Below are 72,089 nucleotides of genomic sequence, written 5' to 3' on the forward strand. Positions count from 1 at the left end.
GTCTGCTCCTGCTGTGACCTCGAACAGTGCCACTACCACCTCTCCCTATGTAAGTGGATGTTTCAGTCCTTCTGTTGTTCTGGCACTAAGCATCAAAAAACTAATATTGAGTTTGACTGCAAGTTGTCAATCAACAGTACAATTCAATTTGTCCTCTATCTCTGATGGTGACGATACATCTGTTACAGTCCTATCCTCATTACAATTTAACTTCAAGAAAAAGGAAATGCTGAACTAGATGATAAAAGAAGAGAAATCATTTAGGCTCCATAATCATTATGACCTCAAAGCCATCCAGGTTTACTTTTATTTATACAGCTGCCAGCCTTCACTGGCGCCTGCTTACAAATTGCCTTTGTGTTGTCCTGAACTAAAGAGAATGTAATGTCAAAAGCAAAAAAAACAAGTCAACCTTTGTGAATTGGTAAAGCTTTCTAGTTCACTTGAATCACACATGAAAATGAAAGCATGAAAGTTGCTGTTGTCAACATTAGCAGCTGAATGCTTAACACATATGAATTTCCCTGTCTTATATTTTAACACAGGCATTAATTGTTTATTTCAAACCAGTCATCCTCCCATGGAATTGCATTCAGTGGCCAAAATCTTTCCAGCTTCTAGGGACAGTTTCGGGATTGTGGAATGGTGAGTGTGGGGTAATTTAAATTGTTGCTCGTCAGGTCAGCCTCCCAGCCTTTGGGCACTTTTGTCAGAGGAGGGCTCCAGCGACAATGGCTAGCTTTCCTGCAGCAGTAACCTGGCCAGCAGTGGCAGGTAATTAATGAGGGTGATTAAGAGGCCAATTAGCCCTAATTTTTCCATTGCAATATAATCATGATCTTGGCCGAGGCGGTGAAAGAAGTGAAGTGAAGATGGTGGCGTTCAAGCCGGCTTGAGCTACATTCAGTACTCTCGAATCTGTGCACAAGCGGTGAGGGCTGCCCTAAAGCCCCAGTACCAAGCAGAGGCAAAGAAAGCGGCAGATGTAAATGTTAAAGTCAACAAGCTGAAAGAGACCTGAGCAGTTTCTACAGACCTGAGCTTTTGGATATGAGAACACTTTGACCCATCATCCTGAAAGATGGAATTGCAAATCCACTTGAAGACTGTGTCTGCAAAACTGACCAAATGCTAATTAAAAATATAGATCTTATTTTAAAAAAAAATAATCATGCAAATGGAACACAGACCCCCATATGTGTCAGCATCTCAGCAACTCAGCTAGAGCAGCTGCACAGTGGGAAACCATTGTCTACAGATATTGATGTCCGGTCAGTACTAAAAAGTGGGGAAGCAGCAGGGGATGGGGGGTAGTGGGGGGTTAGGGGAGTGGAGGGTTAGGAGAGTAGTCAGGGTGGGGTGGGGGCTAGTCAGGAGGTGGGGCGTTGGGGTAGTTGGGAACATGCAGAGACAAAGTCTAGGCATGTAAGGGATCACACAAACCTCCAAACAACCCATCTAACCAATTCTCCAGGCACCACCGGCCCCACATGTGGCAGAGACTGCAGATCGCAAATTGGACTTATCAGCCATCTCAAAACCCATTGAACTGGAGTGGAAGCAAGTCATGCTCATCCAGAGATACTGCTTGAGAGACATGAGAGAGAAATGCGAGCACACTTGCTTTTTCTTTTAGCTCCAAATAGCATGCTATGCCAGTCTGAATGGGAATGCTAATTCTGGTTGTTTCATGCAGGCCTTAATGGATGAAGCTCTGGGTGCAGGATCATAAAATAGCCCTGATACCTCAGGAGACAAGGTTATGATTTTGGGCTTTGTAATACCATTGGTGTCAGCGCTATGGAAGCCCCAAAGCCATAAAATGGTGTGGGCCACACTTCAGGCCTCCTCCAGTGCTTCCCACATGAAGCTCCATACTGGCCAGGATGCTGCAGTGGGCACACCGTGAGTGTGACGGTAGTGCGAGGCTCAAGAAGGAGGTTCACCACCACTGTCTCAAGGGTGATTGGAAACAGGTAATAAATGCTGGCCTTGTCAGCAATGCCACATTCTGTGAATAAATAATAGAAAAGCTGCTTCATTAAAAGAATCGGTTTCAACTCTCCCAAGTCTTCAAACAGGTGTTGAGCTGCCCTATGCGATAGCTTGCAATCTGCATGAGCGTAATGCATTACTAAGTTGTCTGAATCCTGCCATCACATATCTCCTGGGCTAGACTCTGAGACTGGCAAGTCTGGCTGAAGCAGACTTTTGTAAGTTGGCATCCAACATCTCAATTGCGTAAATCACAGTATTTGTAGTAGAATCTGTATCAGCATCTGGTTCTTTTGCCCCTGAGAGCTTTCCTGTAGATGCTAATGAAGTAGCCACTCATTTCTTTGCTGTGAATATCCTTCATGCATAAAGAAAAGTCATACAGAAAAGTCACAGGTGTATTATGTATTCACCAACAACTCTTAGTATGGCTCTGTTCCAAAGAATGCCTCAAGAGAATGGCAAATCGAATACCAAAACTTTGCCATGAAGCTAGGGAATGTCTCTTGTTGTAAGTTTGAGAAACTGCTTGCATTTCCAACATGACTACTGCCACTTGATTCTGCTCACTTGTAAACTCTGCTTTACTGAGCATTTGCTCCTCAAATTCACTGATTAAATTCTGTAAAGTGCTTGGACCTGTGGTGGTTTGTGTGGCAGTTAGAGTTTGTGATGCAACATGTTGTGAACTGTCTTGTCCCAGAAAAGAAGGAAGCCCTCCCACAACTGGAGTTACACCTGACACAAAGGAAGGTAGTCATAGTTGTTAGAGGCCAATTATCACAATCCCAGACTATTGCTGGAGGAGTTGCCCAGAGCGCTGGTCTAGAACCAACTGTAATTCTTTCATTAATAATCTTCTCTCCAGATTGAAAGGAAGGCTGTTCGATAGTTATTGTAGAATATTCACCACTATTCACAATTTCCCCACTAACGAATTAGTCCATGCCAGCCAAAAGCAGGAGCTAGACCAGATCCAGCATGGGCTGACAAGTGTGGCACCACATAAGTTGCAGGTAATGACCATATCCTACAAGAAAAGGTCCAGGCACCTTTCTTGAGCATCAGTGTAATCACAATTGCAGAGTTTCCTCACCATCAACATCCTAAAGGTCTGCCTAACTGGACCAGCCATATCAACAATATTTTTTCTATTCTTTCACAGGATGTGGGCATCGCTGGCTAGGCCAGCATTTATTGCCGATCCCTAATTGCCCCTGAGAAGGTGGTGGTGAGCCGCTTGAACCGCTGCTGTCCATGTGATGTCAGTACACCCACAGTGCTGTTAGGGACATAGTTCCAGGATTTTGACCCAGTGACAATGAAGGAACAACAATATATTTCCAACTCAGTTTGGTTTGTGGCTTGGAGAGGAACTTTCAGGTGGTGGTGTTCCATCAACAAAGCTACAAGAGTGAGGTGGCGACTGGGTTCTGCATGATGAGAGGCTCACTGCCCAACTCCATAAAGCCTTTCACCATCCTCAAAGCTCAAGTGAAGAATATAATGGAAAATTCATCACTCATTTTGATGAAGGCAGCTGCAATGACACTCACAAAGATTGATACCATCCAAGTTAGAACAATTCACTGGAGTGGCACTTTTGCCACTAGATTTAATAACCATTATTATTGCTCTGTAGTTGCAGTAGGCACTATCTGTGTAATGCATCGCAGCAAAGCACCATGTTTACTTCAACAGTACTGAACCTCTACCACTAACAAGCCATATCATCCTGGTGAATCCACCTCTAAGATCAATGTACCTTTCATGAGGGGCAGTGCTCATAAAGGAAGCAATACCCCTAAAGGGATCTGACCAAGGTTCTTCACAACTGAGAAACACTTTCTCCACTTTGTATTCCTACCCTTGAGATCTTTTTGATTACTTTAATTTGCTAGCTTTAGTGATAGGTCTACTTAAACAACCAAACCTCTTTGCTCCTCCACAGTTAACAGTTTCTCACCATTTAGAAGACAGTTGAGTTTATCTTTCTTGGGTCCAAGATGTATGCCCTCACATTTCCATACATTGAACTCCATCTGCCATAGTGTTATCACCTCAGTTAATCTGATCCTGTCCCTTGTTTCCCATCTATGTAAGCTACTGCAGTCTCTAATTTAACTTGCCATTTATCCTAACTTAATGTTAACTGCAAACTTGGATATAAAGCTTTCCTTTAATTTATTGAAGGAATTGATATATATGGTTAAAGTTGAGGCTCCAGTGCAGATCTTTGGGAACCAACATGAGTTACATTCCACCAAATAGATTATATTTCATTTATTCTGTTATGACTGGTCCCCGGGTCAGGTCCCCCAATTTGTTAACATCCCGAATGGGACTCCAGTTTTGTTATGCTCCCAGGTGAGGCGGAATGAGCTGCCCCACCTTCTTTATTCAGCCCTCTCTGTTGATCACAATAAGATTAAATTAAAAGGGATCCTTTCTCCTGTCGATAACTTTTCTCAGTGCAAATGTATTTTTTTTTTTATGAAAGGAGCAATTTAACCAGGCTTCCTTGGGTCAAAGAAAGAATAAGTTTATTCATTACTAAAAACCTGAGAAAAATAATAAAAATGCAACACAAATACACCAGATCAGAAATGAGAAGTTAAGAGTCCAAATAAAAGATAAAAAAGATATACAATTCATTCTTTGCCTTGTCCATGAGGCATAGGTGGTGAAACATTGCAGCCATTAAGTTGGGTGATTCTGGTAGAGCTGACTTTGGCAGTTTTGCAGTGGGTTTGGAGACATTTGGTTCTGCAGGTTGGCCAAAGAAGCTGTCCTATTTCCTTTTTGATTGTGGCTTCTGCTGAGCCTTGCCTCCAGCAACAGAGAGAGAGAGAGAGAGACTTCACCTGCAACTTCAGGAGTGGCTAGTTGGTCTTCTTCTTGCGGTCACACACACACCACACCAACATTCTAGCACACTAGCATATGCACTAGCACTGCTCTGCAGCTAGCTTTTTAAACCATTTTTCCCCTGTGTATTCCTGTAAGGGAAAAAAACCATGTCTTGCGCCCAGAATCTGTTTTCTTTGGTTTCTGACCATTTTACGCATTTTGAAATATGAATCAACAGGAGATGGATTTTATATGACTGCTGAGACGTAGTGATCAGTCTTTTGTCTCTATAACCACAGGAAATTAAAGTTCATTCTTTTGCATCTTTCCTATCTCCCTTTTAAGTGCCTCTGCTTCAAGAAGGCCTTGACATCTTTTCAGGTGCAACCTTCCATATTCTGTAAGGACAGGCCAGTCAGTATAATGCACACATGAATTTTTCCAAAAAGTGGTCACTTTACATTATCAGATATCTTTTGCTCAGTGTCCTTGCATATATTTCTTGAAAAAAACATGCATTTTCCTTAAAATGTTCATTATGCCCATAAATAATTCTTATATAGCATCCAATAAGTTACTCCCTTTGTAGTAGCTTCTCTTTGTCTTAACTTCCCCTTTGCAACAGCTATTTTGTCATCTTCATCTGCTGAAAAAATTGATACAAAGGACAACATTTCCAATCTTCCAGGAGGCAGCCAATTCGGAATCCGCCTCCAGGATTACTGTCCAATTAGCACAGTGGGTGGTGTGAGGTGAAGGGATGTTGATTAAGTGTGGCCTATTGCAAGGTCAGCCGAAAGCCTTCACTCTGTCGGCATTGAGTGCTGATGAGGAGAATGCAGCGGGAACAGGAATGATGCAACAATGTGAACTAATTATGCCCACACGAGCCATATATGTAAAATGGTTTACTCTATGGTTTGCATGCAACTTCCCTAATATGCCAACATTGGCTGGCGCCATGCTTACTATGGGAAATATTAATAAAGTAAGAAGAGATGGTATATTTTACAATCATTCTGATTCAGTTAAACCTTGTCTTCATTTGTATTCAGGCCCCAGTGTTTTGTCTGTTAGGGTTTATCAGGTTTGTCTTCCTACAACTCTAACACAGCCTTGGGCTCATTGTCCTCTTAGGCCCCTTCCACTTATATAGTGACTGCTCTTGTGAGAAAATAATTGAGAAGCATGCAGGGCATCGCTATTATTTGTGGCACTGTTGTGGAGTAATACTAGCACAGAATCTTTGTTTCAGCTTGCCTGTGGGTACAGTAATTACGTGCTTGTGGAATTCTATTTCAGCACAATGTATAGATTTTTGTATCTATATAGCACTTTATGTGTAATGGTGACCTCGTTAGCTATGTCAGGATAAATGAATCACAGCAGCTTCTGGACTACCTAACATTGCCTTAAATGATGAGATGCTCATAGCCACATACAACCTAGACATTTATAACAGTTACTGTATAGCATTGATGAAAAGTGCTCATTAAGCAATTGATGAGATCCTGGCAAAAATGAAACTGAAACTCTGGCCTCTCTATTTTGGGAGAAAAATATAACAGATACAGATGTAGGTTATTGGATAATGAGATCTATTAGTTTGATGAATTTAACTCCCATGAACATAATGTAAATTGTCAGTGATATTGAGCTGATAAAAAAGAAACATGATTCAGTATAACCTAGGATATGGAAAATCTGTAGATTGTTTACAATTCCTTGAAGTCCTTTTGTCCTCATAACAATCACCGCATGAATCTCAAGAAACGTCTGGCTTAACTCTGTTAGCATACCTCGCATCCAAATATAAATACACATATCAAACTACACAAAAAAAAGAAACACAGCAGAAAGGTCAATCTGGTTACAGCAATATAACTGGTTGTAGTCTGAAATTGTTTGTTTCTCTCATTATTAAGAGGTCATTAATTAACCAGTAAATATTTATCTAAACTTGTTTATTTTATAGCCATTGTTAATGATCAAGTTTAAGATAACAATGTTCTTAATCCTTCAGAGACTCTCTAAAGGCACTTCATTGTTTCTTCAAATGTAAACCTCCAGAATCCAGGCTAAATTAATTACAGCTAACAATTGTATTTCATTCTTATTATACTGCAATGGTTACAGAAGAGGGACAAACATTCAAAGCCATTGTGTGTTATATTTTATACGGTTTTTGGTTTTCTGTTGGTAGCTTCAGCAACTAAGCTGCTAAACAATAAAATTATGTTGATCAATGCTTCTGCTGCTGTCAATTTGCTCAACCATTCCCACACTTGGATCTTTGATGCCATTGTCCCCAGTAAAGTTCTCTCTCTCATTATGTCAGATACTTTGATCCAAAGGAGGCAGGCTTGGGCAAAATAATTTATATCATTGACTTAGATGAGGGGAGCTATGGCATGGTATCTAAATTTACACATGACATAAAGATAGGTAGGGAACTATGTTGTGAAGACAACATGAGGAGGTTGCAGATGGATTTAGATGGGTTGAGTGAGTGGGCAAAGATCTGGAAAATGGAGTTTAATGTGGGAAAATGTGGAGTTGTTCACTGTGGCAGGAAGAATAAAAAAGCAGAGTATTATTTAAATGGAGAACAGCTGTATAATTCTAAGGTGCAGAGAGATCTAGGTATTCTAGTACGAGTCACAAAAAGTTAGTATGCACATACAACAAGCAATTAAGAAGGCAAATGGCATGCCATCCTTTATTATGAGAGCAATTGAACATAAAAGTAAGGATGTTACGTTTCAGTTATCCAGGGCATCAGTGAGACCACACCTCGAATACTGTGTGCAGTTTTGGTCTCCTTATTTAAGGAAGGATGTAAATGCATTGGAGGCAGTTCAGACGAGGTTTACTAGATTGATACCTGGACTGAATGGGTTGTCTTATGAGGAAAGGTATGACAGACTGAGCTTGTTTTCACTGGACTTTAGAAGAGTGAGGGGTGACTTGATTGACGTATACATGATCCTGAATGGCCTTGACAAGTGGATGTGGTAAGGATGTTTCCTTTTGTGGGTGAGTCCAGAACTAGAACTGTTTTAAAATTAAGGGCACCCGTTTAAGACAGAGACGAGGGGAAATGTTTTCTCTGAGAGGATTGTGTGACTTTGGAACTCTCTGTCTCAGAAGGCAGTGGAGGTCGGGGTCATTGAATATTTTTAAAGCAGAGGTAGGTAAGTTCTTGTTAGGCAAGGGAATCAAATGGTATTGGTTATCGAAACACAAGCAGATCATGGCGGAGCAGACTCGAGGGGCCGAATGGTCTATTCCTGTTCCTATTTCTTATGTTTCTTATGTAACTGGTGCACAGCTGGTTTAGCCAGCAATCATCAAATATAGCTGGACTATGTCAAGAGTGATACGGCCTTTTTCTTCTCCAGCATAACTTCTTAGTATGCCAAGATCATCCTGGAGATAACTCTTGGCTTATTTTTTCCAATCCCAACTATTTCCTTACACCCATCTCCACTGTTCTCTCCACCCTTACCTCCAACAAGAGGGAGGAGATCAGAGACTTCTTCATCATTAGGGTCGAGACCATGTGTTTGGTTGTCTCTGCTGCCAATCCATTCTTCTTGCCCATCTTGGCTTTTTGACTATGCACAAGCTAAATAAATAAATAGCAGTTTGAATCTCCCAGAGATTAGTGTTAGAGTTAGCCCTGAACCAATTTTTTCTCTAATTTCTCCTCTTGCTTCCCTTATGCCATGAGACCTACCTCCTTCTCTCTTGTCCCCATTCCCACTAAACTGCTGACTATCCAATTTCCCTTGATAGTCTCCATGCTAGCTAACATTGCCAAAGCCCTCCCTCTGCAGGAATGTTCTCTCACTTTCGAAACTGCTTATATTACTGCCCTTTTCAAAATATTCCCTTGAAACCCTCTGTCCTTGCATACTGATGTCTACAACAAAACTCCCTCTCCTTTCTAAGCTCTGCAACTCCACTTTTGAATCTCTCCAACCAGGTTTGTGTCCCTTCCACAGCACTGAAACAACTCTAATCAAACTCACAGATTACATCCACAGTGTGTGCATCTTCCTTGGCCTCTTTGATTACGCTTTAGCCTTTGATGCTCCAGAACACACTCCAGAACATCATCCTCTAATGCATCTCCTCCTTTGACCAGTCACTAGGATTAACTTTGCTTGGTTCTTAACTATCCAATTGTTAGCCAGATCATCCCCAGCAGTGTTTTTTCTTCTCATTTTCAAATCCTTTACCTCTGGAGTCCTCTCGGGGATCTGTACTTGCCCCCACCATTCCTTATTTACATGATTGCCTTGGCCATATCATCCAAAGACATGGGGGGTCGGGGGGGTGGGGGGGTGGGGGGGCAGTGCTGGTGGCTGGAAAAGTATCGGAATTCCCAATTGGAATAGCTTCCTGGGCAAGCTGCCCAGGCGTAGGCTGCACCTGGAATCTGTAACTCGCTCGATGGAGAAGGGTAGACAATCAAGGTAATTAAGCCCTCAATTAGGGGCCACTTTCTGAGAGGGATGCAAGTTTACCAGCATCACACAAGTTCCTAGCTATGTTGGGAGCATGGCAATATTTCAGAGATGGCCTCTTAGCGGAAATCAGAGGCTGTTTCCCCTCCACACAAGGAAGCCCCACAGTTGTCTTGTTTTCCAGTACTCCCTCTGGAATCTTTCTTGGGCCTGTGCATTTTAGTAGTCCCCTCCACCCCCAGGTCTCTCTGTTCCTCAGCACCGGTCACCGTTCCTAGTGAGGCTGCTAGCTGACTATTTCTTCATTCCTCCCATTGGCTCTCCCCTGTCCCTGTTCATCCACCATGCTTAATTAGATGACGAATGTGGAAATGCTAATTAGTAGGCTGCCTCCCCGTTAATTTGCACTGGGAGGCACATTGTCAAGAAATGCGGGTATGATACCCGCGAATGGTCCCAGTATCTGGTTTTCAATGCCTGTGGGAAAATTCAGCCCATATAGGGTGTGATTTTAACTCACTCAAAACCCATTCACTAACACAGAGTTCAAATCAGGATCTATGTGGGGTTAGCTTTCACAAGTGCACTGACAACATCCGGCTTTACCTCTCCATCATTTCTCTTGATCCCTTCACTGCCTCTGTGCTGTCAGACTGCTTGTTCAACATCCAGTCTTGGATGAGCTTCAATCTTCTACAGGAAATGACTGGGAATGCCAAAGTCATCTAGAATGAAGCAGAATCATAGGGTGGAAACAGAATGATTCTAGTTGCTGCCAGGACTAACAGTAATAGTGCCTCTGGGAATTAATTGCAGATGTAAGAGAGATAGCCTCTGCAAATTTAGAGTGGAGGTTGGGACAGGGAATGCTTTTGCAATAGGGTTTGTGACTGTTGAGTTGGACGTTGGGAAAGTGGAGGTCCAGCTGGTCTGTTGAATATGGTTAAAAACAAATTTCCTATTACTTTTGAGATTTTTATTAGATTATAGGTTGATAAATTATGATGTAAAAATGTGCTAAAAATGTTGAGTCAAAATGCTCCTGCCCCTGACAAATTGCTGTAAGGGAGAGTTAAAGTTGCACTTGCAAGGATGTGGATCAAAACTACTATTGTGTGCTGTATGTTACACACATTTGCTGTCCAGGGAGACCTCAGCAGGTAGAGGACAAGTTGGACCCAAAGCCAAGGGTAGAAATGACCCTTAACAGGCTTACATCTGATCTCCTTCAAAGTAGGACAGGTCCAGAGGAAAGTCTCTGTGGCAATTATACATTTACCATCTACTTTGTGTAGGGTAATCTTATCTTGGTTAAAGACTAAGATCCATATAGTAACTTATAATTGTTCACTTTCTGGGAAAGAGAGGATAATTGGCAGTCATTAACAATTATCACTTCATTAAAAAGGTACTCAGTATTAGTTACAAGACTTAACTTTCTGTGTCACGTTTAATGGGCAACTAATGTGTAAAGGCAGTGAGTTCATGCAAATTAAGGGAGGGAAGCATGGAATAACATTTTTGTGAAGTTAATGGCAGAGTGGCACACATAGAGCTGCAACTTCTGGTGATTCATGATTCATGACACATTTCTTCCTTGCCCCAAGTTTCTGGTCAATTGACCATTAATAATGACATGAATCATTTAGAGTTCATTATTTTTTTCAGCAATATCTGACCCATAAATTAAGGTGGGTTGCACCAATGATTTATAAAATGGCAGAATGAGCTCTACTTTGGCTCACTATTGACCTTTTAATACGTCAAAGCATCTGATTTGCTTTACTTACTGCATCTGAGAATTGCAGAAATAGCTTCAATTTAAGAGCAATCAGGACTCTCAGATCTCTTTTGATTTTCCACATACATTATTTTCTTTCCATTTAAGTCATGGTCCCTTCTTGGATTTTTTTGCTCTCATGTGAAATGCTTTGCATTTCTCTGTATTCTGTTGCATTTTCCACCTGTCTGCCCAATTCCCATGTATATTCAAACCCTCCTGTAACACACCATGTCACAGTCTGCAATCTTCATTAGCTTTGTATTATTATCTGGAAATTTAGATACTGTGCTTGTGACTCCAGATGATGTCTAAAGCTGACAAACATTTTACTTAAATAAAATGCTGGAAATATGAAAGATCATTGGCCTGCAACCCTGTTTCTCTCTCCACAGATGCTGCCTGATGTATTGAGTATTTCCAATACTTTCTGTTTCTGTTTTTATTTCAGATTTCCATCATTTGCAATATTTTGCTTTTGTATAAGCTTTTTACTCATCTACATTAATCTTTTTTGCCACTACCTTCCCTGGACCAACCAGGACAGCTTCCTTTGATCCACTTTGTGAAGGAGCCTCTTTATAGCTGCAACATTGGATGACAGGATTCTTAATGGGTGCTGCCCTATTAAATTATGATTAGTAATCTGCTCATTTCTCTGCACTTTGTGGTCTTGCACTTTCCTCTTCTGTTGCTTGTAGGCGCCTCCCATTTTCAGTTTCATGTTATCTAACATCACCATCTCTTTCTGTCTCTTGGTCTACATCCTTCTTTTACTCACCTCCTTCAGTAAATCCTCATGCATGATGGCCAATCCAACCTTTTTGCTTTTTTGCGATGATATTCACTGGCGATCTTTCCACCACCCTGAAAGGTAATTCACTGTTCCCTCCAACTGATCCTCTCCATCCTTCTCTGGAGCCACATTTCACAAATTTCTAGTCTTTGGATGGCCACTTTTCACAAAGTCCACATTCCAGTCCCACAAAGTAGGACGCTACAAATCACAGTCTTGATAATTCTTTTCTTAAGGTCTCTACTTATTCTTATGGTAGGCAAGTATTTACGTTTAGAAAGTTCATTCTTTGCCATTGCTATTCTAGCCCTGATTTCTTTATAGTGGTAACCATCTTCTGACAAGATGCTTCCCAGGCACTTAAATTGTGACACCTGTTCCAGATGTTGACCATTTATCTTGGTCTCTGCTTTTCCATTATTATTTCTTCCAATCATCATAACTTTCATCTTTTTTGCATTCATTTTCATCGCCACCTCATTCATTCTTCTGTCTGTAGATCTCCTGCTGTGCTAGACACTAGGGCCTGGTTATCTGTAAATCTCACTGCTTTAACTAGTTGACCTCCTCTCTTTAACACCATTCATCTAGTACTGCTTTCTGAGATATGCCATGAACTGCACATTGCCAGATGTTGCGGACTGATCTGCACCACTCTGCCGTAAGCTTCGCCAAAATTTGACCTTGTGCCTACACTCTTCTTAATATTCATGAACTTGCTGCATTTACATATTAATTGGCCATTAAACTCGGCACATAAAGTTGAGCCTAGTTACTAACCATGTGAGTTCCTTTTTAATAACATGATATTATTTCATGATGAGATATTTCCTGCCTCTCACCTTCTGGAGGAATCAAGAGAGGTGATGAAAAGATAGAGTTGGATGTCATCAGGGTACATGTGAAAACTGACCTCAGTCACAATTGAGTCGTCCTGGTCCATGTCCTAACAATGGAGCGGGAAGTGGATGATACTTCTGCTCATGGCAAGAATGGCTGACTGACCACAATTATGCAGCTCCAGGCCAATAAATGCGGTGGAAGCACGGAGCCTGGCCAATTATGCAGCCGGGAAGGGCAGTAAGTCACCAACCTCACCATCAGCTGATGGGGTTGGAAGTCAGGGCGCTATACTTGAGTGGTACCGAGACATGCCTGCAGTACCTAGAAGCCAGCAACATTACTGTTGCAGAGCTAGATCGGAATCCAGATCATCACCCTGACCTCCAGGCTCAACTTTCTTCGCTGCCACTGAACCTCAGGATCGTCAACCTGACCTTTAGGTTTAGCGGTGAAATGGCCCAGAGCATACAACGGTTCCAAAAATTCTCTGCAGATTTTCCTCTAGGCTGCCTGGAAGGTGCTCCTCCCTACCGAAGACACCAGGAGACCTCCCCGCCTGACCAAGGAAATTTGGATGGAAATTGCTGTGGGGGTTAGCTGCTATGGGGTCCAGAGAACCTTCTCTGGGAGTCAGAGAGGTGCCATCCAAATTAAGAGGGAAGAAGGGTGCCAGCCTGCCTCCTCTGGGACCTCCTCTCAGCACTCTGAGGGTGAGAATCTGTTCCTCAGCCCCTCTGTCAGTGACTCCAGTCCCTCCAGTAGCTGAGGCCACTTGTGCAGGAGCCCCTCAGAAGGCCAGGGCCCTCCAGGCCTTGGGCAACCAGAGAATGACCTCCAAGGTTATCTCAGGCAACAGTGCATCACACTCAGCAACCTGCCTCCAACTTAGCTGCTTAGTGACTGGAAGCATAAAAGAAAGGGAATGTAGGTACACCAAGGTGGTTCAGGTGTTCAAATGTAAGATTGGATTCTTTGTTAGTGTATGATTATAAAGTCTTGTTCACCTTATTCATTTGTAGTGGATGGTCCTATTTAGCAGTCCGATTGCTTTCAAGCCTTTATGAATAAAGGTGGAGTATGGAGATCTTCGTGAATGGGATCACAAGGATAGTGTGACTTGTCAGTGGACAGAGATTGAGTTGCTGTTGGATGGAGCTGTGGATGTAAAGCTTAGGGCTGATGGTTTCTCAAAGGCATCATGCCTGCTGGAAGCTGTTGACAATTTTTTTATTCTTTCATGGAATGGGGCATCGGTATCAAGGCCAGCACTTCATGCCCATCCTTAATTGCCTTCGAACTGGGTGGTTTACTAGGCCATTTCAGAGGGCAGTTAAAAGTCAGCCACATTGCTGTGGATCTGGAGTCACATGTCGGACAGACCAGGTAAGGATTGCGGATTTCCTTCCTTTAAGGACATTAGTGACCCAGATGGGGTTTTTGCAACGAGCGGTGATAGTTAACATTGTCACCAGCACTGAGACTAACTTTGTATTCCAGATTTATTAATAGAATTTAAATTCAACCAACTGCCATGGTAGGATTTGAAGCCATGTGCCCAGATCATTAGCCTGGGCCTCTGGATTACTAGTCCAGTGACATTGCCAGTACACCACTGATTCCCCTAATGAGGGACTCTTGGACCTCTCTGGCATGTCTCTCCATCACTCTGGCATCTGGTGCTGCAACATGTAGACTTGCCTGCTCTGATCCTTCCTCTCCATCCTCCTCATCGAATGAGGAGTATGGCTCCTCTAGTCCCATGGTTGGCAAGGCCTCTCCACTCTTCTGCGTGAAGTTGTGTAACATGTAGCAGACGACTATGATCCTGGAGATCCTCTGAGACACACATTAGAGAGTTTCACCAGAGTGGCCCAGGCAGCGGAACCTCATTTTTAACAATCCAATGGCCTCTCAGTGGTTGCTCTTGTGGATCCTTGGAATTCATTGTAGCGCTCAACTGGAGAATACATCTCTTGTGGTCACACACCCATTGCACATTCATGCAGTGGAACCCTTTCCTTTTGATACAGGTTGCAGGCTGGCCCAGGGATTCTTATCATACAGTCAATAACTCCCCACATTTGTGGGAGGACTGTGATGGCCCCAAAACTTACCGATCTTTAGCCAAGAGCACTCTGGATCCCTTCTGAGCTGCAAGAACTCTCTGACCCTTTCAAAGAAGGCATTTGTCAACTCTTTGATGCAGAAATATGCGGCCACCTGTGAGGTGACATACATGTTCCCTGTGGAGCCCTGGAAGGAGCTGCTAACATCGAAGTTTAATGTCACTGGTATTGAGTTCCCTTCCAGTCCAAAGGGCTGCAGGCTGTCCTGCAGTAGAACACACAGGCCAGTGAGTGCCTAGACATCCTCAGCTGTCATTGGCATTGCCTCCCAGAAATCTGCAGTTGGTGGGGTTGAGAGTGCTAGATTCTGGAATGCACCATTGATCTGCAATGAACTAGGCCCTGGTTGCCTCCCTCCTGAACATCCTCAGTGTCTGGTGCTGCTAGCTGTCTTGTTCACCTTGTGGGCACTGATTTAAGTATTCATTACATGCGTAGATGTTAAAATTAGCTTCCCACCATGTGCCTTTGGTATTGCTGCCCTGCTTCTCCTCTGCCACTGGGGTAACTTAAAGATTCCCCCCTGATGTTGTGGACTTAACACATTGCTTTCTGCACGATTCAATGTCGCCCTCACCTCCTTCCTCACTCTCTCTGCCAGCATTAAATTCTGCCCCTCATATTTGTGCGTAATGACTCCAAGGGATGGCATGTGGCTCGGAAGAGGAAAGGATGAATGTAGATACATTGGGCACTCCCTGGGTGATGATGTGGAGCAGTGGGAACAGAAGCCAATTTACTCTGGCTACACTAAGAATGCAGTCCAGCAAGGGCAATTCCATTGACCTGGACAATAAGAGTGAAACATTGGAGGAAGATGGTAATGGTTCAGCATGTCAAATTTAATTACTCACTTCACATAAGCCTACAACTTGCAAGAATTGAATTGATTTGGTTTTACCACTAGATCCCTAAAGATTTGAAGAATAAAAGACAAATTATGCACAAGATTAATAAAATTAAACAAAGTTTCTTTTCTGTAGCAAATGTAAAACAAAATTAACCTTTCGACTTTTGCAGAAGAGAAACAATAGGGCATCTCTGGGGTGCCATGATCACTAAATAATTCATACTGTGAGGTATGTTAGTCTCAATTTTATTCACACAATCACTGGAAAGAGACAATGAAAATGTACAAGACTGGATGTTTTATCTGTGTAGCATTATTTTAAATGGTCAAAAACCATGAACATCCGTGCAACAGAAATTCCAATATACATTTGCAATGATCAGAAGTGAATGTTGGAAAGGTTAACATGTATGGAGCGCTTTCCTCTGTCTGCTCCATTAATAGAGACCTTAACCTATTTAATTTTAAATAGTTTGAGCATTCCAGTGTAGTCCTGAGGGAGTGCTGCATTATTGGAAGTGCCAATTTTCAGATGAAATATTAAACCAATGCCAGGTTGGCCCTCTCAGGTGGACGTAAAAGATTCCATGGCATTATTTTGAAAAAGAGCAGAGCAGATGAGACTGACAGTGAGACTGGAGAATTTCTGTCGGTGCTCTAAGTGTCATAAGGCAAGCACACATTAATGGCACACCCAATTGAGCCACTCCAACGATGCACAACTGCACATGTAACAAATACCCTATCAAATTATAGTTTTCTTTGCCTTGGGGTGAATTTTTGTAGTAACTGAAGGTATAGCCTCTCCTGCTGTCTATCAGGGCTCACGTGATGTTCTTGGAGGATCCTAGCAATAAGCCCTAAATGTGGGTGAATACGGGGGATGGGGCTTCTTGATGAGAGTCCTGATTGAACATGTCATGTAGCACCTAAAAAGCTCTCTGTAATAAAGTTTATGGCCAGAATATAATGCTTGCTGGGCGGCATGCTCCCGACCTGACCGAGCGTAAAATGACACGTGAGGATGAGAAACAAAATGAATTTAACGCCACGCTGAACAAACTGAAGAAACGGTTGGCAGAGAAGACTCAACAATGTTCAATATTCCAGGAGGAAGCCAAGAAATACAAGGAAGAGACTGAGAAGCTGAAGATCAGCTGAAGGAAACAAAACTTGCACTGGAAGGAAATGTTGTAGAACTTTCCACGCTGCGAGTGGATAATGAAGCCGCGGTAGTTCAATTGCTGGACTGAAACACGTTAAGATTTCACCAGAGAGAAACTTGGCTGGCTGTGAAATCAAAATGATGGACAAGGCAAAACCCTGCAGCAAACAGAAAAAGAAAAGACAGAAATCAGATTAAAAAGGCTAACCCGCCACTCGAGCTCAAGGAGCTAGGATGAACAGCATTGGATGCTGCAAATATACCAAAACCATTAATGGGTTTAGTCATTGGTGATAAGGCCATTCCACCAATAGCATCAGCAAGAATACAACATTGGCCTTTGGTATTATCTGCATATGAGTACACCTTTATGTGCCATCCTGGCTTACATATTGCAAATGCGGAACACTCAGTTGTCTCCCGTTACCAAATAGCATTGTACGTGCTCCAGTGCCTCAAGAAGTTGTGTGAGTACTGAATTTCTTGGATTCTTCACCTGTGTGTGCAAAGCGAATTAGAAATCGGATGAACAGAAATCCAATTTTGTCGGAAGTCAAGACCTTGTTTTGCAAGTGTGGTCAAATTCACCTGTATCTGAAGAGATGAGACCATTCCATGCCTGAAAAGCAGAGATAAGTTGTCAAGATAGAATTTTCTTGTGGGGATCAAGAGTTGTCACCTTTTCACAAGAAGAGAATCACTCTTGATGGAGCTTCACAGTGCACATCCAGGCATATCAAAGATGAAAATGCTTGCGCGAAACAACTGGTGGCCAGGCATAGACAGTGACATTGAAAACATGGCCAAGCAGTGTCTCCATTGTCAGCAACAACAGAAGTTGCTTGTTTCAGCTCCACTGCATCCGTGGCCATGGTTGGTCGACTGTGGATTAGACTACACATTGATTATATAGGACCATTCTTAGGTACCATGTTTTTGATGATCTTAGATGCACATTCTAGACGGATGGATGTATACGAAGTCAGACCGCCAACATTGAGTGCAACTATCAAGAAGCTGTGTCATTGTTTTAGCAAACATGGCCTACTGGAAATCATGGCTTCTGACAAAGGTACAGCCTTTACCAGTACAGAATTTCAGATGTATTTAAATGGAATCCGATATATTAAAATAGCCCTGCACCATCCCTTATCAAATGGTTTAGCTGAGAAAGTTCTGCAAACTTTCAATTGTGGAATGAAGAGGTTATCAGAAGGTATTCTAGAAATTCGACTTTCCTATTCTCTTCTCAGTTATTATACAACACCTCATTCGATCACAGGTTCAACACTTTCTGAATTATTCAGAATTTGGTCTTTCCAAATTTGGAGGGAAAGGTAGAGAGGAATCAGAGTAATCAAAAATTGAATCATGATATTCATAGCAAACCTCACACATTCACTGTAGGAGACACAGTATTCATGCGGAATTTCGGAAGTGGACCTTGTTGGGTTCCTGGTACATTTGTCTCAGAGACTGGTCCCTTAGCCTTCCAGGTGGAAGTGGAAGAGAGAATTGTTCAAAAACACATGGACCATATTCGTGATAGAGAGACAATCCAACAACCAACTATTCTTCCTGTGACTAATGTCGAACCATCAAGTCCTGGGGTGACAGGTCAACCTAGAATAGACATGTCTGATGTCTCTGTAGAGTTTCCAAACCCTTAACTGCCACGTTCTAATGGTGTATCTCATGCTGCAGTTCCTGATCATCTTGATCCTGTAGAGGAACTTCAAGTGGTAGGGCTTTGCCACTCTAACCAAATAAGGATAACACCTCAGAGACTTAATCTTTAACCACCTGAAGTTGTATATATGTATATGTTGTTGGATATTCAAATATTCTCTGTAAATAGAAGCTGTAAAACGATAAAGGTAGAGGAAATGTAGTAACTGAAGGTATAGCCTCTCCTGCTGTCTATCAGGGGTCACCTGGTGTTCTTGGAGGCTTTGACCAATGAGCCCCAAGTGCGGGTGAATCGGGGGGGTGGTGGGGAGGCTTCCTGAGTCCTGATCGAACATGTAGCATTTGAAAAGCTCCCTGTAATAAAGGTTATTTGTTTCTTGTTGAAACCTGCCCAGTCTGTCAAGTCATTACAATTTCCATAGAGGTTCTCCTGCTTGTCCACTATAACTTTGATGGAAAAGCTTTGAAAACCTTGGAAAAATGACAAAAATGGCCAGTCTCTGCAGACATCCACCCCTTGGATCAATAGTATGATCTATTACTCAGCTCTAAGTCAGATGATCAGAGTAGGTCTAATTCCACTCCAGGAATTAAGCACATCATCTAGAATGCCACTAAAGAACGGAGGGGCTGCACTCTGGATGAGATATTAAACTAAGGATCTCTCTGCAGGCTCTGGTTGATATTGTAACTCTCATAAAAACCTAAGAACACAGGAAATAGGAGCAGGAGTAAATCAAACCGTTACTTCAGCCTATTTTACTATTTGATACGATCAAGGATGAACATTGGCCTCAACTCAATTATTCCCCCAACTCCCCATTCCTTTGATTCTCTAACAGACCAAAAATCTCTCTATTTCAGTCTTGAATATATTCAAAGATGGCGAATTCACAGCCCTCTAGGGTAGACAACTCCAAAGAATCACAGCCCTCCGAATGAAGAAATTCCTCCCTATCTCAGTCCTAAATGCTCTTACCCTCATTCTGAAACTGTGCTCCCTTGTTCTAGATTTCCCAGCTAGTGGAAATAAGCTCTGAGTTTCTACCCTGTCAAGTCCCTTCAGAATCTTGTACCTTTTAATAAGATCACCTCTCATTCTTCTAAAATGCAAGAAATCCTGTTCCTGACATTTCCTCCTGCATCCTCCCTCTTACAATAGTTCTTGAACTCCAGGGATTATGAGGACAAAATGCACGAGACACAGGGTTTGGGTCAACCTCAGGTTCATTTGTTTATTGAACTCACAAAATTCTCCCTGTACAAACCCCTCTGTTACTTGTCCGGAATTAACAACAATATCTCACAGTACAAATCTCATACAAGGTTGATTGAAGTGTACAAAATTCATCATAACACAATCCCCTCTATGACTTGACTGAAACTTAAAATCGCCCACACAGTTGGTCGTTACCATTGTTGGTTCTAGGCCTGGATCGGAGATGACCAGTCTCCATCCTTCTTCTGACTGCAGTGCCTGCTCTCCAATGTCTTCCTCTTTTATGATGATTCATATCACGCTGTCACAGGCACAGATCCTGTTATCATTCCATTGAGTCGTCCAGGGTTTTGTAACTCTTTACCTCAGTTTATCCCATGTCCTGGTCTAGGCAGGACTGTACGGATATAGTCAATTCTTCTGCTGTTTACACAATGGAAAAAAATGTGATCTCATTCCCATGGTGAGGGATATCTGACTCTAAGGTTAACTGAAGTGTGGATGCTCCTTTCATTCCTGACAGGAACTAATTGTGCAATATAATGGTAGTTGCCCTGTGCCACTGTCCATGATAATGGCTCTCTCATTCTCTTGATGAGCCAGAGTTTTGGTTAGCTCATTCCTCTCTGTGTTCTAGTTAACCCCTTAGTTAACCCTGTGTGTGGTTTTTGAGGTTTAGCTATTTTATCTCCTTACAACTCGGGGGTGATGTCCTTCAAAACTCCAGAACGTTTAGGTCCAATTTATTCAGCCTCTCATCATGGGAAAACTCTTTCTCCTCGGAACTATCTAGTGAACCTTCACTATATTGCCTCCAATGCAAATATATCCTTTCTTAAATACGTAGACAAAAACTGTACACAGTATTCCTGGTGTGGTCTCAACAAAGCCAGGTATAATTGCAACAAGACTTCTGTATTCTTGTACTCAAATTCCCTTGCAATAAAGGCCAACATCCTAGTTGCTTTTCCAATTTCTTGCTGTACCTGCATGCTAATTTTTTGTGTTCCTTGTAGGAGTACACTCAAGTCTCTCCGAACATCAACATTTAAAAGTTTAATGTCTTTTAAAAACTGTTCTGCTTTTCTATTCTTATGCCCAAAGCGAATAACCTCACACTTTGCCATATTATACTCCATCTGCCACTTTGTTACCCACTCTGTATCTCTTTGTGCCATCCTCACAGCTTACATTTCCATGTGGCTTTGCATTGCCAGCAAGCTTGGATACAACACCACCACCAACAAATTATATTTATATGGTGCCTTTGATCTAATAACATGTCCATAGTTACTTCACAGGAGCATTTAAAACTAAGTATGACAGCAAGCTGCATAAGGGGATATTGGGCTGGATTTTCCCTTAGAGTTGGGAACCACAAGTCATGACATTCGTGTCTTGTGCTCCTGGCTTCTGAAAGTCAGGGAACTCCATGAGATTTTGGTCTCAGCAAATTGAGATGATGCTTCAATTGGGACGCTGCCTCATGAAGAAGGCCTGAGGTGGCAATGGAGGCGTGCAGGTGGTGAGGTGGAAAAACAAATGTCTGGTCATCTGTTCAAACTGCTTCTGTTGATCCAGTTGCCAGGTGGCCTCATTTTGAATGTTTGGCTGAGCTCCAAGACTGACTAATGGGCTCAGCCCTGTAGGCAATGTTGACACAGCTCAAACTGGAGTGTTAACTTTGATTGATTGACACTTTTAAGAGATTACAACATGCTTTTATTTCTTATGTGGTTTTTCAATGCCTGTTTGTTTTTGAAAATGCTATTAAGAGTTGTTAAAAGGATTAAAACTTTATTCATTGATACTATGAATGGGTATTGTTGTCTGACACATCTAAGAGATAATGGACCAGAACTTCCATTCCTGGGTATTGTACCATGGAGGTATGCCAGAAGGTACATTGAGGGATCCTTCAGAAGTCCCTAGATAAGGACTGCATGGAAATTGGCTGAGAAGTTTACACTGCTGATGGGCAAATACCCTGTACCGGGAACCATCCAAAATTCTGATTTAGATCGGAGACTTTGGGTAGTTCTCTTAGCAGGATAGTTATCCAGGAAATGTTAGAAGAATTAAAACCGCTTATAACACCTGGGTAACTATGGTACTAATCCCCGACACCCTCATTGTACCCCCCTGATTCTCCCCCTGACACCCCGACTACACCCATCCCTCGACTTCAACCCAACTATCATTGAACACTCCCACAGAAATCCCTATCCTTAACTGCCCCCGATTACTCCTCCAACCCCTGACTACCCCGTCACCCTCGACTATCCTCCCAACTACCCACAACTACCCTCCACCCATCCGACTACCCACCTGACAACCTGACCCTCCCTTCCACCAATTTATTCCCCAGACTCTTCCTACCCAGTTACCTTACTCACTTACCTTCTCTCCCATCAAAAGAGCTGGGGCATTTAAACTTACCCACTTTACAGCAGCTGGTGCCATAAAAGGGGGTGTGGCTTCACGCTGCTGCCCTGCACAGAAAGGACACCAGAACAGCTGCATTTGAATTGGACTGTTCAGTCACATGAAGACCCATGGCAGAAACTCATGACCCTGAGCAGACTTCATCGTCAAATCAAGGGAAGGCCAATGATGTTTGGGGTCACACTGCAGAGTGGCTCAGATCTCTAAAAGGAAACATTCTTTCTGAGACAGCCTCATTGAATGGAACAGTTCCTATGTATGCTGTTGCTTTAGTCCTATTATCCCTTTCTAATAGTGCAGACTTAAGGGCAACCAGTAATCCTAAAAGAGCTATTGGTGCTGGGTTTACCCCTGTATTGCTCCTAGTGCACATGTGCTGAAAGCATCAACTATTTTTTTCTTAATGAGCTGACAGTAGTTCAGTGAATATGGGCCCACAGCACAGTATCTGTAATTTGACTGTACTAAGCAATATTATCCAGGGAACTAATAGGAAAAACTGCTAACACAGTGTTGTTGTGGGGGAGGGGTGCTCTTCTAAGGAATGAGGCACATAGTAGAATGAGCTTTATTCTTTCTCCAGCTGTTACGATTGCAGCTGATGTTATTCAGTGAGCAAGCCAAATCACAGAGGGAAACTTGTCTTACCGATCATAACTTTTTTGTATTTTGAAAATGAGGGGAAAACTACTAATCTGAGAAGCATATACTCCCAGTAACACTTCTAGGGTTTTAAAATTAAAATATTTATTAACCAGATGAAAAAAAAACTTAAGCACACAATATTAAAATTACAGTTAAAACAGTCTTACAAAACATTCCCCCCCCAAAAAACTCACTTGGTCAGGACAGACAAGTAAACTACTTGGTAACAGCTCCCTAATAGATTTTTAACCATAAAAATCCAGTAATATTACCCAAGGCAAACATTTCTGCTACTTTAATAAAGTATACCATGACTTCTCACTCTCTTCCAGTCTGCTGTGGAAATCCGAAGGAAGTTCAGAAACAGACTGCTTTCAGAAAACAAAGACTTTTCTGGCTTGAAACTGGATGGCTGTTTCAAATTCGCAACTTTTCTTAACACAGGGCTGGTCTCAGGACATTTCCCCTACACAGCCACGTCAACTCCACTAAACATTTCCCTTAAACATCTTTTTCTCCCTTTCATCCTAGGCTCCATTGTCCTCAGCACCTCTTTGAACTCAACTTTTCCAAAATATAAAAATATTTCATGTCTTCTTATTGCCTCCACTTTCATTTCAAATAAAATTAAATAACCTTCCCTTGTTTACTTATGAAAGCTTTGTATGTTGCAAAAGTCCCTTAAACTCCCTTTGAAATTTAGCAACCGAAAAGTCAAGCCCTTATCTATCACCTAATGCAAATCTTAAAATCCAACCTATTAAATTGTAATTCCAAATTCACTATAGCTTCTCATTACAAATATATGTATCCAGCATCTTTACCTTTCATCTCTCAGTTCCCACAGACAAGCTGTCTTTACTAACCTTCCCCCAATTTAATTACCCATGGACACACCCACACACACATAGCCTTCTTTACAGAATACCACTATATTCCCAAAAATATTAAAAAAGATTACATCTATCTTCACATAGCTAGTAGTATAGATACATAATTGTTATGTAGTTATCAACCAGTCTTCTTCTTCATCCTTTGTGGCGAAGATGACCATACTCATCACCTGGCATAGAGCAGAGTGGGCCAGATTATTGATTTGTAGACTTGCAGTTTTGTAGGCAGACTTACTTCTCTTCATTCCTAGATTAATGTTCAAAGTTTGCTGAAGGCTACATTTGCTTCGGCATCCTTGCTGGGATCTCATCAGCTCAAGAGAGTGTGTTGTTGAGATAAGTGAACTTACCCAATGCTAACAGGTTCTGGTCATAGGCTGAAACCTTGGACTTGAGATAGGACTTTCCTGGGGCAGGATGGTACGTTACTTCAGTTTTCTTCATGTTGATTGTAAGATTGAAGTTGTCATATTGTCACATGCATTGGAGAACAAGTCCATACTACATTGCATGTTCAGCTCTGAACCAGCAGCTAATGCACAGTCATTGGCAAACAAGACATCATGAATTATATCCTTGGAGCCTTTGATCTTTGCGTTGAGTGGTCTCAGATTGAGTGATTTTCCGTCCATGCAGTATCTGATTTCAATGCCAGGATCCCTATCATGGAAGACATCAGAAAGGACAGCAGAGAAAAATATGCTGAAGAGAGTACGCAGTAGCATGCACCCTTGCTTAACTCCATCAGTGGGAATGGGTCAGAAGACTCATCATCATCCAGGACACATGTGAGCATTAGGGGGAGACAATAGTGTCGTGGTATTGTCACTGGACTAGTAATGCCGAGACCCAGAGTAATGCTCTGGGGACCCAGGTATTGTTGCTGGACTAGTAATCCAGAGACCCAGGATAATGCTCTGGGGACCCAAGATCAAATCCTGCCACAGCAGATGGTGGAATTTGAAGTCAATAAAAATCTGGACGTAAAAGTCTAATGATGACCATGAAACCTTTGTCGATTGTTGTAAAAACTTATCTGGTTCACTAATGTCCTTTAGGGAAGGAAATCTGTTGTCCTTACCTGGTCTGGTCTACACGTGACTCCAGACCCACAGTAATGTGGTTGACTCTTAAATGCCTCCGAATAAGAGCGTTTACCGGTAGGCAATAAATGCTGGTCTAGCCAGCGACGCCGACATCCCATGAATGCATTTTTTAAAAATGCCGTCATGAAACTGATAAACCATTGTGATGAATTTCTCAGCGCAGCCGAATTTCTCCATTAACTTCCAAAGGCCCTTGTGGCTGACTGTGTCAAAAGCCTTAGTCAGGTCAACAAACATGGTATAGAGATCCATGTTCTGTTTCTCCTGTAGCTGCCTAACTGCACACAGCATACCAATTGTTCCTCCAACTTTTCTGAAAAGGCACAGACTCTCTGGCAGCAGATCCTGGCTGAGGTATTGCACAAAGCGCATCAGAGGGATTCTGGTGAACATTTATCACTCCAATAGCCTTAACAGCCACAAACAGAATACTTCAAGCTAGATTTAAACTTTGGGACAGCTTGCTACTTAAAAACACATGCTGGATCACTTCTACTATGATTGGTCCCAGTTCACCAAAGAAGTATTTATAAACCCATGAACACAGCAAACATCACTGGATGTCTTTCTTCCTCCCATTACATCCAATTCCAGGAAAGAAAATGGTTTCTCAATACTTCTACATTTAATGTTTCCCTATTTGCAGAGACTGGATTCTATTAAAAAGAAACTGTTCAAATTCTCCATTTGTTTTAAATTCTGAGGAACATAGATTTTCATGAAACAATTTCAAAAGCCTCAGTGATTTCCAACAATTGTCCTCCAATCTATGCACACAATAAAAGTGGTGTTTCTCCTTTCATTGATATGCTAACAATGACTTGCTTTATCTCCTTTTGAAAAATATTGCTGCATAGTTCTATGATTTCCTAATTCTGCTTGCTCACATAATAAATGTTATTTAGACAATATTACTGCTTTCAGGCCTTGATAGCCATGATCCAAGTTTTAACTGTATGATTCCTTTGTCATTCTCTTACTTCTTTTATAATTGAACTAAGGGTGTTTTATATGGGCTGTCAGTTCTGACTTGCGTCGGAAAGTGCTGGTCTGCAGGAATTAGAATAAATAAATATCTACTTACCTGGTCTTGAAAATTACATTGAAACTTCCGTTCACTGGAGCTGCTTGGGGCCTGTAATGAAAGGCTCCTTGATGGGCCGGAGCTCTGGGGGGTGGCGGGGTGGGGGCAGTCGGATGGAGGTCCAGGGGATTGGGGGGGGTCAGTTGGAGGTCCGGTGGGGTTTCATTGGGTGGGAGTCTGAGGTCTGGGCTGGGATGTCGGAAGTCCATGGGGAGTGGAGGGGGGGTGTCTGACGTCAGGGGTGTAGGCTAGTCTGATGTCCAGGGTGCGTGTAACCGGGGTTTGGAAGTCCATGGGGAGGGCTATCGGAGTTCGGGGTTGGGGGGGGTAGTGGGAGGTGTTGGAGGTCAAAGGGATGGGGTATGTCGGAGGTTGGGGAGTGGAGGGATCGGAGATTGGGGAAGTGGGGAATCGGAGGTTGGGTGGTGGAGGAATTGCAGTTCGTAGGGGTGGGGGATCAGAGGTCAGGGCCGTGGGGGATCAGGCGGTTGGGGGGGGGGGGGGGGGGGTTGCCAGAGTCTGGGGTTTGGGGGTTCGGAGGTCGGAGAGGATTGGGGGGGGATCAGATGTCGGTGGGTGGGGGGTGTTAGAGGTTGGGGCGGGGTGGGGAGAGACCCATGGGGTTGGTCTGGGTCTTTACAATAATTAATCAGAAGTTAGAAGAGGTTTAAATTCTTCTAAGTTTTTCTGAGTTAACTATTGGTATAACCCTGGTGGAACCATCCGAAGTTTGCAATTTTAACTGCATTTTTGGATAGTCCCCAGCACAGTGTAATTGTCCAGAGGAAGTTTGCACTTCTGGGCAATTGCCATGCAAACCCTTACCTGGGAACTTCCCAGAGGGATTCTTCAGTGCATCTTTGGAGTACCCCCAAATCCGATGCTGGGGAGCTTGGAAATTACGGGCCATATGGCTGCTCTCTTTGCCAATCAAGAGCAATTTCTCAGGACAGTATGTCTGGCAGGAGATGGTGACCTGGTTCAAAGTTGTTTGCACTACGTATGAAACTTGGAAAGGGATTGGATTCAAGAGTAAAATGTTGTGGATGAAAATAAAAATCAAAAGTGATGGAAATACTCAGCAGGTCTGGCAGCATTTGTGGAGAGAGAAACAGTCAACCCTTGACCTTTGTTGACATTTGTCACTTTTCGATCATTGTAGAGCTGGACCCTTCCCATTGGGCCAAGATAAGACAGCATCCCATTTGTATCAGCGTTTCATTTGTATCCTGCCTCTGGGTTAAGGATGTGGGTTCAAGCTCCATTTGACACATTATCTAGGCTAATACCTTAGTACAGTACTTACTGCATTGGCAAACTGGATGAAATGTTACAATACAGCCTAGTCTTCCCTTTCAGATCAATATAGGATAAATGGAACTCTTAAGAAGGGGGTTGTCCTAGTCAACATTTATCCCTCAACCAAACACAGATTACCTGGTCATTCACCTCACTGCTGTTTGTGGGACCTTGCTGTGTGCAAATTGGCAGATGAGTTTTCGTACATTACTATGGTGGCAATGGTGCAAAAGTATTTAATTGGCTGTGAAGTGTTTTGGATTGTCCTGAAGTCATGGAAGGGGCGTATCCTTTACTTCAAAACCGCTTTATCAGATGCCCTGAGGTAGTGAATGCTGCAATAGCAGCGGTTTGTTCTTTCATGCTTTGCAGCACAGAAAGCACAATTTGCCAACTAACCCTTAGCTGACCCAAAGCCTTCTGAACCTGTTTCTTATGGCCCTTGCAAAGGAGATGTGACAGGGACGACTGTCATAGTTGGTGACTTCATGTTGCGTGTAATCCATTGTTCTGTTGTGCTTTCCAATCTTCCTGTCATGCCTCATTGTATGTGTTTTTTTTAAAACATGACTTGCCTTAAATTTAAAGCATATGATTGTGTTTTTTGCCAACAGGGACTTGGCAAAGAGCACTGCATTCAAGGTAGCTTCCACTTAAAAGCTGTGCTGGATGCTGAGATGGAATAATGATAGTATTGTGGGAGAAGCAGAATTTGTTTTCTTTCAGGTTCTTCCACTTCTGCAGAACTTTTGGAAAAAGTTTTTCTATAATTTCCTTCTCTGTGATCAAGGTATCAATTATTCTGTTGTTTCTCTTGTTACCCTAACATTTCCCCCATGGCCCGGGCCAGAAAATATAGGAAAAAACATTAAGCATTGACTGAAATTTTCAAAAAATTATGCTAAAAATATTTCCTGAGAGATAGGAGAAAAACCCAAAGGACTCATGGTCAGAATTCAACCGCAGGCTGTGGGCCTAAACATTGGAACCAAATATGGGCCCTGAGCCTGTGAAGATGAATGGCAGGACTGCGATGGTCATTTTACTTGTGGCTGCCCCTTAATTAGCCGCCACCAGGGGCCACCATACAATTGAGGATGGTGGCTTGTGTCTCTAAGCTGCTGGTCCAACCAGGGTACAGGGATCCACTAACACAGTATCCACTTACAGCTGAGGCTGTAAGGAGAATAAGTGGGCATTTTCATGTTGAGGCACCCTCGAAGGCGCAGTAAGAGATGGCCCAGGCAGGCAAACCCCGGTGATTGGAGGGGTAAACCCTGCAGCATCAGCCTCATGGCAACTGGGGCAGTCATTGCCACAAGGGGATGGGGTGGGGGCCCTCAGTGGGTCATAGAGCCTAGGAAAGACTACTAGGGAAGCTACTGGGAGGCCACCTCAATGTAACTCAAGCAGCAGGGGGACCTGTTCTGATGCTGGTAAAAATGCTGGCCGGGTGGTAAAATGGCTGTTGATTGGTCGATTAATTATCTTAATGCAAGCTTTCCTGCATTTGTAAATATCCTGTGGTGGTGGGAAGCCATTGATCTTCCCTTCTGATGCCTTCTGTGGCCATTTTAACACCCCTCACACCTTCCGGATAGTCTCCAATGGGCTGTGAAAATCCGAGCCAATACTATTCCTTTTATTATTTTAAAATGAGATGTCAAGTAGCCTTCCTTTAAATCATACTACTAGTGCATGGAAATGCATCAGTCTTCTGCCCCAATATTGGAGAAGGGAACAAACCTGCGTATAATCTCCATTACCATGCTGCATACCTACATAACGGGCCTCCCACTCAAAAGAAGCATGATTGTGTGGGCAACAGCCAAGGGCAATACAGGCAGGACACATTTTCAGCAGAAACTACGTAGCCACACAATTTCCTGATTCCCACAAGCCCAAGTTCATCCCTTGGTATTGATAGGACCGAGAGGAAAAAAATAAACTGCGAAGCTACATGATACCACAAAAGTTAGAAAGCAAGTCAGGAAGTAGCAATGAGCTGACAGAAGTTGGAATTTTAAAAACGTAAAGACTATTGACATCAAAGTCAAAGGGTCATAAGAAGCTCCACAGTCCTTAATTCTTGGGAAAGAATGAACTGAAGTTTCAAGAGTGAGAGTTGTGATGAACTTTGACCCAGAATCAGTAAATGTAAGAAAAAATTGTAATTTATTTAAAATGTCTACGGAATCTTTAATTGTTCATAAGAATGTTTGAACAGAGCTTTTAAGAGTTTGCATTATTTGTAATTTTCTTGGATAATAAGATTGACTGGTCCACACGACCTGGTGACCCTTGACTTGGAATCTGTACCAACAGGATGAGTTAAGTTACAAAACCTATTTGGCTGGCAGACACAATGGAGAGCTGGAGGCAGAAGGTGATCAGAACATTGATGCAGGAACACTTGGAGGCAATGTGTGAACAGGCTAAAAAGATCTAAAACCTGGAAGGAAGTGTGAATAGCTCAGAGATGTTAAAGAGCATAAGACCATAAGACCATATTGGTTGGTTGGTTGAAAAGGAATTCTTGGGAGTTAAACCATCAGGACTGTCATGACCCAAGGGAGTGAGGTTTTATAGAAGTGTGCCAGTGAAATCTGTAACAAAAACAGAATTACCTGGAAAAACTCAGCAGGTCTGGCAGCATCAGCGGAGAAGAAAAGAGTTGACGTTTCGAGTCCTCATGACCCTTCAATAGAACTAGGTGAATCCAAGGAAGGGGTGAAATATAAGCTGGTTTAAGGTGTGTGTGTGTGGGGGTGGGGGGGTTGGGTTGGGTTGGGGGAGAGAAGTGGAGGGGGTGGTGTGGTTGTAGGGACAAGTAAGCAGTGATAGAAGCAGATCATCAAAAGATGTCACAGACAAAAGAACAAAAGAACACTTGGGGGTTAAAGTTGGTGATATTATCTAAACGAATGTGCTAATTAAGAATGGATGGTAGGGCACTCAAGGTATAGCTCTAGTGGGAGTGGGGGGAGCATAAAAGATTTAAAAATATTTAAAAATAATGGAAATAGGTGGGAAAAGAAAAATCTATATAATTTATTGAAAAAAACCAAAGGAAGGGGGAAGAAACAGAAAGGGGGTGGGGATTGAGGAGGGAGTTCAAGACCTAAAGTTGTTGAATTCAATATTCAGTCCGGAAGGCTGTAAAGTGCCTAGTCGGAAAATGAGGTGCTGTTCCTCCACTTTGCTTTGGGCTTCACTGGAACAATGCAGCAAACCAAGGACAGACATGTGGGCAAGAGAGCAGGGTGGAGTGTTAAAATGGCAAGCGACAGGGAGGTTTGGGTCATTCTTGCGGACAGACCGCAGGTGTTCTGCAAAGCGGTCGACCAGTTTACATTTGGTCTCTCCAATGTAGAGGAGACCTCATTGGGAGCAATGAATACAATAGACTAAGTTGGGGGAAATGCAAGTGAAATGCTGCTTCACTTGAAAGGAGTGTTTGGGCCTTTGGACGGTGAGGAGAGTGGAAGTGAAGGGGCAGGTATTACATCTTTTGTGTGGGCATGGGGAGGTGCCATAGGTGGGGGTTGAGGAGTAGGGGGTGATGGAGGAGTGGACCAGGGTGTCCCGGAGGGAATGATCCCTATGGAATGCCAACAGGGGGGGGTGAAGGGAAGATGTGTTTGGTGGTGGCATCATGCTGGAGTTGGGGGAAATGGCGGAGGATGATCCTTTGAATGCGCAGGCTGGTGGGGTGATAAGTGAGGACAAGGGGGACCCTATCATGTTTCTGGGAGGGAGGAGAAGGCGTGAGGGTGGATGCGCGGGAGATGGGCCGGACACGGTTGAGGGCCCTGTCAACGACCGTGGGTGGAAAACCTCGGTTAAGGAAGAAGGAGGACATGTCAGAGGAACTGTTTTTGAAGGTAGCATCATCGGAACAGATGCGACGGAGGCGAAGGAACTGAATGAATGGGATGGAGTCCTTACAGGAAGCGGGGTGTGAGGAGCTGTAGTCGAGGTAACTGTGGGAGTCGGTAGGCTTGTAATGGATATTGGTGGACAGTCTATCATCAGAGATTGAGACAGAGAGGTAAGGGAAGGGAAGTGTCAGAGATGGACCACATGACAATGATGGAGGGGTGGAGATTAGAAACAAAATTAATAAATTTTTCCAAGTCCCGACAAGAGCATGAAGCAGCACCGAAGTAATCATCGATGTACCGGAGAAAGAGTTTTGGAAGGGGGCCGGAGTAGGACTGGAACAAGGAATGTTCCACATACCCCATAAAGAGACAGGCATAGCTGGGGCCCATGTGGGTACCCATAGCCACACCTTTTATTTGGAGGAAGTGAGAGGAGTTGAAGGAGATATTGTTCAGTGTAAGAACAAGTTCAGCCAGACAGAGGAGAGTAGTGGTGGATGGGGATTGTTTGGGCCTCTGTTCGAGGAGAAGCTAAGGGCCCACAGACCATCCTGGTGGGGGATGGAGGTGTAGAGGGATTGGACGTCCATGGTGAAGAGGAAGCGGTCGGGGCCAGGGAACTGGAAATTGTTGATGTGACGTAAGGTGTCAGAGGAATCACGGAAGTAGGTGAGAATGGACTGGACAAGGGGAGAGAGAAGGGAGTCAAGATAATGAGCAATGAGTTCTGTGGGGCAGGAGCAAGCTGACACAATCGGTCTACCGGGACAGTTCTGTTTGTGGATTTTGGGTAGGAGGTAGAAGTGGGCCGTCCGAGGTTGGGCGACTATCAGGTTGAAAGCTGTGGGAGGAAGATCCCCAGAAGAAATGAGGTCAGTGACAGTCCTAGAAACAATGGCTTGATGTTCAATGGTGGGGTCAATGGTGGGCGCACTGACCTCTACCTCATGGAGGCTGAGCGTCAACTCACTGAAGAGCATTGATAGTAGAACTGACTAGACTTTGCATCATGCTAAGAGGTAGACCAAGCCTTCCAAGCACAAGCCAATGAAGAAAAGGAAGGACAACTTATAGAAGGGCCAGCAGAAGGGTCAAAGTCTGAGTACTGCATGTAAATACTCTGGAGGGCACCACAAGAAGGAAACGGAAGCAGATTCAGCTGGGGAAAGTAATGTTCTAACTTCAAGAAGCTGAATCACCCAACATGCAACTGTTTTGCTGGAAAGAAGTAAAGCAAGCCTATAAAAGTGGTTGCTGGAGAGATGTCAGATGATGTTTCTGATGAATCATTCTACACACTAAAGCATTTTGGAGTTGTCAGGTCTCAAGGTAAAAAATGGTTTGTTACTGTTGGAATGATGATTGTAGAAGGAGACCATCAAGTTAATGTGAAGTGTCATATGTACACCGGTGCTATTTGTAGCATCATGAGATTTGCAGACTTGTGTGTGAAGTTGCTCAAGATGATGACCTGAAAATGAAGCTGTCGCAAGTAAAGTTAAGGCTTCATGATGGAATGACGCTCACTCCAAAAGGACAAACCAAGCTTAGTGTCCAATGCAATGGGAAGAAAGAAGATCTGCAGTTCCAGATAGTAGACTCTAAGCAAAATGGCCTAATCTTAACTGAAGCAAGTTAAAAGGTTGGACTGATAAACCTCTATGTACCAGAAGAGATTTGCAATGTTTCGCATGACACCAAGCCTTTGACTGTTGAACAGATCCTCACAGATTGTAAAGATGTTTTCATGGTATTGGATGTCTCTCTGTTGAATATCACCTTGAAATCGACACGAGCGCGAGGCCAACTCAACATCCTCTGAGAAGAGTTCCAGCTACCCTCAAGCCCAGCCTGAAAGACAAGATAGAGGAACTTGAAAAGATAGGAGTAATCAAGAAAGTGACAATTCCTCCAGACTGGGGTAACATGATAACAGTGAAAAAACCCTGAAAGCTAAGAGTGTGCATAGATCCAAAGGATCTAAATAAAGCTTTAAAGAGATCTCACTATCCTGTGCCAACTATTGAAGAAATTCTGCGTCAGCTTGCAGAGGCAAACGTCTTTACAATCCTAGATGCTAAGGACGGATACTTTCAAATGAAGTTGAATAAAAGCAGCAGTTTTCTCATTACATTCTGGATGCCATTTGGGACGTCCAGATGGTTGTGCATTTCGACTGCTCCAGAAGCATATCAACACAGACAGAATGATCTTCCAGGAGCGGAACTGATTGTGCATGATCTGCTAGTCTATGGATGTAGAGACACAATGGAGGAAGCCATCGCAGATGATAATCAGAATCTGATGAGACTGCTAGAGAGAGCTTACCAGATGAACCTGAAGCTGAGCAAGAAAAAATCTACAACTGAAGAAAACTCAAATTAAGTACATAGGTCATGTACTGACAGCAAAAAGGCTTCACTCTGATCCTGATAAGGTGCAAGCTGTAGCAGAGCTTTAGCAACTAACAGATGTGAAGGCAGTTTAGCAATTTGCAGGATTTGTGAACTACCTTGCCAATTTCTTGCCCAATTTGATGTCAGAGTGTGAACGTCTATGTAAGTTCACTGCAAAGGCTGTTCAGTGGTATTGGGGCACAGAACAAGAAGCAGCTTTCGCATCAAAGAACTAGTGACAACAACACCTGTACTGAGCTGCTATGCTGTCAATGATGGAGTCACCCCGTAATGTGATGCCAGCGAAATAGGATTTGAAGCAATCCTCATGCAGCAAGGACCTCCAGTTGCATTTTCACCCAGAGCATTAATGTAAATAAATGGTTATGTACAGATTGAGAAAGAGTGCCTGGCTATTAACTTTGTTTGTGTGCATTTTAATCAGTGCTTGTTTGGGTGAGAGAAAGTGATGGTAGAGTCTGACCACAGCCCACCTCAAAGAATTTTTCTCAAACTGCTGCTACCTTGTCCAAAGCATTTCTAAAGGATTTTACTTCATTTTCAGAAATATTATTTGGAAGTGAAATATAAGCAAAGGAAGCAGATGTACATCATGGACATATTGTCGAGAGCTGTACTCCCTTTGAATAAAGTTGTAATGATGCTAGTACAGAGTGTGCAGGTTCAACGAGAAGCAACAGCACAGCATGCTCTAGAAGTCATCGACCAGGACAGACATTGAATCTAACAGATAAGCATCTTGCTCAGATCAAGTGAACTACACAATGCGATGTAACTCTTCAAGTACTACAGGAAATATTGATGATAGGATGGCTGGAAATCATCAGGGACACACCTACTGATGTAAGGGAGTATTGAGAATAGAGACATGACGTAATTGCTCAAGATGGTATCTTGTACGAAGGGACAAGGGTCATTAATCCCTAAAGAAATGAAAAAAAAAGCTGCTGAGATTCATCCATGCAAGCCATCAAGGAATCAAGCCTAGTCTGAGGAAGGTAAGAGAAGTGCTCTACTGCCCAAAGGTGAGCAATGAGATTAAGGAACACATCAGCTATTAATGAACATCAAGCATACAAGTCATACCGGCGTTCAAGCTAAAGAGTCATAACACCTCAGTGAGACCATGGATAAAGCTTGCAATATACCTCTTCACTCTCACTGAACTGATTATCTTGTCAATGTTGATTACGATTCAGACCACTGGGAGTTAGACCAGCTGACTTCAATGGCTACCAGTGAGATCATAGATCTTGTGAAAGCACATTTCAGTCATGGCATTCCTGACACTGATGAACGACAATGGTCCTTAATTCACAATGAAGAATTCAGACACTTGATAAATGATTGGAAATTTAGCCCTATGAATCATCTTCACACTATCCCCAGTCAAATAGAAAAGCTGAGTCAGTAGTGAAAATTGCCTAAGGGATCATTCAAAATTGACTAGATCCAGCAGAGATATGAGAAATGATAATCTAAACAAGTATAGAAACAACCCTATGCCAGGTATGAAAAGTAGTCTAGTACAGCGCCTAATGTGGTGGCTGCACTCAGACAACTTCTCTAACAGCTAAAAAATTACTGAAGCTAGAAGCTAGAAGCTAGAAATAGTAGCGGGGTGAGTGACAATAACAGTAAACCAAATTTAACTTTGATAAGACTGCCATCCCATTGTCATAGTTGAGGGTTAGAGAGAATTGGAGTGCAAACATTCAATGCACTCAACAAAAGGGATCTGTACAGAAAAGTTGTCACCAAGATCGTTCATGGCAGAAGTGAATAACCAGATCTATTAGTGCAACCACAGACACCTATGTGCAGCCAGAGAAGTTGCTCCTTCTCAGCAGACAGCTGATGAGGCAGATCTGATTTCACCAAGTGAGCAAGGAACGGAACAACCATCAGTCCCAGAGGTCAACTGTTCCCCAACAAATGTAACGGATCAACAGCAACAATTACCACAGCAACAACACTCGCCCCAGCAACAAACTTCCCAAAAATAAGGGGTTACCCATTTAAGATGGAGGTGAGGAGAATTTTTTTTCTCTCAGAGGGTCATGAGTCTATGGAACTCTCTTCCCCAGAGGGCAGTAGAGCCAGGGTCATTGAATATTTTTAAGGCAGAGGTAGATAGATTCTTGACTAACAATGGAGTCAAAGGGTAAAGAGCTTTGGCAGGAAAGCAGCGTTGAGGCCAAAATCATATCAATTTTGATTTTATGAAATGGTGGAGCAGACTTGAGGGGCTGAATTTTCTATAGCAGCTCTTAATTTGTATGTTCTTATGCTTTGCTTTAGGTTGGTTTCCCTCGTTCAAAGGCCTGATTGAGGGAACTGACACCAGAAAGAATGGGATAAAAACAAAAAAACTGCGGATGCTGGAAATCCAAAACAAAAACAGAATTACCTGGAAAAACTCAGCAGGTCTGGCAGCATCGGCGGAGAAGAAAAGAGTTGACGTTTCGAGTCCTCATGACCCTTCGACAGAACTTGAGTTCGAGTCCAAGAAAGAGTATATTTCAACTCTTTCTTGGACTCGAACTCAAGTTCTGTCAAAGGGTCATGAGGACTCGAAACGTCAACTCTTTTCTTCTCCGCCGATGCTGCCAGACCTGCTGAGTTTTTCCAGGTAATTCTGTTTTTGTTTCAGAAAGAATGGGGCCCGCTGAGAACCAGCCCTCTGCCCTTGCTGCCTCCCTGCCTCCTCCTCTTCCCCCACGACCCCACCCTGTGACTCCCCTCCTGCCATCATCTCACCTGTGGTCTGGGATTCAGCGACAACCTTGAGTGGGTGTCATACTGACAGCAGCCAGCTCCCTGCTGATACTGCCATTCAATAGAGCTGCTGGCCTCTGATTGGCCAGCTGCTCTCAATAGGCAGAACTTCTGCCAAGGAGTCCTTGATTCTGGGGAAGGCCCACTGCTGTCCATGTAAATTATTGGTTACCACTTCATATGGCAGGCCTTCCTGAAAAGAGTCAATGTGGGGCTTTTACCAGCTCTTCAGCCAGTAGGCTGGCTTCATTAAATTCCAGCTTATGTGTGCAATGTCTGCGTAGGGACAGACAAAGTCGGGGCAGACTAGAAAGAAGGAACATGTTTTTGTCCATGTGTGATTATCTTCTTTATGTTATATGTAACTTGTAAATGATAGTGGGTGCAATTATTTTTTCTTTTTGATGAACAGGGGGATTGGATAAATACCTTTTGTAAATTTTGGCTTACCATAGTCACATGATCTCTGATGTCATCATTTACAATTAAAGGTTTCAAGAAGTTGGTATTTTATACACCACATAGAACAGCGTTTCGAATAAAACAAGAACTAGAAAGCTTACACTAGACACCAGGAGTGAAAGAGGAAATGTCCATCAGATAAGAAGGTTTTCCTTGTATTGTGTACAGCAAGGTGATATATATCTTGCAAGTTATTTATGTGATGTTGAGGTATTTTTGAAAGCTTGTCAAGTTCCCTTTTTTTGTGAGGTTTCTAAAACCAACAATCTATACTACATTTCTGGCTGTAATTGAAAACCTCTCATTTACTGGACACACTATGGTGTATAGCCTGGATAATGACTCGGTACCACAGCCAAATATGGGGGTCGCAGTGTGAATTGTCTGACCAAAAAAAGCCGATAAACACAAAAAAATGTGGTACTGCAATTTTTGCTGAACGAGCTGAGCAACACTGCAGATATCTTACCCAGAAAACTAGGGGCTGAATCTTTGGGTCAGCGAGCAGGGATGGGCGGGCATGTGTCCCGATGTCATCGCGTGTCATCTCGATATTTCGCTTGGTGGGTGTGCGCTTGAGGCGATTGCATGGCTGCCGAAATGTCAACGGTCTATTAAAGGCATTAAGAAAGTAATTAAACTAGTTAGAACGCTGCCCATCCAGCCTAAAGGTTGGCGGGCAGGTGAAAAGCCCAAGCGGCCTTCGCGTTTTTCAGGAAACCTCATCCACGGGCGGGATGAGGTTTCTTGAAACTCCTATAAAATCAATAAATTAATTTAACCACCTTCACAAACATGTCCCAGCTCATGTGACACTGTCACATGATGGGACATGTTTGAATCAATCTTAACATCAGTCATTAAAATGTTTCATTCTCTGTTCAATTTCTCCGAGCCAGCTCCGTGCCTCGGGGAGATTGCTGCATTCTTTCGCTCGCATGCGTGAAAGAGCGAAGGCCCTGATTCTCCTTCCTCCCCCGGCCCGCACAGGGTGGCTGAGTTGGAGGGTGTAGGGTGGCTGAGTTGTACTGTTAGTAATAGAGTTGAGCTGCAGACACTTCTTAAGTGGAAACATTAAGTTTATTTACAACATACTCAGCAGCAACTTCAAGTGTGCTTTCAACTCCAACTCTATCTCTACACTGACTGCTGAGGTCGCCGGTGCTACTCTCCTAATAGTTACTAGAGATCATGTGATCTTTCCCAAGTATTATTCTTAAAGGTACATTACACAATAAGTAAAACCATAATTACTACATCACTCTTCTCATCACTCTCAACTCACACACTCACAAACCCGTCTACAGGGCCCTCACTCACTGCCGGTTCAAGGGACATCATCATTCAATCTCTTGCACACACCATCATATGCCCCTTGTCTGCACCCCATCTATGGGACCACCCACCACCCACCACCCTGCTTACATTTCCATTTCTATTAATACAGGACAAGCTGGCACACTACAAACCTTCAGACCAAAGTGATGGTCTGGCCTCACACTCCCTGGATACATTCCTGATGCCTGCACCTCAACAGTGCTTGTCATTGCTGCTAGAATGTCATGGGCTGGTGTCACAGAGTTCCATCATTCTCTCTGTGTGCTCTCAGCACCATTAATGTGGGGTTGGCCCCCATCTCTTCAGCATCTGTGACCAGTGATGCTGTGCTTCTGAAGGGATCAGGTGCTGAAGGCAGACAACGGATCAGATGCTTTTAAAGTTTCATAGCTGCATCTCTATGGTATGACCCTAATCATAGAGCACCAGCGAGCTGCCCTGGTCAGACAGGAGTCAGACATTCTCAGAGGCTATGTGAAGATCTATAGAGTGTCCTCACTGCATATCGTCATTATCTTCCACAAATCTAGCAGCTATGGGGGCCTCCCGAGTACGCTTGCCTTGTCTGGCCAGTCCGAAGGCCTCATCCCCGTCATCCTCACCCTTAATCCCATCGGCATCCTCCTCATCGGAGGAGACCTCCAGCTCCTCCATCTCCCCCTCAGCCAGCTCCTCTCCCTGTTGCAGCGCCAGGCTGTAAAGGGTTAAGCAGACAATGATGCTTGACACCCTCTGTGGGCTATACTGGTCCAGGCACCGGAACCTCATTTTCAGCATCCCAATGGTCTGTTCCACCAAGCTGCGAGTTGCAGCATGAGCCTGGTTATACCGTCGCTCTTCTGCAGTCTGAGACCACTGCACGGGTGTCATCAGCCACGTCCTTTGCTGGTAGCTGTTGTCCCCGAGGAGCCATCCCTGCAGCTTCTGTAGACACTGCAAGACATCAGGGATCTGTGACTGACTAAGAATGCAGGAGTTGTGGACACTGCCTGGAAACCATACGCAGACCTGCAGGATGCGATTGTGGTGGCCGCACACTAGCTGTACATTCAGTGAATGGAATCCCTTGCTGTTGACATAGTTGACCGCTTGTTGTGCCGGAGATCAGAGCACCATGTGAGTGCAGTCGATTGCACCCTGCACCTGTGGGGGTACCCGAGATCTGGGAAAATCCAACTGCTCTTGCACCCTGGCTGTCCTGGCCCTGGGCAAAATGCAGAAGATTGTGTGCCCTCACAAAGATGGTGTCCGTGACCTCATGGATGCAATTATGGGTGGAGGCTTGTGATATCCCACAGAGGTCACCTGTGGAGCCCTGAAAGGAGGCTTAGATATTGAGGGCTGTGGTCCCTTTCATGGCCACTGGCAGTGGATGGCCTCCATGTCCCCATGGCAACAAATGTCACAGTAGTTGGCAAATGTGATCAACCAGTTCCCTAGACATGTGCAGTCTTCAGCGACACTGGCTTTCTGTCATCTGCAGGAATGAAAGGAAGCGTCTATACATCCTGGGTCTAGCTAGGTGCTGACCAGCAAAGGCTCCCTGTTGCTCTTTACCTGTATTTGCGGGAGCCCCAGCTGCCTCTTCTTCCATTGCCCAATGAAAGAGCCGTAAGGTTGAAAAGGTCACAGCCATGGACCTGAATCAATCCTGTGGACGGGGTCATCCTCCATACTAATGGCCCTAAAAACTGTGGGGCTCCTTCATTTTTAAATTTTCAGCAAGATTTTGAGAATTCCTCCGTTAAGAGCAGACAGCACACTGTAGGGTGAGTGTACTAGCACAAAAATTGTCATAATATGACAGAAATACAACTCTGGGCCCTGATATGCCTGAAGTTTTACAAGTAAATTTTCAGCCTGTTCACAACTGATGTAAATGTATGAACACCCTGTACCTTTCCCTTTTGACTGGCGGTGGAGCCGTTAATAAGCAGCATTTCGGCAGAGGTTCTGCTCAATGAACAACAACAAATTGTATTTATATAAGTGAGCACATAGATTAAGAAACTTGGGCATAATATGAAAACCAGCATAAATGTCCTCGTCCTTTTATTGGCCTCTTTGGTGGCCACTTCCTGGACATTTCAATTTGGAAACCTGTGTTCTCTGATACTGCAGACTAATGGCTGCTTGAATAAGGAGGCCATCTGCTGCAGAGACTCAATTGGTCCCGAAGCTTGAAGATTTTGAAATCTGTAAGATTCTGCCCACTAAGAGCAAAGAACCCAAATACGTAATTCCTTAAAAATGTAATTGGAAATAGATAAAGCCATAAAAAAACCAAAGCCATCTTGGTTTTCATAAATAGAGGCATGGGGTGGAAGAGGGGTCTAGTAATGATAAATAGAAGCATAGTTCTGTAGTAATCTGACGTGTAATAAACCTTTAAGACAAACATTGTAATGTCAGGTCACGTGATCTTAATACCCAATAGCAGAGTCATGCGGGCTACCTCTGAAGAGAAGTCTTGAGTTAGAGTCTGAAGAGTGAAGACAGAATTTTGAGTTGTAGGCACACAAGTGCAGTTGCTGAGTTCCTCTTGTAAATAAACAGCATGTGTTTATTCTAACAACGATCTACTGACATTCTCTGTCTTGGTATCAACTCAGTCACCCCGAAACACGCGTGCAACCTGGATCCTTTATCTCCTAACAAACCAAGGGCACTGGATCCAACAAACTAGCGGTGAGAGTAAAAGCAAGAAAAACCACAGGAAAAATTAGGTAAAAGGCAAGAAAAACCTAAAGAAATCAGAAGAACCAAAATCAGGCCATACCTTGCATGGTAGTTGTAAGTAAAGAAAAATTTCCTTCCCGATCATTGAAGTAATCCGCTCAGAGCATGCCACAATTTAGAAGAGTGGAGCCTTTCAATCCAACCTTGGACGACTGGTCTCACTATGTTGAAAGCCTCGTGTTCTTCTTCCAGATGAATGACATTGCGGGGCAGGAGAAGAGGCGCACGATCCTTCTGTCCATGTGTTGGAGTAAGACGTATGGATTGGTTCAAAATCTGTTGGTTCCCAGTGCTCCAGATTCAAAAAGGTTTGATGACTTAGTGAAGCTTATAAAGAATCATTACCAGCCCAAGCTGTCGATGATTGTGTAACGGGTCAAGTTTAACTCAAGAAATAGAGTTGCAGGGAAAACAGTTGCTTGTTGGGTGGCAAGTCTAGAACAATTAACTGAATATTGTGAGTTGGTACATCTATTGGTGATACGCTTAGAAATCGTTTGGTGCGCGGTATAAATGAAAATGTGTTTCAGAAGAGACGACTGTCTGAAACAAATTTAGATTTTCAGAAGGCATTGGAAATCACACTGCCAATGGAAGATGTAGTGCGAGACTCAGAAGCTCCATGTGAGGAGCACAGAATGGCGCTGTCCTTCATGTTGGGAAGGGACCCTCAGCCAAAAAGAGCACAAAAGTGCAAAGTTTTACTCAGAAGCAGAAAGCAGCCCCTGCTAGCAGACAAATTAAAAGGGATAACTTAGTAGCAAAAACATGGTATAATAGTAACAAAGGTGGAAGCAGACAACCTTGTAATGAATCACAGTTTAGAAACATTGAATGTTTTTTCTGTCATTGAAATGGACACCTCATGAAACATTGTAAAGATAGAATCAGGCAGACTTTCAGACAAAAGCAAAAACCCATTGAGATAAACAGCATTGAAAAGCCTGAAGTAATAGATTCTGATATGTATTTGTCATAGAATTTAAAGGTAGGAAGAACAAAACCAATTTATGTAACCTTAAGAGTAAATGAGAAGCCTGCCAGAATGGAGATGGATACTGGTGCAGCCCCTATGGTGATAGGTGAGCATACTTTTAAATACACGAATCATGGGGAACGTAAACTAAATTTGAAAGAAACTGATGCCAAATTAAAAACTTACACAGGAGAAGACATACAAGTCAAGGGCATAAGTAAAGTCACAGTACATTACAGACATCAAACAGTGAAATTACCCTTGATGGTAGTAGCAGGTAGAGGACCAACCATATAAGGACAAAACTGGATGAGGGAAATCAACCTTGAAGTGTCACAGAGATTCCAATAGAAAAGTGAAAACCTGCTGAAAGACATTCACACGTGACCAGTTTCTCCCCTGGCTAACTATGTACCACTGGAAAAGTATGAAGAGAAACAGGAAGGGTTCTGTACTTCTCTAAGTAAAATGAAGGGTGATTTGGCTGAGATGGCTCGACAATGCTTAATTTTCCAGGAGGCAGTACACCAAAGCAAAAGAGAGATGGAAGAGCTGAAAAATTAGTGACGTGAAACCAAAGAGGCTTTAGAAGCAAAAGCTGCAGAATTTTCTAAGAAGCAGACAGATGATGAAATTCTGGAAAACTCAGCCACTGAGTTCACTCAAGTCGAGCTTACATCTGAGTTTAGTCTGGCCAATATGGAAGTTGAAAAGAAAGCCGAGAGTAAAGTCTGTGTCAGAAAGAAGAATGCCCATCGAAAGAAGATGCAGAAGCATAGATAATACTGTTGATCTTGGCAGCATATGAGTACACTTTCATTAATAGAACCGGAAGTCAAATTGCAAATGCAGATGCACTCAGTCGTTTGCCTATGCAAGTAAAATAAGAGGATGTTCCAATTCCTCAAGAATATGATTTTGTATTGAATTCCCTGGACTCATCACCGTTATGTGCAAGACAGATTAAAGATTAGACAAATTGAGACTCAGTCTTATCCAAAGTGAGAAATCAAGTTCTTCATGGCTGCTCACAAAAGCAAGGATCTGATGAAATGAACCTGTATTTCGGAGAAGATATGAAATAACCAGCCAAGAAGTTATCTTATTGTGGGGAACATGAGTGATTGTTCCTCCACAAGGATGAAAGCCATTGTTATCTGAACTTCACAGTGCACATCCAGGAATTTCCAAAATGAAAGCAATAGCACGCAGCTATATGTGGTGGCTGGGAATGTTTGGAGAAACAGAAAACTTAGTGAAAAGTTGTATGCAGTGTCAGCAGATACAAAAATTACCTGCAACAGCTCCGTTACACCCTGGGAGTGGTCATGGAAGGCCATGGGTCCTGTACACATCGATTGTGTGGGACCTTTTATGGGAACGACGTTTCTACTTATCGTAGATGCTCATTCAAAATAGATGGACATATACCAAGTGAGGACGCCCACACCTTCCGCTACAATAGACAAACTATGACAAAGTTTTGCAATTAATGGACTACTTGAAGTGCTGTATCAGACAATGGAACAGTATTCATGAGTGCTGAATTTAACTGATTCATAAGCCTCAATGGTATTTCTCATGTCAAAATAACACTATACCACCCTTCTTCAGATGGACTGGCCGAGAGAGCAGTTCAGACATTCAAATCTAGTATGAAGCAATTGTCTGGAGATTCTATAGTGATTAAATTAGCACATTTTCTTTTCCATTACAAAACCACCCCTCATATGACAACAGGTGTCACACCTGTGGAATTGCTGATGAACTGTTGTCTGCGATCGAGACTGAGCCTAATTACACCAAACTTGGGTGTCGGGGAGGTGAAAAGAAGGCAGGGAAGTGAGAAAATTGGACTTGACTGTCACAGTTGGGACAGAATGTTTAACGTAGGAGCGAAGGTATTTGTGAAAAACATTAGAGAAGGACCAGCATGGTTGTTTGTTAAAGTAAGTGCAGTAACAGGACTTCTTTCTTCCCACTGTTGAAAGTCGAGGATTGAGTAATAGGGAGACATGTGGATCATATAAGAAGAGGAGAAGCAAAATACCCAGAAATGATTCCATCAGTGTTTGAAACTGAATCAACATCTCCTGTTGAAAGAACTCAACTGAGTAAAAATGTGTTTGAAACACCGACTATAGCTGAAAGAGTCAAAGAAACTGATTACAGGTACCTACTGAAAAACCAGATGCCCAGACAACTACAGTAAAGGAGGTTCCGAATTAAACTTCAGAAGCTGTTGAGCTGAGACGCTTTATAGGCATAAGGAAACCCCCCAGAAAGACTGACTTTGTAAATTATTGATCTGTGTAAATAACTTGATATTTAAAAAAAAAACATTTCTGAGTAAAGGGGGAAGGGGTTTAGTAATCTGATGTGTAATATACCTTTAAAACAACTATTGTAATGTAAGACCACATGATCTTAATACCCAATAGCAGAGTAGCACGGGCTGCCTCTGTAGAGAAGTCTTGAGTTAGAGTCTGAAGCAAGAAGACAGTTTTGAGTTGTAAGCACACAAGTGGATCTGCTGAGTTCCTTTTGTAAATAAACAGCATGTGTTTATTCTAACAATGACCTACTGATGTTCTCTGTTTTGGTACCAACTTGGTCATCCCGAAACAAGTGTGCAACCCAGATCCTTTAGCTCCCAACAAATCAAGGGGACTGGTTCCAACCAAGTCACAGTTAAACAGTCTTTTAAAAAGGACATTGAAGCTGTAGGGAGCATTGGCCAGGGTTATGAGACCATATTTAGGAAGGAGTTTAGAAATACAAGGAGTTTCACTGGGGTGTGAAGGCTAAGAGGATATTTAGTAGAGATTTTTTAAAATTATGAATAGTTTTGATAGAGTGAGCTGAGAGAGACTGTTTCCTTTGGCGAGTCAATGATGAGAAATTAGTAATTAAATTTCTTCTCTAAAAGGGTGAAGAGAGGAGTTAGGAGAAATTTCCTTATGCTATGCTACTGAAGCATAGAATGTTTGTCAGAGGGAATCATTGAGGCAGACCCCATTTCATTTTTAAGGGAAAATTAGATAAATATTTGAAGATACAGAGTTGTGGAGAGAGCACAGGCCAGTGGGATTACTTTTAAATTGCTTTAGTAAAGCACTGGCACAGACACAATGGCAAAGTGGCCTTCATCCATGCTGCAAATTTCTATCATTCCATCATGAGAAAGCCAAAGATCTATGATTGGCTCAACTCCACATTGCCCTCCTGCTACCTTATACATTACTTTGACAGTATTATAAGATTACAGATTGAATTGCTTACATCTTATATCAAAGACAGTAATCATACCCTTCAACTATTTGGCTGCTTCCAGATTTTACCTTCTCAGTGGACCTTAAGTCTCTTTATAGCTTTATCCCTCACAGCAATTACTTCACTGCATTAGATTTTTCTCAGCCAACCTGTGGAGTAGGATCTATCTACTGCTCACATTTAAATCCCCAGTTGCTCCTAACTTGTACTTAGACATAATGCTTTTTTTTTAATAACAGTTTTCATCAACAGGTTGATGGAGTTGCCATGGGCACATAAAATAGAATCTAGGTTTGTTAAAGTCTCTTGCAACTTGTGGAGAGTGCATTACTTTGAGGGAGTGCTTCAAGGAAGATTCAGGATAAGTCAAAACCACTGACATTTGAGGAAAAATGAGGACGTTCTGCTATCAGCAATCTATGCTTAAAGAACTGACAAAACAAGCAAGTGCTATGACTTCACAGCAACTTGTGCCCTTTTCTGGTGTTATATTTCTATGCAAGAACACTGAAAAGAGTTTTAGATTTCTGTTTATGAAAGTGGAGTGGGGAATAGCAGTTTATTTTTAAGATAAATTGACGAGTGGGTGAATAATGGTTTCAGCAAACAATTTGGATTGCAGATGGGCAATTCTCCGGAAGTAAAAGCAAATGATCTTTGCTACTGACCAGATACAGGGCTCATATTGAAATAAGAAAGAAAAACATCTCAAATCCTGTTAATAATGTCGGTAAACCTTTGAGAAATGATACTCTCAGATCATTGTGAGTGAGCTAAGAAATTATCTGTTGAAGCCCGGAAAGATCAATGACTGCAAGGTTAACTAACAACAAACTTAGATCATTTTCTTCTGAACAGCATCTCAATCATAGAACAAAGAGGTTTACCTCTTCTCCAGGATAATTGGTAAAAAAATTGAAATGTTATTATTCATATGTTGTATTTAAATAAGTAAAGAAAATGTTTAGTTATAACTCACATTGTGGTACGTACAATCTTAATTTATCAGATTGCTACAACTTTGTTTCCCAGAAAGGAGTAGCCACAACATATTTAACTAAAAGGGCACACGTTTCACATTGTTACAACAGCGGAACACAGTTCACAGACATACAAAGAAGAAACAGGGCAGAGACCCTTTGAATTAGACCTCTGCCATAGTTCCAATCCTACCGCTGTCCTAGGAGTTTTAGAATTTGGACTTGCTGTGCAAGTGCTTTTGTCGTGGACTGGAAACACCTCGAAGATCGAAGGAGCATTAAGGTAGCATAATATTTCACTCAGAACAGGCCTCGGGGTTTTCTGGATGCTGTTCTGCAGCAGCAGCCTGAAGCCTATAGTCAGCTTGGCTCAGTAATAGCACTTCATATGTCCAAACCCAGAGCCTTGAGCGTATAATCTAGGCTGACAAATGGAGGCATTATCAGAGGATAAAATAAAGGAAGAAGAAAGAAATAAAGTGCATTCACATTGCACCTTTTTCATTTAAGGACATCTCAAAGCACGTCACAACCAATGAAATACCTTTGACGTGTAGTTGTTGAAATCTAGGAAATGTGGCAGCCAATTTTCATAGAGCAACCACCCACAATTAACAACATGATAATGGCCAAATAATCTGTTTTAGGTGTTAGATGAGGGATAAATTTCACTGGAATGTCAGAGAATTCCCCTGTTCAAAATACTGACCTGGGACATTTCATGTCTATCTGAGAGGGCAGAGCTTTAACATCTCATCTGAAAGACCTGTGACAGTACAGCATCCCCTCAGCTCTGCACTGGAATGTCGACCCACATTTTGTGCTCAAGTCTCTTGAGTGCGACTTGAGTGCACAGCTTTCTGATTCAGAAGCAAGAGTGCTACCACTGAGTCACAGCTGACACCAAAGATAAAGGTGTTAAATCAAGGCCTTCTTTGATTCAGGTAAATGTAAAATATTCTATGACCCTATTCGAAGAGCAGGTCGGATCTTCTGGTGTGCAGCTAACCTTTATCCGCACCCCCCCCACCGCCCCCCCCCCAAAACAGATTAAATTATCATTTACCTCATTGTTGTGTATGTAACCCTTGCGAGCAAGTTGCTGTAAGTTTATGTTTAGCAGCCTACTGTAGCTTCCTAAACCAAGGCAACAACATGTATGTATATGGTACCTTAAACATAGTAAAACATCCCAAGACACTTGACAGGAGTGTTATTAGACAAAATTAGACATCAAGCCACATAATGAGGTATTGGCCCAGAATTTGTGAGATTTTTGACAATGAACCATCAGTGTTTGCTGTCATTACCCCTCTGAAGTTGCACACAACTTCAGAAGTTAGCAGAAGCCCAGATTAAGGTGGAAATCTTGGAGTTGCAATCTGTCATTCACTGCTCCACCACAGGCTGCACTATGAGACCCCCACCCCAACACTCACCTCCCACCTCCCACCTCCCAGAGCCAGCAATCTATTAAACCAGTTGACTCGCTGAGATCTTCCCCTCTTCTGCACTCAAAACATTGTTAGAATCCCCATAAAAAGTCAAGCCTTATTCAGTGAGGAGTAACTGGGTTTTTAAACAGTGATGCGAGTAGTATCTATTGCTAAAAATTGATCTAGCCCTGAAAATGTTATATTTGTGAAATAGTGTTAAGTGTCTCTATTATGACCACTTTTTAAATTTGTAAACCTGATTTATTTTTTAAGATTTGTTCATGATATTTCAGCATCCACCTTAACACCATATGTATGACCCAATATTTATTTCACTTTTTGTATTACTTTTAAAAGGTGATTTGATAATTAGTGCTTTTCATTTCCTGATTGGCTGCCTGTGAGAATTTTGTAATGTGATTGGCTGTGTGGATAACTTGATTACATGGCTGCAGCTTAACAATAGGAATTCCCATTAATCAGCACTACCATCAATTGCACATCAAGAGAGTTAACAGCATGGAGATTGCTAGATCTGTCAGCAAGGCTTTCTTTCAGATCAGCAACATGCATCATTGCTTTGCCTCCCTGACTGCAAAATCTTGGCCAATAAAACAGGTGACCCAAAACTTGTGAAGGTTATGAGAAGTGTTTTTAAAAAGGGGAGGGGTAGAGGGGCAGGCAGGTTTAGGGAGGGAATTCCAGAGGTTAGGGCTGCAAATATAGAATGAAATGATGATGTGACTAATCATTTTTTTTGGATAATGGAGTGAAATATAGTAAGGGAAACCTTGGCAATTCACTCTCCTGTGTCCTGTGTGCTGCATTCCTTAGACAGGATATGAGCAATAAAATGATTATAAGTCAAGTATGGGATCTGTTCTTATTAAAGACATCAAGGGATATGGGGACAGTGCAGCACAGTGGCACTGAGGTAGAAGATCACCATGATCTAGTTCAATGATGGAGCAGGCTCATGGAGCCAAATGGCCTACTCCTGCTCCTATTTCCTATGTTTTAGTTCAGTTTATGGTTAATTGTAACCCCATGATTTTGATGTTGGGGATTCAGCGATGCTCATGCCAGTGAAGTTATAGGGAGATGGTTGGATTTTCTCTTGTTGGAGACGTTCATTGCCTGGATTTTGTGTGGTGCAAATTATCAGCCCAAACCTGAATGTTGTCCAGGTCTTGCTGCATATGGGCATGGACTGCTTCAGCATCTGATGAGCGGTGAATGGTACTGAACATTGTCCACTGCTGATTATACAACGCCACTTCTGACCTTATGATGGAGGAAGGTCATTGATGAAGCAGCTGAATAAGGTTGGGCCTAGGACACTACCCTGTGGAACTCCTGCAGTGAGGGGCTGAGGTGATTGGTCTCCAACAACCACAACCATCTTCTTTTGTGCTAGGCATGATTCCAACCAGTGGAAAGCTTCCCCCCGATTCCCATTTACTTCGGACTCCTTGATGCCACACTTGGTCAAATGCCTTGATGTCAAGGACAGTCACTTTCACTTCACCCCTTGAGCTCAGCTCTGTTGTCCATGTTTGGATCAAGGCTGTAATGAGGTCAGGAGCTGAATGGCCTGGTGGTCCCAAACTAAGCGTCAGTGAGAGGGTATTGCTGTGTAAGTGCCGCTTGATAGCACTGTCGATGACGCCTTCCTTCACTTTACTCATGACTGATGGGGCTATAATTGGCCAGACTTGTCATGCTTTTTGTGTACAGGACATATCTGAGTAATTTTCCACATTATTGGTAGATGCCAGTGTTGTCGTTGTACTGGAACAGCTTGGCTAGGGGCATGGCAATTTCTGGAGCACAAGTCTTCAGTACTATTACTGGGATGGTTGTCAGAACCTGTAGTTTTTGCAGCATCCAGTGTCTTCAGCCATTTCTTGATTTCACTTGGGGTGAATCGAATTGGCTGAAGACTGGTATGTATAATGCTGGGGACCTCAGAAGGAGGTGGCGGTAGATCATTCACTCATCACTCCTGACTGAAGATAGTTGCAACTGCTTCAGCCTTGTCTTCTGCACTGATATGCTAGACTCCCCCATCATTGAGGACAGGGATATTTGTGGAGCCTCCTCTTCCAGTTAGTTGTGTAATTGTCCACCACCATTCTTGACAGGGTGTGGCAGGGCTACAGAACTTAGTTCTCATCCATTGGTTTTGGGATCACTTGGCTCTGTCTATTGCATGCTGCTTCTGCTGTTTGGCTTGTAAGTAGTTCCATGTTGCAGCTTCACCAGGTTGACACTTCATTTTTAAATATGCCTCGCACTGTTTCTCGCATGTTGTCTTACACTCCTAATTGAACCAAGGTTGATTGCTCTACTTGATGGTAATGGTGATGTGAGGGATTTGCCAGGCCATGAGATGACAGATCGTGGTTGAAAATAATTCTGCTGTTGCTAATGGCCCACAGCGCCTCCTGGATGTCTGATTCGAGTTGCTGGATCTGTTTTAAATCTATCCCATTTAGCATGACGGCAGTGCCATATAACATGATGGGGGGTATCCTCAATAAGGTGAAGACAGAATTTTGTCTCCACAATGGCTGTGCGGTGGTCACTCCTGCCAATACTGTAAGGACACATGCATCTGCCACACATAGATTGATGAGGACAAGTTCAAGTAGGATTTTCTCCCTGTTGGTTCCCTCACTACCTTTGCAGGCCCATTCTAGCAGTTATGTCCTTTAGGACTCAACCAGCTCAGTCAGTAGTTGTGCTACCATTGTACTCTTGGTGATAGACATTGAAGTTCCCCACCCAGAGTACACCCTGTGCTCTTGCCACCTCAGTGCTTCCTCTAATTGGTGTTCAACATGGAATAAAAATGACTTCCAGGATAACTCCCTCCTGACTGTATACCACTGAGCTGCCACCTCTGGTGGGTCTGTCCTGCAGTGAGACAGAACACACCCAGGGTTGGTGATGGTGGTGTCTGGGACATAATTTGTAAGGTGAAATTCAGTGGTTATGACTATATAAGGCTGTTTTTTAACATCTCATCTGAAACACAGACATTGAAAGCATGGTCAAGGGCTGCCTCCAATGTCAGCAACAGCATAAGTTGCCCGTTTTAGCTCCACTGCAACCGTGGGCGTGGCCTGGTTGACTCTGGGTTAGGGTACATTTAGACTATGTAGATCCATTTTTAGGTACCAAGTTTTTATTGGTTATCGAGGCACATTCTAAGTGGACAGATGTGTATGTAGCTACATCATCGGCATTGTGTGCAACTATTGAAAAGCTGTGCCAATATTTTAGTATACATAGCTTACCGGAAGTCATTGTCTCAGATAATGGTACTGTCTTCACTAGTGCAGAATTTCCGAGATTCATGAGTTTACATGGAATTAAACATATTAAAGCAGCACCATTACACCCCTCATCAATAGGTTAGCTGAAAGAGCAGTGCAAACTTTCAAATCAAGAATGAAGAAATTATCCGAGTGCAGTTTAGAAACTCGAATTTCAAGTTTTCTACTCAATTATCATACAACTCTTCATGTAACTATGTGTTCAAAACCATCTGAATTACTGATGGAATGCTGCCTTGGACAAGGTTAAGTCTGGTGTTTCCAAACTTAGGGGGGAAGGTAGAGAAGAATCAGAGTAGACAGAAATTGAATCATGGTATTAATAGCAAAGCTCTAAGGCATACCTAGGAAGATACAGTTTTCGGCCGGAATTTTGGAAATGGATCTAGTTAGGTTCCTGTGATATTTGTTTCTGAAACAGGATCCTTGTAATACCAAGTGAAAGTGGAAGACCGGATAGTTCAAAAACATGTGGATCATCTAAGGAGTAGAGAAACATTCCAGCAGCCAGCTATTCCACCTGTAATTGATGTTGAACCTTTAATCTCTGAGGTGCCAGATCGACCTAGAATAGACATGCCTGATATCTCTGTTGAATTGCCTAATCCTGTACTGCCACTGTCTAAGGATGTACCTGATGCTGTAGTTCCTGATCATGTCAATCCAATGGGAAAATCTCAAGTTGTAGCGCTATGCCATTCCTACCAAATTAGATCACTTGACCTGTGTATAAATGTATATGTTGTAGATTAAAGTATTCTTTGTAAATAGGAAATGTAAGAAAAACTAAAAGGGGAGGAAAGGTATAACCTTTCCTACTGCCTTTCGTGGTCACATGAGTGTATTGACGAATGAGCCCTAAGTGCTGGTAATCTTAGGGGTGGAGTTTTCTAGTTGTAGACCTGGTTCAAGCATGTAGCTTCTAACCGAGCTCTGTAATAAATTTATCTGTTTCAAGTATGAAACCTATCCAGTACATCAAGTTCATTACAACAGTATTCCAGATGTGCTCTAACCAAGGCACTGACAACAGCAGTAAAACTTACCTGCTTTTGTATTCCATTCCCCTTGCAATAAATGCCAGCATTTCATTTGTCTTTCTGCAGCCGCATACTAACTTTTTGTGATTCATAGGGCCACCCAGATGCCTCTGTACCACCGAGTTCAGCAATCTCTCCCCATTTAAATAGTACTTTTCTATTCTGCCTGCCAAAGTTGGCAAGTTCACATTTTCCCACACTATACTCCATCTCTCACTTAACCTGTATATATCCCTCGGCAGACTCTCTACCTCCTCTTGACAACTTATTCTCCTACATATCTTGGTGTCATCGGTAAATTTAGCTACCATACATCTGGTTTCTTCATCTACGTCATTGATGTAGTTTGTAAATAGTTGAGGTCCCTGCACTGATCCCTGTGGCACTTTACAGCCTGCCAGCCCAAAAAGACCCATTTACCCCCTACTGTCTGCTTCCTGTTAGCTAACCAATCCTGTATCTGTGCTAATGTGTTGTCCCCTACACAATGTAATCTTATCTTGTCTATTAACCTTTGATGTGGCACCTTATCAAATGCCTTATGAAAATCCAACTATACCATATCTACAGGCTCCCCTGTAGATATGCAACTTGCTTAATACTTCCTCAAAAAAACTCTAACAAATTAGTTAAACATTACTTTCTTTTCACAATCTCATATTGACTCTGGCTGTTCAAATTATGATTTTCCAAGTACCTCCTTAATAATTGCTTTTAGCAGTTTCCCTATGACAGATGTTAGGCTAACTGGCCTGTAGTTCCCTGCTTTCTGTCTCCTTATTTTCTTGAATAAAGGTGTTAGCTATTATCCATTCCAGAATTTAAGGAATTTTTGGAAGATTACTACCTCTGCAGCCACTTTCTTAAAACCCTAGCCATCTGGTCCTGGGGACTTGTCAACCTTTAGGTCTAATAGTTTTCCCAGCACCTTTTCCCTAGTGATGGTGATTATCCCTCCTGTTCACTTTTTGATTTTCAATTATCATTAGGAATTTTTCTAACTCTTCTGCAGTGGAGACAGGCACAAAATACCTGCTCAACACCTCTGCCATTTCCCTGTTTTCAATTTTCATTTCCCCAGACTCACTCTCTAGAGGACCAACGCTAGCTTTAGTTACTCTTTTCCAATTTAAATGCTTAAAGAAACTCTTACTAATTGCTTTTATATTGCAAGCTAACTTCCTGTCATATTCTACCTTTTTTTAGTCATTTTTCACTGGTTCTTAAAATCTGACCAATCTTTTGACCTAGCTCTAATCTTTGCAGTTTTGCACACTGATTCTTTCAATTTGATTCTATCCTTAACTTCCTTAGTCACCCATGGATGATACATCCTTCTCTTTACTGTCTACCCTTACTTACTGTTCACCCAATTAACATCTCAAACTACTATACATAAAGCATCCAGACTAGCTGGCTTTAATCCAGTTAAGCCACACATAGACACACACATAGACACAGACACTACTACAATCCCAATTTAAAAATAATTTCCAATAACATTTTAAACATTAATATCTCCTCATGACACTGGGTCTTCCCCACTCTCTCACTGCTTTAAGCTCTCACCAGGTTTCTCCCTCCGTCTCCCTCTCACGCAGTTTTAAGCTCTTGCTGATTCTCTCCCTCTCGTGCCACTTTAAGCCCATGCTGGGTCTAGTTAGACCGAATAGCTTGTTTCTGTTCTGCAAATTCTATGTAATGAAATTGCACTGTGTCCTGCTTCTGAGTCCATTGATCACTTGATCTAATGACAGCTATCAGATCACGAAAACCCTGAGGCACAGATGCCTGTCCCCACAGTGTGTGAGTACTAATACAAAGCGTGCTGTCTAATTTGCCCCCTGCTGTCACCAGAGCAGCATCTGTGCTCCTGTGGAGGCGGAGATGCTGACTGGCCCCTGGCTGTTTCTGAGATATGGGCCTGATGCACATTACAGCGAATCTGCCACACACTCCATTGAATCCTGCAATGAAGAAAAATCTCCCGTGGTGTTCACACAAATGAGGACTATAGACATTGCAGTCACAGCTGCCAGTTGCCATATATCCTTGGAGACTGTCCTCAAGTGTGACGTAGGTGTGATGATTCCTTGAAATGTCAACTTCCATTATTTGGGTGCCTCTGTCTATTCCCTGACTTGAAGGCATTCTTCAAGAGTGCCATAAAATCTTACTTGGGTTTTTTATTACAACTGCTGCCCGTCCACTTGGTATTTCAAAGCAATTTCTGTGTACTTGCTGCTCCCAAGCCTGACGCTGTATAGCTTGTGATGGTCACGCCATGCCTGTAAAGCTAAATGGGAAATGTACACTTTACTTTTTTTGAAAAAAAAGACAGTAACATGGAATATTGACATCATAACTTCACAAAATGTACTCTGGAAATTCAGATGAACCCTATTGCGGTTTCTGGACAGATGGAGATAGACATAATAACATACCTTTGGGAAGTTGCTTAAAATGCAAATTGCTTTCCCAGGTGCTAATTGACTACCCCTCACCATTTTAATGGAAGAGCTTTCAAATGACAATGACTGTTAAACCTGCTGCCAAGAGGATGGGAATTCAATTAAAGCCATACAGTGATATGATTATAGCTGGAATGTTGATAGGATATCAAACATTTGCCATTGTGTGTCAGTTATGCCATTGTGTGGGCTATGGAATGTATGGATACAGCCATCACATGACTGAAACTGGCTGGAGAGAGAACTAATGTCTTATTAATTGACAAAGGCAGCCCAGCAAGGCAGTCTGAGTCCATCACCTCAGAGGGAGACATCACCCAGCAAAAGGAAAGAACTCTGCCTCGAAAAGACAGTCATCTCAGCCAGTGAAAAGGAGCTAATTCATTTTATCTGCAAGATTATATTTTTTCGCCCCAGGAGCTCAGCCACAATTGCATCTGAATCAGCCAGAAACCTCCAGCCTCCATTTGCCTTCAAGGAACCAAGAGAGAATCCTTCAGGCCTACAATGTATTCAGCCACCTCCTTAAGGACTGTAAACAAGTGGCCTGTTTCTTGTTATTCTGTTACTAATCTAAGTCTGTCTTGTTACATTCTTCTATTCAAAATAAACATACCAATCACATGACAAGGATTGATAAAACAATAATCTGGTTTCTTTATTTGAAGATAAGACTATATACAAGTAATATTTACTAGGAAGCTTAGCATACATGTATACCCCTACCCTCTGAACACATCATGGGGACTAGTACATTACATCCTGTCGAGGTCCCCACTCCGATCCAACCTAACCTGATCATGTCACCCGACTTCCCCCTGACCACATCTTCCCTGATCCTACCTCATCATCCAACTACCCCCCAACCTGCCATCTCCCCCGACCTGACCTGACTAGCCGCATGACCTGACTCTCATCCCTGATCCAAAACTACCACCCAACTCCCCGTGATCCGACCTGACTAGCCTCGAACCACTTATCCATTCACCCACCTGCCACCTTACCCACCTCTCCCATTTACCCACCTGACACCCTACCCACCTGCTACGCTACTACCTCACCCACCTGCCACCCTACCCCTTACCTCACCCACCCTACCCCTTACCCCACCCATCCTACCCCCTTACCTTACCCATCCTACCCCCTTACACACTTACATTCTCTCCATACCTTTTCAAAGAAGCTTTGGGACTTAATTACCAGAATACAGCAGCTAGTGTTGTAAAAGGGGGGCATAAGTTCTGCGAGGACTCTCTCTGTGGCTCTCTCCAAGGTTTGCTGCACTGAATTAGTTTAGAAGATCATCCAACAGAGGATTGCTCAGAAAAATTGGAGGAAATAGGCCCAGCACTGCCTGCTTGGAACATTTGGGATATATTATTTAGATGACAACAAAAGAGAATAATATTATGTCTGAATAAACCATTGCACAAAAACAATACATTTCAAGCCTCTGAAACATATTGGTGGTTCGCTTAACAGTCCAGACTTAGTCATGGTGATCCTTGCTGGAGGCTGCTGTACATTTTCAGAATTCTAGTTAGGGATGCTTAGCTTGTGTTGCGTCTTAGACAGTGTTCTAGTTGCAATAGGATTATTCAGTGCTTCTGGTTATGGCTTTGTTATGATTTGGCATCTGTTTTGATGCACTGTCATGCCACTTGTTGTCCGTACTCGAAACGATCCTGGTTCTCTGCTTATGCTGATGATTTCTCCTGAATGCCATCCTTTGGGTGTTGTACTCAGATTTTATGTCTGATGTTCAGGTTGGGTAATTCATTACCCACATGCCGGTCAAGGCCATTTTCACCTTTCCCTGCTCTGCTATGCCTGGGAGTATCGATGACTGGGAAGGGTTGTCTGCACATGTCCGTGGAATAATAATTCAGCATTGGTTCTGCAGTGCGATGAAGCGTGTACATTCAGAATGGGTATGCATATTCGGTTTAAATTGTGCCACTCAGCCTGTTGGCTGATGCTGTGTCAGTGTTAGGTGATCTCCCAGTGTAAGCACAGGGTTTCCAATGGTTTCCAATGTAAAATATCTGAGGTGACCAGGGTGAGTTGTTGTAGCGATGCTTAAATGTAATGGATTCCAGGGATGGAACCTCCCAGTCATTTTAAGCGGTGAGTTTGGGATTGTTTGGTTGAATCATCACTTGTCATTTCTGTGGGTACATAAATTTCAATGCGCAAAGTGGAAGGACGTTTGCACTTGCACTGTGTCCAGTTTTGCATATAGGCTATATTAACCCTTCACCTATGGAATATAATCTGGATGGTGGCAAAGGCTTCTGTTGTTACCACTGTGCCAATACTTTCTTTGATGCTTACCATGCTGAATGTCTGGTCATCTTCATCATCTGACTGTGTAGTTGGGCTAGTCATTTCGTGGATCTTTTCATGATTCTGTCCGGTATGCACTTTGGGTTGGTTGGAATGCTGTACCTGTCTGGTCTCTGGTTGTGGCTTCTCATAATGTTGTCTTGGTCTTTGCTTTCCGCATTGGCGTTTTCAGTGTCCTCTGGTGCCACATGCCTTGCATGTAGCATTAAAAGCTGGGCAGTTTCTAGGTGCATGTATGAGGTCACACTGCCTGCATTGTTCACTAGGCCTGTCTGCATTAGTTATCGTGCCAATTGTGGAAGAACTGCACATAGCCTGCAGACTCTAGCTACCCAGTAGTGTGGCTTCATACTTGCTTTGTTTCCGTGCTATAGTCTATGGGTTGGTCCAAGAGGTAATTTTGGAATACAACTAATGGGTAGATGCTATCACAAACTCAATTATTCTGTCAGCTAGTTCCACTGCTGTGAAGTTGCAATAACACCCTTTCTCTCTGCATCTACTTATGAATTATCAATGGTTGCTGTCGATTGTTGCCTAAAAGGCATGAACTCCATATAGTATATTCAGAAGTTGATCTTCACTTGTAAAGAATCTTTGAGTGTTGACCATGTTTTATTTGGATTTTTAAGATTATGCTTTTTACAGGGTTATTAAAATTATCAGAAACAGAACAGCTATTCTGAAACAAAAACAGAAAATGCTGGAAAAACTCAGCAGGTCTAACAGCATCTGTGGAGAGAAAAACAGAGTTAACGTTTCAAGTCCATATGACTCTTCTTCAGAGCCATACGGTTTTGAGCCATCTGATTTTGTTTGATGGCTCATTTTTTAAAATTAATTTATGGGATGTGGGCATTACTGGCTGCGCCAGCATTTATTGACCATCTCTGATTGCCCTTGTGAAGGTGATGCTGAGCTGCCTTCTTGAACCAATGCGGGCCATGTGGTGTAGGTAAACCCACAGTGCTGTTAAGGAGGGAGTTCCAGCATTTTGACCCAGTGACAGTGAAAAAATGGCGATATATTTCCAAGTCAGGAGGCGAGCTTACAGATGGTGGTGTTCCCATGTATCTACTACTTATCCATCTAGATGCTAGCAGTTGTGCGTTTGGAAGGTGCTATCTAAGGAAACTTGCTGAGTTCAAGCAGTGTATCTTGTAGGTGGCACACACTACTGCTACTGTGTGTCAGTGGTGGAAGGAGTGAATGTTTATAGATGGAGTACCAGTCAAGTGGGCTGCTTTATCCTGGATGGTGTCAAGCTTCTTGAGTGTTTTTGGAGCTGCACTCATCCAGACAAGTAGAGAGTATTCCATCATGCACTTGACTTGGTGATGGTGGACAAGCTTTGGGGAATTAGTTACTCACTGCAGGGTTCCTAGCTCCGACCTGCTTTTGTAGCCACAGTATTTATATGGCTAGTCCAGTTCAGTTTCTGGTCAATGGTAACCCCAGGATGCTGGTTCTAAACTTAATGTAGCTCTGAGTTGCATTGCCTTTAGTGGCTACTGCCTTAGCTGGCCATAGTTTATTGCTTAAAAGCAAAGAACTGCGGATGCTGGAAATCCAAAACAAAAACAGAAACAGAAACAAAAACCTGGAAAAACTCAGCAGGTCTGGCAGCTTTGGCGGAGAAAAGCACAGTTGATGTGTCAAGTCCTCATGACCCTTCAACAGAACTAAGTAAACTAAGTAAAAATAGGAAAGGGGTGAAATATAAGCTGATTTAAGAAGCTTCTTGGCTTCTTACTGGCTTCTTGTCCCAACAAGCAACCCCCCCCCCCACCTTAAACCAGCTTATATTTCACCCCTTTCCTATTTTTAGTTCTGTTGAAGGATCATGAGGACGTGAAATGTCAACGGTGCTCTTCTCTGCAGATGCTGCCAGACCTGCTGGGTTTTTCCAGGTATTTCTGTTTCTGTTTTTGTTATAGTTTATTGCTTGACTGCAATTGTGGCACCGTTGAGCTCTTCATTATTTTCCCCGGTTTACTGAAGCTCCACCCACAAAACAATCATTTTAGGTGCAAATAGGAACTGCAGAATTCAAAGGCAAAATAAAACATTGGGAAAAAAGCTTTCTTATAGACATTTTCTGGCTGTTAGAAGCTCTTACTAGAGGGATTCTTTTTCCCAGCCCATTCTGCAGTATTTAGCTCCCCCCTGACCTCATGAAGGGACAGTAAGCAGCAGTAATGGGGTCTCCCCCGTCTGTGGGTACTGCTTAAAGTTAGACCTCCCAGAGTCAGCTATTTAATTTCTGTTCCTGCTTAAACTTTACCACAAGTAGACTTATAGCAATTAAGCTCTCCCAAGTTTGAACAATCTTACTGGGATCTGGTGCCTATTGACTGGAGCGAGGTGCGATCCCAGAACTAAGGTACGGTATATAGGATTTCTCTAGAGCTGCAAAATCAATTCCAAGTAGTGATTTTTTTTTTCATTTAAAAGCCAGTTGTTCTTTTGTTGGATCCAGAGGTATATTATGCAGTCAAATTTTGAAATCCCACTATTGCCATCATATTACGTTCTTCTATTTGACGTAAACGTACCAATCGCACAAGAAGGATTGGTGAAACAATAATCTGGGTTCTTTATTTGAAGGTAAGACTACATACAAGTGATGCTAACTGGGACGCTAAGTATACATGTCCCACCCTCTGCTGCGGTGAACTGAATACAGCTCATGGGACTAATACATCACATCCTGTCAAGGTGGTAGTGATTGACAGCCATTTATGAGATTCTAATATCACAACACATATCACATCTCTAGAAATCATCTTTCATTGTGTGTATGTGTGTATGTTTGGGAAGTGGGGGTTTATTGCGTTTAAATTCCAAATGCTGTAAACATAGAAGTTTATCCTTTTTAAACTTAAGCTCAAAGAAAGCCTATTTGTGTCTGTTCTTTAAAGTCACAGCACTCAAAAATGTGGTCAGCCGAGAGGTGAGAAAAGGAGGAAAATTATCCCACACCTCTTCCTGTCCGTAACAATCTTCAGCCATTCTAGGATTTTTAAAGGGTGCAGTTGAAAATATCCAAATGTTCCCTCAGCTCGGATCTGTCATGTGAAATTGGAGATGTGCTCATCAAGCACTATTAGATGCTGACTGTACGAATTACAGTGGGGATAGTGAGAATTGGCAACCAGAAGTCTCATCTCAGCAATACAACACTGCAGCAGAGTGGCCACCTGGAATTTTGGGTCTTACATGTTTAAAGAAGAATTGATCTGGTGTTATTATGTTGAATAAAGTTTTCCCATTGTGAAGAGCTGTAGACATTACAAATGGACAATTGGTTTTCTATGCTGCTCTGACCAGAAGAACAGATCACTGTGGGAATGTAAACACACATGAGACTTGGAATGAATGGAAAAAAGTTGTTGGGCTTGTGTTTAACAGAGTTAATCCATTTTTTCTTCCATTTGCAATCCGGCTCTTAACTCTTTTAAATTTCTTTAGGTTATCTCAACTAAATTTGAATGATTTGCTTACTTGTATATAAAGAAAAGGCTGGAAACAATTGACATTGTTAAACATTTCACTAACTAGTAAAGAAATCAGTCCATTAAATGAGCTGCAGCATTTAACTATCACTTTCAAGTGGTGCATGCCACACATTGGCTTGTAGTTGGGGGGCTGGGGGAGTAGTTGGTAGAATGGGAGGCAATTGGGAGTGGGGTGGGGAGGTAATTGGGGGTGTGGGGGCTAGTCAAGAGGTTAGTTGGGGCATCTGGGGGGTGTGGGAGTCAGTGCTAATTACTCAAGAGTTAGAAGTGGTTTTAATTCTTCTAACTTTTCCTGGGTAATTATTCTGCTAAGAGAGTCAGAACCATCTGAGTGTCGGATAGTTCCGACTGCAGGGTAATTGCCCATCGGAAATGTGAATTTCCTGGGCAGTCCTTGCATAGGGACCTCCAGGTGAACCTAAGTTCTGGGCCAATGACTCATTTGTACTTCTGTGATATCCAAACATTTCCCACATGAGCACACATGGGCATTGCTGGCAAAGCTAACATTTATTGTTCATCTTTAATTGTCCTTGAGAGGGTGACAGTGAGCCACATTCTTGAACCACTGTAGTCCTTCTGGTGTAAGTACTGTGCTGTTAAGAAGGGAGAAACCCAGAGACAGTGAAGAAATAGTGATATAGTTTCAAGTCAGGATGGTGTATGAATTGGAAGGGAGCTTGCAGGTGCTGGTTCTCCCATATGTTTTAGCTGCCTAAGTAAGAACAAAAATGCCTGTATGAAATGATTTAAATGGTTTCCTCCCTCTTCTCATGCTCTACATACCAACACCATTCTAGCAAACACAGTTGGACTATTGCTGTGTAAAGCCAAGAGCATTTGGAGAATTAATTGGTTAATGGCCCAACTATGGGCATGAAACGAGCTGCATGACTGCAACACATGTCCAAAGGTGTCAGCCTGGAAAAGTCCCGAATTTGGTCCACAGGCCACATCTAAATATTTGCAGTGAGCTTCATAATTCCATGAAAAGCTTCAACAACAACTTGTATTTATATAACACCTTTAACTTCATAAAATGTCCCAAGGCACTTTATAGAAGGAAAACCTGACAGTGGACCACATAAAGTGATATCAGAGCAGGTAGCCAAAAGTTTGGCTGAAAGATAGCTTTTAAGGAATGTTTTAAAGGAGAAAAGAGAAGCAAAGAGGTGGAGGGTTTTAAGGAAGGAATTCTAGAGTTTTGGACCGCAGCAGCTAAAGGCACAGTCACTAATAATGGAACATTTAAAATCAGAGATTTTCAAGGGGATAGAATTAGATGCTGTCAGATATTACGAAGTGTTCTTGGGCTGGAGGAGGTTACAAATACAGGGAGGGGTGAGGCCATGGAGGACTTGAAAACAAGGATGAAAAATAGACTGGCAACCAATGTAGTTCAGCACTTACAGGGGTGAAGGTTTAATGGGGCTTGGTGCGAGTTAGGACTGCTTTGGATGGCCTCTGATATTAGGTCAGGCACCTGTTTTCCCCATTTTTCCTGACTGAAATAGATCAATCAGGAGGAATTTTTTGGTCTGCACAATGAGGATTTGGCTTGATCACTTCTTTGAGGTAAAACCAACAACAAAAGGGAAAAATGAGAAGAAAAAAAGGCAGAACTAAAGATATCAATCTTAGTCATGATTAGTCAACAGCAAAAAAGATGAACGAATTTAGCTATCTCTTCATTAGCCTCATTGAAAGCGTTCCCAGGAAAAACTGAATAATGTAGTGCCATGTGCTGTAAAATAATGAGAGTAGCAACCTATAGTAAATTTTATAGTTAGGGGCTTTCCCATGTTTTGGCAGAACACTGTTGATACATATGGTATGAGAAGAGATGGGGGGAAAATGTGAATCAATTCATAGAAGCATTTCTTGTTCTTACTTAAACAAAATCAATGTCAATGAATTGAGGGTCACTGACCCAAAGTACTGCAGCAGTTTAATCAATAGAAACCCTGGAAGTGCAGGCAGAGAATTGTATGCATATCACATATTCCACACAATTATATTTGACAACTCAAGTCTCTAAAACTGCAAGGCAAAGTGTCTATAACAGGATAATGACTGCAGTCATTGTTCATGCAGCCAGCATGCTAACTGGGTCCACTAGGAATTGCATGTCCTAATGTTGGTTAGTCTAACAAACACCTCATGTGTAAAAGGATTATATAAATGTATTGGTACAGTACAACAACTGGCTGCCCCATGCGGATGAGGTACGGTAACTCAAGCATATCTTAGCAAGATAAAAGCTTAATAATATCACTGTGCTTCTCAGTATCAATCCTAATTTGCCGCCACCCTTGGAATAAGCACCAGTGTTATTTGGGACATTTTTCGATGTTGATTTCTATAGCACTGGCATATGAGAAGGAGTTGGAGAAATAAACAGACCATCTGTAAGCATGGCATGTCTTTTTGTTAATGTCAGTCTGACTCACATGGTAGCCATTTGCCCCATGTGTCCAGAGATTGTAAGTTCATGCCCTCCATTAGGGCTCAAGAATATAATCTTAGCAAATGCCGTAGTGTATTACTGACAAAATAAATTGTTCAAACTTTCTACCCTTCAAATGACATTTAACTAAAACCCATCTGGTGCTTTAAGTGGATGTTAAAGATCATATGATTATGTATGAAGAACAGAGGGAACAGTTAAAAAGGGGCAGAATTTTTCGCCCGTGCGGGTGCGTGCCCGACATGCTTCAGTGTGAAATAGCATGTGATGACATGGGACGTGTGTCCTAACATCATTGTGCACTTGTGTAATATTTTGGTCAGTAGGCATGCACGAGAGTCGGCAGTGCACCCGCCGACAATTCAGAGGCCTATTAAGGTTATTAATGTGGAAATTACTGGCAATTTTTTGTTACCCGCCCAACGTTACGTTGGCGGGTGGGGGGTGTGGGGGGGGGGGGGGGTGGTGATGGTGGCGAATCGGCCAGGCAACCTTTGGCTTTTTGAGGAAACCTCATCCAAGGGTGGGTTGAGGTTTCCGAAGTTAATTAAACAAAAGATAAAAACGTTTGGATAGAATTTTCAGCATCCATATGTTTAGGTGACTCATTCTGATACGTGAACATTTTTTACGACAATTTAAAATCTTTATTTTTGGCTTTTGGGTTCTTCAGCTTCCTAAGACAGCTCTCTGCCTTCAGGGAGCTTTCTGTGAGCGCTCCACCACGCCCGCGCTGACGTCAGCGCTCACCCTCCTTCTGCCCCCACCCCGGCATCACTGAGTACTTCAGCGTGCCTTTCACGCTGGCTAGCCATTAATTGGCCAGCCAACATGAAATTGTGGTCAGGGGGCCAATCGTGGGTGGTGGCCCGTTTCCCAGCCGCTCCCAGGCCCGCCAACTGCACCGGCATGCTGAGCTCAAAATCCGGCCCATGGAGATCAGTTTACATCTTTAAAATAGATTCCATGGATACCTGTTGAGAAAGATATTCATACAAATGCCTGACTTTTACAACGAGTGTGGATAGAAATAAAAATGGGGAGAGATGCATAGCAGGCTGCCGACTCTCTATCACCCTTCTTACATAACCGTACAAAGTCAAATATGGAGGGATTTTTTATGAGGAGAGATAGAGTAGGTTGGGCGTGTACTCACTGGAGTTTAGAAGAATGAGAGGAGACCTTATTGAAACATATAAGATTCTTAGGGGTCTTGACAGAGTAGATGCGGAGAGGTTGTTTTCCCTTGTGGGAGGATCTAGGACCAGAGGGCATAACTTCAGAGTAAGAGGCGCCCATTTAAAAGAGAGGTAAGGTGGAATTTCTTCTCTAGGAGGATAGTTAATCTGTGGAATTCTTCACCGCAAAGGGCTGTAGAGGCTGGGCTGTTAAATATATTCAAGGCAGGGTTTTTAATCAGTAAGGGAATTGTGGATTATGGGGGAAAGGCAGGAAAATGGAGTTGAGGATTATCAGATCATCCATGATTTCATTGAATGGTGGAGCAGACTCAATGGGCCGAATGGTCGACTTCTGCTCCTATGTCTTATGGCCTTATGGTCACGATCTACCCCATATTTCTGCAATGATCACTGACCTTTAATTTTGGTATACTAGTTTTTATGGCCCCCTCCTGTTTCAGCAAAACTTTTTGATAGGCTCCTGGCTTCAAGTTAGGAGCTTGCGACTTAAGTGTAGCAATTGGAAAAACACAGGCTGAATTTGTTTTCTGAGGAAAATGAAGCGAGTGATGCATTTAAGGAAGTTCCCTGGATTCCCCAGATCATCAAAGAAGACTTAGGCTATCATAAGGGTTAACGTTTCGAGTCCAACACGATTCTTCTTAGGAACTCCAAACGGTGTTCCAAAGTAGAGTCTTACGGACTTGAAACGTTAACTGTTTCTCCCTCCACAGAAGCTGCCAGACCTGCTGAGTTCTTCCAGTTTTTATTTCACATTCCCAGCATCTGTAGTATTTTGTTTTTATATTAGACTATTGCCAAACTATATTACTGGTTATATATATTACTATATTAGTTCTGTCGAAGGGTCATGAGGACTCGAAATGTCAACTCTTTTCTTCTCCGCCGATGCTGCCAGACCTGCTGAGTTTTTCCAGGTAATTCTGTTTTTGTTTTATATTACTGGGTCAGCAGTTGAGGTTTCTCATACCGCCAATTACAAAAAGGATTAAAGTCTAAGTGGATGGAAATTATTAGTTACTGAGTCTACATGCCTGGGGTTTCATGAGTTTGGTTTAAAATTGTTTGCATTCATTCCCCAAATTGCCTAGTAGATGATGCCACAAGTCAAGGATTACTGATCTATGCCAATCAGAAGTTTGCATGTTTTGTTATTATCTGTACTATATAGCTGCTCTCAATTAGATCAATGTTTGGGGGGTAATGTAACTGCTCTCAGTCTTCCTGGGCCAAAGAAGACAAAATGGAGCTTTCTCAACCATGATGTAGTCACTCCCACGTAAATATTTGTACACATGGATGTTAGCTGAGGGTAGGGTCTAGATTGGCTGTAATGTTCTTCGTGGCCAACTGGATACTGTTTACTGTTTTCAGCTCACACAATAAGAATGTCCAAACTGCCTTGCAGCTTTGACCAAGGGAGAGTCAGCACCTTCCGGAGAGGAGGGAATGATAAAGAAATGCATTGAAATTACTGTAAAGTGGGCAAGCCGTTGCTGGGGTAAGGGAGGATCCATTTGAGAAGGAATCAGGCTTTCTTCCCTATTTACATTCTGTCCCAAATGTTCCAATGACATTCACTGGGCTAGGATTTGTTTAACCCTGATCTTTGCGCATGGGAGGTCATGATTCATGACCTGCCACTGCCTGCTCAGGTCTAGGTGAGGAACAAGCAAACTTCATGTACCCAGTTCATCTGAATGGTTGTGGCATTGACTCAAGTGGCCCCAGTACCAGTCTGCTCCTGAATGCTGCCTGTAGCCTCCGCACACAGCAAGAGGGCCAAGTAGTGCTATTAGCAGACCACGTGATCCTCCTCTTCTTAAAAGCAGGATGCATCTTAAATGGAAGCTGTACAAAAATATTGCTGCAATGTAAGCTATTGCAAAGTGAATGTCAGCACTGACAGAGGGATCCATAGTGATGGATGTCATACTGGAGGTGTTAGTAGTGCAGCTGGGACTGTGCTGGCTCTCAGTATGAGTGATTCAGCTAGTTCCCCTTCCCTGCCCTTTTCCAGTAGCCCTTCAGGTGCTTATTACATTCCCACCTGAAAGCCACAATTTCATCTGCCTCCACCAGGTCATAACCACTCACTGCATAAAAAAAGTTTCCTTATGGCACCTTTGGTTCTTTTTCCAATCATTCAAAATTGTGTTCTCTGGTTCTTATTTCTTCTGCCAATGAGAATAGTTTCTTACTATCCACTCTGTCCTGACCTCTCATGTTTTTGAACACCTCTAGACACCTCTCACACAATAGAAAGGAGCAGGGCAGCATTGAATGGGGACAAGAACACTTTGAGTCATACGGAAGAGGTGGTTCTCCACATCATGGGGCCGACTGCGATGGGGCTCTGTGGTATCTAATGATGTTAAGAACATGGAGGATGACACCATGTTTCTGCCTTATGCCCCTTCTTAACTCCAAGAACACCCTCACCCTGTCATCTGGCATGATATATATGCTGATGATAGTGGAACTATTGACATCTTGCTTCCCACCATGCATCCTTTCCCTCACACCAACCTTCCCCTTTTGAGTTCTTACTTTTTGACACCCAAGCGCTGTCACAACAGTCCCAGGATAAGGAAAGTGAGCAACTGAAGAGGCTCCCTTGGCTAATTTGATACTTACAGCCACCAGCTCAGATCCCAGCACTGTACTTACCTCACTTGGGATCAGCACATGGTGAGTCACCGGGAAAATGTGAGTGGCAGCCATTTCAAGGGTAAAGGATGGTACATTTGGCAGGTGGGGGCCAGGTGGTACACAAGTATTACTGCCAAGGATTCAAATGGGGATCTTGATGGAGCAGCATGCATGAGATGCTAATTCGACATGCACACTAGGATTCGGGCTGAATTGACAGGCCTGTCAGACAGCTTTCTGTCACTGTAAAAGAGCATGGAGGAGTCCAGCTCCAGTTTGGCAGAGGGGATGATGCAGAGCTTTCCCTCTCCACTGACTCTGCACCATCTGCCTGTTGTCCTGCAGACACTGAGTGGCTGTCACTGCTACAGCCTTTGTCTGTACAGGTCACCTGCACCTCTGCCCTTGGGCCCTCAATCCCATTGTGAGGATGCAGCAACACTGCCAAATCCAGGAACTCATCAAAATACCTCCAAAGCTATTGCAGAATATTTTGACATTTTTCAATGGAAAACATCCCCAAAAAAAACCTTTCTTACAGTCAGGGTGCCCGGTCCTTTAAATAAAGCAGGACCCATCTTTCAGCTTGCTTTTATCTTCAGGAAGTAACGCAGTCAATGCCTGGACATTTGTTGCCGGGATTTGAGATCCGGGTTTCGTATTAGTAGGCAGGGCTGTGAGACATTAGGGTATTCCCAAATCAACTTTTTCTGATACCTGTACATGCAAGGATAGTGCACCTGCATATACTCTATCATTGGGCACCTGCGTGTGCTGTTATCATTGGGCACCTGCATGTGCCCTTATCCTTAGGCACCTTTGTGCGCCCTTATCCTTTTTTTAAATTCATTCACAGGATATGGTCTTCGCTGGCTGGGCCAGCGTTTATTGACCATCCCTAGTTGCCCTTGAGAAGGTGGTGGTGAGCTGCCTTCTTGAACTGCTGCAGTCCATGTGGTGTAGGTACACCCACAGTGCTGTTAGGAATGGAGCTCCAGGATTTTAACCCAGCGACAATGAAGGAAAGGTGTTATGTATCCAAGTCAGGGTGGTGAGTGACTTTGAGGGGAACTTCGAGGTGGTGATGTCCCATCTATCTGCTGCCTTTTCCTTCGAGATGGTAGTGGTTGTGGGTTTGGAAAGTACTGTCTAAGGAGCCTTGGTGAATTCCTACAGTGCATCTGATAGATGGTACACACTGCTGCTACTGTGCGTCGGTGATGGAGGGAGTAAATGTTTGTAGATGGTAGTGCCAATCAAATGGGCTGTTTTGTCCTGGATGGTGTCAAGCTTCTTGAATGTTGTAGGAGCTGCACTCGTCCAGACAAGTAGGGCGCGTGCCATCACACTCCTGACTTGTGCCTTGTAGATGGTGGACAGGCTTTGGGAAGTCAGGAGGAGAGTTACTCGTCTCATGATTCCTAGCTTCTTACCTGCTCTTGTAGCCACAGTATTTATATGGCTAGCCCAGTTCAGTTTCTGGTCAATGGTAACCCCCAGGAGGCTGATAGTGGGGGATTCAGTGATGGTAAAGCCATTAAACATCAAAGTGTGAAGGTTGGATTCTCTCTTGTTGGAGATGATAATTTCCTGACACTTGTGTGGTGCAAATGTTACTTGCCACTTGTCAGTCCAAGCTTCAATATTGTCCAGGTCTTGCTGCATTTGTGCATGGACTGCTTCAGTATCTGAGGAGTCGCAAATTGTGCTGTACATTATGCAATCATCAGCAAAAATGACCTTATGATGGAAGGAAGGTGATTGATGAAGCAGCTGAAGATCGTTGGGCCGAGGACACTACTCTGAAGAACTCCTGCAGTGATGTCCCGGGATTGAGATGATTGTCCTCCATCAACCAGAACCATCTTCCTTTGTGCTAGGCATGACTCCAACCAGCAGAGAGTTTTCCCCCTGACTCCCATTGACTCCAATTTTGCTAGGGCTACTTGATGCCACACTCAGTCAAATGCTGCCTTGATGTCAAGGGCTGTCACTCTCCTCTCACCTTGGGAGCTCACCCCTTTTGTCCATGTTTGAACCAAGGCTGTAATGAGGTCAGGAGTGAGTGGCCCTGACGAAACACAAACAAGGCATCAGGGATCAGGTTATTGCTAAGCAAGTACCGCTAGATAGTACTAGATGACCCCTTCCATTACTTCCTGATGATCGAGAGTAGACTGATGGGGCGGTAATTGGCAGGGTTGGATTTGTCCTGCTTTTTTTGTACAGGATATACCTGGGCAATTTTCCACATAGCTGGGTAGATTCCAGTGTTGTAGCTGTATGGGAGCAGCTTGGCTAGGGGTGCAGCAAGTTCTGGAGCACAAGTTTTCAGTACCATTACTGGAATATTGTCAGGTCCCATAGCCTTTGCAGTATCCAGTGTCTTCAGCCATTTTTTGATTTCCCGTGGAATGAATCAAATTGGCTGAAGACTGGCATCTATGATGCTGGGGACCTCTGGAGGAGATCAAAATGGATCATCCACTTGGCACTTCTGGCTGAAGATTGGAGCAAATGCTTCAACCTTATCTTTTGCACTGGTGTGCTGGGCTCCTCCATCATTGAGAACATGAGTTGTTTAATTGTCCACCACCATTCACAACTGGATGTGGCAGGACTGTCGAGCTTAGATCTGATGTGTTGGTTGTGGGACTGCTTAGCTCTATCACTTGCTGCTTATGCTGTTTGGCATGCGAGTAGTCCTGTGTCTCCACAATGACTGTGCAGTGGCGACTCCTACCAATACTGTAATGGACAGATGCATCTGTGGCAGGCAGGTTGGTGAGGATGAGGTTAAGTATGTTTTTCTCTCTTTTTGGTTTCCTCACCACCTACTGTAGACCCAGTCTAACAGCTATGTCATTTAGGACTTGGTCAGTTCAGTCAGCAGTGGTGCTACTGAGCCACTCTTGATGATGGACATTGAAGTCCCCCACCCAGAGTACATTCTGCGCCCTTGCCACCCTCAGTGCTTCCTCCAAGTGGTGTTCAACATGGAGGAGCACTGGTTCATCAGCTGAGGGAGGGTAGTACGTGGTAATCAGCAGGAGGTTTCCTTGCCCATGTTTGACCTGATGCCATGAGCGTTCATGGGGTCCCAGAGGCGATGTTGAGGACTCCCAGGGCAACTCCCTCCTGACTGTAATACAATAAAACCAAAATACTGAGGATGCTGGAAATCTGAAACAAAAACAGAAAATGCTGGAAAAACTCAGCAGGTCTAGCAGTAGCTGTGGAGAGAGGAACAAAGTTAACATCTCGAGTTCGTGTGACCCTTCCCCCTTCTGACTTTTTATCACTGTGCCGTCACCTCTTCTGGGTCTGTCCTGCCAGTGGGACAGGACATACCCAGGGATGGTGATGGTGATGGTGATATCTGGGACATTATCTGTAAGATATCATTCTGTGAGGACGACTATGTCAGGCTGTTGCTTGACTAGTGAGACAGCTCTCCCAGTTTTGGCACTAGCCCCCAGATGTTAGTAAGAAGAACTTTGCAGGATCGACAGGGCTGAGTTTGCTGTTGTCGTTTCTGGTGCCTAGGTGCCAGGTGGTCCATCTGGTTTCATCCTTGTTTGTGACTTTGCAGCAGTTTGATACAACTGAGTGCCTTGCTAGGCTGTTTCAGAGGGCATTTCAGAGTAAACCACATTACTATGGGCCTGGAGTCACATTTAGGCCAGAATAGGTAAGGATGGCAGATTTCCTTCCCTAAAGGACATGGGTCTTTACAACAGTCAACAAAGGTATCGTGGTCATTTGACTTTTCATTCCAGATTTTTACTAAGTTCAAATGCCACCTTCTGCCATGGCGGGACCTGAATCTGGGTCCCCAGAGCATTAGCCTGGGTCTCTGGATTACTAGTCCAGCGACAAAACCACTATGCTATTGCCTTCTTGGGCACCTGTGTGTGCCCTTATCGTTGGGCACCTCCCTGTGCCTTATCCTTCGGCACCAGTGTGTGCCATTATCCTTGGGCACCTCCATGTGCCCTTATCCTTGGGCACCCCTGTGTACCCTTATCCTTGGGCACCCCTGTGTACCCTTACCCTTGGGCACCTCCATGTGCCCTTATCCTTGGGCATCCCCGTGTGCCCTTATCCTTGGGCACCTGTGTGTGCGCCCTTATTCTTGGACACCTGTGTGTGCCCTTATGCCTGGGCACCACTGTGTGCTCTTATCCTTGGGCACCTGTGTGTGCCCTTATCCCTGGGCACCGCTGTATGCGCTTATCCTTGGGCTCTTCAGTGTGCCATTATCCTTGGGCACTTGCATGTGCCCTTATCCTTGGACTCTTCAGTGTGCCAGTATCCTTGGACACCTGCATGTGCCCTTATCCCCGGGCACCTGTGTGTGTCCTTATTTTCCTGTGCAGGAAATGGCCTGTGGTGCAGGGGACACAAATAGAGTGGCACAATTCTTCCATAGCAGTGCCAAAAGTGGTACTATGTGGACCAAATTCTAACCCACGATATTGTGGAGGCCTATCTGGGGGAGGTGTCAAGGTCATGGGTCTCCTGAGGAATTACGCTAGTCTTGCCATCGTTAGTCCTATTGGCAGTTCGACTCTGCGACTCATATAGACTCAAAACTGTGCTGGAGAGAGAGGTAATCAGTCCCATATGATATTGATTTTCTCATCAAAATAATTATTCTCAGAGGATTTTAAAATAAATTTTCCATTCGTTTCTTCCTTGGCCCTCCCTGGGCCTCAGACCTGCCATGGAATTGATCCAATCTTCCTGCTGGCTGTTGAGGCAGGCTGCCCCAGTGTGCGCAGACAGAAGTGAGTCACCTGGCCCAAATATTCAAGTGGTCCCATCTATGTGGTTTGGAACAGGGTGTGCGTCTTCATCCATCAACTGCACTTCTCAAAGCTTCAGGCCCAAACTCTGTTCCAAAAATTGAGGCATTAAATCATCTACTAAATGATTCGGTCACTCCATTTGCAAGAGGTAATGCCCTAACACGAGAATACTATCTTACCCAGAAATGTGTGAACTATGCACCACATTCTGCTATTACTGTCACTATAGAAATAAAACTTCTGGAGAAAAAGAAAGACTTTGGCAATGACACAGGTCTGTAAAGCAGTGCCAGAAGTACTTGCACAATAAATTACTAGAGGTGTTATGCTCAAACATATTCTCAATAGACGCAACATATTGTAGGCTCATTTTCTTCATCAAACATTTAGTGTTATTTTCAGTCTATAAATAATCAACAAATTGGAGATTATTTCCCATCTCTTCAGAAGATTATTTTGTCTGTTTGTCTTATCTATATGTTATATCTGTGTCACAATAAAACCTACTCAGCCAGAATACTATATGAGTCCTGCTGGTATAAAGCTGTCAATTGTGGACAAATGCTGAATGTAAGGTTAGTCAGGGGGGATCTATTTACCCAGATCATCCCTGGCTGGTGAACTGCAAACCTAGTTAAAAGCAGCATGCTGTATCACATGGGTCATAAGGGGCAAACCAGTCCACAAGAGCTTTAGTTTTC

The sequence above is a fragment of the Carcharodon carcharias genome, chromosome 6 (assembly GCF_017639515.1).
Source record: "Carcharodon carcharias isolate sCarCar2 chromosome 6, sCarCar2.pri, whole genome shotgun sequence".
Classification (NCBI taxonomy): domain Eukaryota; kingdom Metazoa; phylum Chordata; class Chondrichthyes; order Lamniformes; family Lamnidae; genus Carcharodon; species Carcharodon carcharias.